Source organism: Crassostrea angulata, chromosome 4 (assembly GCF_025612915.1).
Source record: "Crassostrea angulata isolate pt1a10 chromosome 4, ASM2561291v2, whole genome shotgun sequence".
NCBI classification, from domain to species: domain Eukaryota; kingdom Metazoa; phylum Mollusca; class Bivalvia; order Ostreida; family Ostreidae; genus Magallana; species Magallana angulata.
Window position 1 is genome coordinate 45,441,434 of NC_069114.1, and position 53,036 is coordinate 45,494,469.

General features: G+C 33.0%; 5 protein-coding genes and 1 long non-coding RNA gene across 9 annotated transcripts; 5 read left to right on the top strand and 1 right to left on the bottom strand.

Moving 5' to 3' along the window:
* Positions 1-1,969: 1,969 nt before the first annotated feature.
* LOC128180834 (LITAF domain-containing protein-like) lies at positions 1,970-3,726 on the top strand. The gene is made up of 3 exons (XM_052848993.1): positions 1,970-2,128; positions 2,724-2,904; positions 3,207-3,726. Exons 1-3 carry the CDS (start codon positions 2,071-2,073, stop codon positions 3,313-3,315), a joined length of 348 nt encoding a protein of 115 aa, XP_052704953.1. The 5' UTR covers positions 1,970-2,070; the 3' UTR covers positions 3,316-3,726.
* Positions 3,727-4,583: 857 nt separating this feature from the next.
* On the top strand, positions 4,584-7,195 carry LOC128180835 (lipopolysaccharide-induced tumor necrosis factor-alpha factor homolog). Its single transcript, XM_052848994.1, has 3 exons — positions 4,584-4,820; positions 5,670-5,835; positions 6,299-7,195. The coding sequence occupies exons 1-3, from the start codon at positions 4,805-4,807 to the stop codon at positions 6,405-6,407; spliced, it is 291 nt and encodes a 96-aa protein (XP_052704954.1). The 5' UTR covers positions 4,584-4,804; the 3' UTR covers positions 6,408-7,195.
* Positions 7,196-16,669: 9,474 nt separating this feature from the next.
* LOC128180837 (uncharacterized) lies at positions 16,670-20,711 on the top strand. The gene is made up of 4 exons (XR_008243260.1): positions 16,670-16,830; positions 19,984-20,151; positions 20,303-20,542; positions 20,624-20,711. It is a non-coding gene; the product is annotated as an uncharacterized LOC128180837 (long non-coding RNA).
* Position 20,712: 1 nt separating this feature from the next.
* Positions 20,713-21,656, top strand: LOC128182293 (uncharacterized). Its single transcript, XM_052850877.1, has 4 exons — positions 20,713-20,719; positions 20,803-20,988; positions 21,108-21,217; positions 21,306-21,656. Exons 1-4 carry the CDS (start codon positions 20,713-20,715, stop codon positions 21,585-21,587), a joined length of 585 nt encoding a protein of 194 aa, XP_052706837.1. The 3' UTR covers positions 21,588-21,656.
* A 12,728-nt stretch (positions 21,657-34,384) lies between these two features.
* On the top strand, positions 34,385-39,934 carry LOC128180831 (retinol dehydrogenase 11-like). Its single transcript, XM_052848987.1, has 7 exons — positions 34,385-34,476; positions 36,529-36,733; positions 37,122-37,361; positions 37,470-37,559; positions 37,640-37,819; positions 37,921-38,030; positions 38,231-39,934. Exons 2-7 carry the CDS (start codon positions 36,583-36,585, stop codon positions 38,462-38,464), a joined length of 1,005 nt encoding a protein of 334 aa, XP_052704947.1. The 5' UTR covers positions 34,385-34,476; positions 36,529-36,582; the 3' UTR covers positions 38,465-39,934.
* LOC128180833 (lipopolysaccharide-induced tumor necrosis factor-alpha factor homolog) lies at positions 39,473-44,781 on the bottom strand. 4 transcript variants are annotated; one of them, XM_052848989.1, is made up of 4 exons: positions 44,379-44,781; positions 41,483-41,657; positions 40,886-41,051; positions 39,473-40,171 (listed from the first exon to the last, which is right to left on the bottom strand). In XM_052848989.1, the coding sequence occupies exons 2-4, from the start codon at positions 41,637-41,639 to the stop codon at positions 40,066-40,068; spliced, it is 429 nt and encodes a 142-aa protein (XP_052704949.1). In that variant the 5' UTR covers positions 41,640-41,657; positions 44,379-44,781; the 3' UTR covers positions 39,473-40,065. The 4 variants fall into 4 exon arrangements, with proteins under 4 accessions (XP_052704949.1, XP_052704948.1, XP_052704951.1 ...); XM_052848988.1 differs by having other exon boundaries at positions 41,483-41,664; positions 44,379-44,775; XM_052848991.1 differs by lacking the exon at positions 44,379-44,781 and adding an exon at positions 42,165-42,185 and having other exon boundaries at positions 41,483-41,664.
* Positions 44,782-53,036: the final 8,255 nt, after the last annotated feature.

Sequence of the window (53,036 nt, forward strand, 5' to 3'; positions counted from 1 at the left end):
ATAATAATTAAAATATGTCGATAATTAATTAAAACATAATTTTCTGTTCGAGTACTCTCAGTACTTTGATGAATTTCCTTATTGGCTGCTAGCTTCTACGGGCTTAGTGGCTGCTGTTAGTGGCTGCTAGCTTCAGCCTGGTATCTAAATAACCAAAGAAAAAAACCCATCCCCCCCCCCCCAAAAAAAAGGATTAAAAAAACCAAAAAAAAACACAAAACTATTAACAATCAGTTTAGGGGTAAACAGTATTCGATTTTCATTTTACTACAGTCAATTACGAAATGATCCCCCCAAAAGTTACGAATTTTGATGCACAAATCAGATTTTCTCCCGCTTTTTAAAAGTAATTTGAACAAAACTGGTATTCTTAATACATCCTAATAGAACCAAACACTGGCTTTTGGTGTCTTGCAAATCAAAAGAAACTTTTTATACATAAAATATCGAAACAAATTCTCTAAAAGTTTGTGTCTCTCTTTCACGAATAATAAACAATTAAGTATAACATGTACATATATGTTGAAATTGTTTAACATTCTTGACTACTTGTTTTAAAAACAAAATTTTGTTGCATATGCATTGAAAGAATTTGACAAATCTTACTCAATTGTTGTTCTTGATTAGTCTTAGATACAATATAATTATTTATCTTGAACATCCTTAGAAGATAAAAACACAAACACTTTATTATGAACAGTCGTTTTGTCCGCTCTCATTAGTCTACCAAGATATAGACGGTGGCATTTGTCTATATATCCTTTTACTGACTACAGGTCGAGATTTATAATGAAACAATTTTAAATTAAAAACACCGTGACAGTTTATTACTCTAATAACGTTATAAAGCGAAGTAAAAGGTGCTTCACAAACTAAAACTTTTTCACTGAAAAATATTGAGAATGGATTTGTTGTTGTTTAAGAGGATGTTTCCTGCAACTTTATCTCTATTAAAAACCAAATGGAACCACTTAAGAACGTACATTTAGTTTCCCTTTACGTGTACATATTCTTGAACTCGTTTTCATTTACTCATATTAGATCAGGAAATGTTTTTGAATTCTTATTTTAATCGATTCAAGAAGTTTTATTATATAATAATTCATTTATATTTATTGTTGTTAAACAGTCTCTTCTTATTTTGACAAATTTTAATGCTGACAGTAAAAACATTCATTACGACTTTAATAACTTGGCATAATGATGCATGTTTTTATTGTTAAAATTAAAACCTGTCTCAAGGAAATCATCACAAAACTTTGTAGATGATGGGAATATAACATGTTGTCCAATGATATAACTATAATGATAAAACTTACTCTGAAATAAAATGCCTATTTTCACAATTAGGCACTGAGCTGATAACAATTCATTGTAAATTCCGATAATAAAAATACGGAAAAGTCACCCTATAAGTATTACAAACCCCTTTTAAATGGATAATAAAAGTTCTACTCAGAAGTAACAATCGAATTTATAATGAAATCCTGACGATACTTGTTATGATACACATTAGAATAGAACACACTACTTTATTTCCCTAAATAGCCTTGTGTAATATGTCTGTTGTGATGTATATCGATCTCGTGACTGAATTTCCACATAGTGCACGTGGTATGTATGGGAAACATTTAATGACATAGATAAGGGCAGGATTTAAATAATTCAAAAGTGTAATGAAATCAGATTGGTATTGTAATGTCTGGGAAAATCCTTTGTATCCAATATAATGCAGTCAAGGAGAACTCGTACATAGCAAGATCACAGTCCGAAAATACACCCAGTTTGTTTTCATCAGTATGCACCCTAAATTTGCAAGATTTATATCAGTGAAATCGGTGAAACTTAGATCAAATAATACAAATAAATGTCAATATAATCATAAAAAGCATTGAGTAAATGAGTGAACAGAATTAAAATCACGAGTGATATAAATACCTATACTTCAAAGATGAATTAAAGATTTCCGTGACGACCAGCCATACATTTTGTTATCAGGAAATTTATTACCTGTCTATCTCGGGTACGAACAGGGCGACACAGCGACGGTCTACATTTGAAGACAACAAAATGGAGAAGTCAGGACCTCCACCAAGCTATAGTGGTCCCCCGCCATCCTACCAGGGCCGTAAGTATTTATTAGTTACAAAACAGAGCCTCATTATTCTCTCATGTCCATCTTGTTTTGTTTTTGTAAATTTACTTTCATTTTGATTATATCAGGTTATTTTTGATATCGATTCATTTGACTGTCCAATTACACAAACTGTTTGAAATCTGACAAAAGGGTTGAAAACTAGTGTATTAAATGTCACACATGTAAAATTTTCTATAAAGAAACACATGCATTGTAAATCTAATACAATCTTTAATAGTTACCGTACCAGGTTATTCAGGGTGGGATTGGGTTCAAAATAGCGAGAATTGTTATCTCTGAGAAAAACCTTCTTGTTTTTTTAAGCGCAATATTTTGTCAAGTTTCCATCAGGCCGAATACCTTTAGAATTATCAGTAGAACGGATATCGTTTTAAAATCAATAGAGTGTACAGTGATAATGATGATAACTTGCTAACGGTACGGTGTAATCAGAGCAGTCTAAAAAGTTCTATATAAAAACAAGGAAGTTAGCTCTGGTCTTGTATAATACATTACTTTATTATTATTATTTTAATCACAGGTATCTTTATGTCATATTTATTTTTCTTAACATTGTATTTGGCAGAAACAAGTTCGTCAACAGTTGTATTTGCACAACAGCAACCGACTTTGGTGGCAGTTCAGTTGTTTAGGGAAACACCTGTGCGAGTTACTTGCCAGTATTGCGGAAGTGACGTTTTCACTTCTACAATGTTTGAAACGGGAACCATCACTTGGTTGGCATGCGCAATAACAGCCTTCGTTGGGTATGTTTCTGTTACTTATTAATTTACTCAAACATTATACTTGAACAATGCATGTCACTGCAAATTGCTTCACCAAAACAACTAACACTCTTTACCACTTTGAGTAACTTAATTGTTTAACAAAACAACCAACATACTTTAACCATTTGTGTTTATAAATTTTGCTTCCCTTTAACCACTACCCTTGATATTGAGCACTTTGCGGCACACTGCAGATTGCTGCGGAGCAACAATTTCCAACATCTCCGTTGTTTTATCGTTATTTGGTTATTGTTGACGGGTACCTGTTGTTTGTTCAATAGGTGCTGGTTAGGCTGTTGTCTGATCCCGTTCTGTGTGGACGGCTGTAAGGACGTGGTCCATTCCTGCCCCAACTGTCGACAGGTGCTCGGCCGCTACGACAGAATCTAAGGAACCAGTAACAGGGTCCCCAGCCATCAAATTACAGTGTAGTTCATGATTGTATTCGTGCACACATTGTTAACATTTTTTTTGATTATAGGACAAATTTTGGGGATTTACTTTGAAATCATTAGAGTAAACATTTATTGTTTTTGTTTAAATGATTTTCATGATAAGAATTGTTGTATATGTTTGATACGTACTTTAATTGTTACGGATTTTAATTCTGTTTTTAATAAATATCTTTTTGATTATAGGACAATTTTTTGGGATTTACTTTGATATCAATAGCGTAAATTAAATTACTTTGTTAAAATGATTTTCATGATAAGAATTGTTGTATATGTTTGATATGTACTATAATTGTTATGGATTATATTTTCTGTTTTTAATAAATATATATCTTTTAATATAAAAGAATTACAAGCGTAGTTATCATTATTTTCTCAGTCAGAGACTTGCCAAGTCCCCAACATATACACGACTTCAAACTTTGGTTTCACATGTGTGAAACATGAGACTCTATCATTTGTTTGTTTAACTCCATGCACATGCTTCATATATCAGCTGTCATGTAAACAAAAAAAATATACACAGAAATGTATCGGCTACGACGCAATGTTTGTAATGCAAAAACATATACACCGAAACAGTGCCTTTTTATCAGGTGGATCGATTTTTGTTGCTAGTTAGTATTTCGTTCAAGATAAGCTATTGCAATGAACGTTTTTTGATAAGATATTTAAAAAATCCGTTAACGTAGATTGTAAGGCTTGCTTGAAATAGAAAAAAATATACTTACATTTGGACCAAGTATTCAATGAAACGTCAAAATGGTCACACTGCAAAGCATTAAAATTGATAATATCAGATTTAACTAAACATTTTTTTAAATTTTCCAATAGAAAGAAAAAGAAGATACTGTCAACTGTTTTCTGATAATATAAAATACCTTTATTTCATTATTGAAACTGATATTTTGTAAAAATGCAATGAAAACAAATGTTAATAAATCAAATAGTGCATTCAAATTTAGGTACTTTATCTGAATATATCTGTACAATTTAACGGCAAAATGGTTCAATGTTACAAAAAGGTGGCAGAACTTCATGTAAATATATCAGTAAGCACTGACCCAGAACGAACGTGCAAAGCAATCATAAATATATCTTCAAACTTAAAATAAATAATAAATATTTCAAGAGACGCAAACTGTTTGGTCAATTAAAAAACACACACAATGCAATCGGCTATCGATTTACGAGTTTTAAATGTACCACACAACCATAGTAAATACGATTTTTGAAGGCTCTCCTTTCCGCACGAAGCACCCCGGCATAGAGCAAGAAAGACCCCCTTTAACTACCCCGCAGTAAAGAAGCTGTCACAGTCTTTGGAGTTCGATGTGTACACGTATCTGTTTTTAAAGGATATTTTTTTTCGTTCGATACCAATGTTGATTTGATGCCATTTTTGTACACAAATGATTTGAAGGAAAATGAGTAGTAATCAAGGTAAGAAATTTACTAATCTCAATGCAATCTTATTTTTGTTTTGATAATTGATAAATAATAATTTGATAAACCTTAATACAGTATCATATAAATGTTAACGTTATCAATAAAAACATTACTGTGTTAATAGTTTTAACTTCCTGGTTCTCGATTTTATTGATTGCATTGATTTGAATATTCACGTTTAAAATTCCAGCATGGGTCGGTGCCAATTTTTTGTTGTTGAATGTCTCAAAACAATTTAAATTCCTTCGGAGTGTAGCATGTGTTATGCTTGATTTTTCAGTCTTATCTCGATACGATTTATTTTGCAGGTAGTAATGATTCTGTATCTTTAGAAGTATCAGAATGATCGCGAGGTTTTTTAACTAATAAAAATTGAAACATTAATAATTCAGGTAAAAAGAGGTTATTAGAATTTATAGAGTTTATAGCAAGAAGAATTTGAAAACAGTAAGTAACTCACAAGGGTATGAAGCAAACAGTAAGTAACCTGTGTTTAGCAAGGGCTATTAGTAAACAGTAAATATCTTTTTTATAACAGGGGTTTTAAAAACAGTAATTAACTTATCAGAAAATTCAAATAAATGTTAGGAACTTGTTTATAAAAATGATGATTAGAAAGGAGTATATAATTTGACGTCTATAGTAAGGATTATTAGAAAGTAAAAGAATAAATCCTCCATTTTCAGAGTATAATAAAAAAAGTAAAAAGTTATTGATAGGAACTATTCCATATATACAGGGGACACTAACTATAATTCGAAACAGGAACAATGCCAACAATATTGTCCACAACTCTTCTGCTGATGAAATATGACTATTATTTCGTTTCAAACTTTGTTTCAGACACCAAAGCTATCATTATCCAGCCCGAGGGTCGGGGTAGAACCCCCCTCCAGGAATGGCCCGTCCATACAGAGTGTCCTTACTGTGGCGGCTTTATCCTGACCAGTCTAGAATATGAAACAGGGACGCTTACCTGGATAATGTGTTTCTTTATAATGTTCATTGGGTAAGATAGGCTTTCATTCTTTGTCTAAACTTTACCTACTTACTCAGTCCTCTTCGTTCCTTGTGGATCATAGGACTACTACAGTCGCTCTCCATCCCACTCTGTGTCGCGCTATGTTTTTTTTTTGCCTCATTCCAAGTCTTCCCGATATTTTCAAGTTCTTTCAATCTTGTTTTTTTCCAACTGTGCAGTAGTCTCCTTTATCCACATCTCCTCTTTATCTATGACTGTACTATAACATGCATGCAAATCAAATTTCTACTTACATTACTCGCATCAATGCTTTTTTTTTTTTTTTATTCTTTTCCTTCTTGTGTCATATTTATTATTTTTGCATTTCAAGAAAAACAAATATTGGTTGTGTGCTTTAAATTTTTTTAACTGTCTCTTCCTATTGAGGCATTGTTTTTCATTAAGTTCATGTAATTGTTTGACCAATTAATTCCTTTTTTCCTTCCTACAGGCTGTTTCTAGGATGCTGTTTAGTGCCTTTTTGTATGGACGGGTGTAAAGATATTGCTCATATTTGTCCAGACTGTAAAAAGGAAGTGGGAAGATTTTACCGGATTTGAAACTATATTCACTGAGATATGCATGATTCCATAGCCTATCATGTTTTAAAATTCGCTGTATATATTTTATCATGAAAAATTATATTTTCATGAAAAAGTCTTTGTGTAGAGTATTCTGCACATCATTTTGTTTTTCAAAGAAATACTATTGTTATTGTTTTTGTATGTGTATGTTTTTGTAAGGATTATATAGTTGAACAATGTACAAATAAGCCAATGTCAGCTGATATGACCGTACATATATAATTATCATTCAGCATTACCTAACTTCGCTAAACTCTTCGTACAAGCACTGCATATGAGCAAAATAATTCAATATATTAGCAAAAGTTTGTTAAATAACCCGTGAATATGTATTTTTAATAAATTGACATTATTAGGGTGTTTCTGTGCGAAATTCTTAGTGTCCATAATTTGCTTTGACTCTGTATGACTGAACTTTTAAGCAATGTTTTTGCTCTATGTAAATGCTCTATGCAAAAGACAGAACCATTTATTCTGACTGCTGTCAGTATGTGGTTTTGTATTGTATAATTTTTTTTTTTAATTTTGTTTAACAACTGTAATTGATGATTTATAAGTTATTGGTGATGACGTGTGCAGTGCCTGCTCTAAAAGTATGTTTTCTTGACATATTGCCACTATTTAGAAAATGATTCTGATTTGAAATTTGTGATAATTAGGAAGACCTAGTTTGTTATATTTGTTGACAGTTATTTTTTTGTATATTAGATAATTGAATGACATGTATTGATAAAATGAGAATGTAATAAACAATCATGAGTCAATATAGCCTGCAAGTTAATGCAAATAGTAAATCCATAATTATATTAAATACCTTTTTAGTTTTTTTTAATGATATGAATTAAAAATGTCTTTATTCCAAAATAATATAAAGAAAAAAGCTTTATTGAGGTTTGTGCTCAAAAGATACATTTATCACCAATTTATTTTAGATACTACTAGTACATAGTTTGATACGCCCGAAACATATGCGTTCTTAATTACGTATATCAAAAATAGTGAGGCATGGTTCACAAGTACTAAGCTTTTAAACTACCCATAAAGATTTTCACGTTTCGTTCTGGATCATGAAAATGTTAAAACAAATGTGGAAAGGCTCGAAAACATATGTAACAAAACCCCCAAAACCTGTAAAATTAAAAGCAGTATTGAAGAGAATCCATGCTTTCCTAGGTAGAACTAAGACAATTCCAATGGTTTGATATATCTTGTTTTAATAAATGCACAGCAATTGTTAACATGATCATACTTCAAATTACCATTGTGTTAGATTAGATTTGCTTTTTCTGTGAACTTTTAAAAGAAAAATATTTTTAATAGAAGAGGAAACGCATTCTTTTTGCCCTCATAAAAAATATTTAAACTAGAGCAAAGCTCGTTGCAAAGCAACGAGTGGGTCTTCCGTTAATGTCGGAAGTAAAGCCGGAAGTTCCTGTAAGAAGCAGACCTCTTAAACCAACAACAAGAGTAACTAAAATAAAAAGATGAAAAAATCGAATTATTCCTGGTACGACTTAACAAAATCCGAATGATTTTAAGTACGAATTAACAAAAACCTTTCTGATTTCAAGAACGACTTGACCAAAAAAAATCCGAATGTGTTCAAGTACGACTTAACAATTATTTTTGGTACGAATTAATTTTACTTTGAACATTACGCTATTTTTTAAACCAAGGACGCGGAATCAAAATTTCCGGAAAAATCAATTTTTAAACCCCGATATCTCTGTAATGCATCGTCCAATTTTCAAACGGATTTCAGATTTGAATTCACCATGGCAAGTTCTATAAGATTGTAGTATTGTATTATTTTGTTCAAAAAAAAGAAAATTTCCAAAAATTGGAACTGCTTCCGGTTTTGAGCAAATTTGATGAACAAAATTTTAAACCCCCAGTACATTAAAGAATTGATACATCTATCATCAGTAAAAATTTCAAAGCCATATCTTTAAAGTTTACGGAGATTTCTTCCGGACAAACCACTTTTTTTAAATTTAAAAATGGCCGCAAAATTTGAACGGAAGTGACGTAAATGCTGAAACTTTAAAATCTTTTAGGCACGGTAACTTTACAAAAGCTCTGCAAATTTTATTGAAATCGGATGAAAACTTTTTGAGATATAAAGCCGAGAAGGAGTCAGAAAAAAAAATAAATAAAAAATAAAACTAGAGCAAAGCTCGTTGCAAAGCAACGAGTGGGTCTTCCGTTAATGTTGGAAGTAAAGCTGGAAGTTCCTGTAAGAAGCAGAGCTCTTAAACCAATAACAAGAGTAACTAAAATAAAAAGATGAAAAAATCGAATATTCCTGGTACGACTTAACAAAATACGAATGATTTTATGTACGACTTAACAAAAACCTTTCCGATTTTAAGAACGACTGAACAAAAAAAAAATCCGAATGTGTTCAGGTACGACTTAGCAATTATTTTTGGTACGAGTTAATTTTACTTTGAACATTACGCTATTTTTTAAACCAAGGACGCGGAATCAAAATTTCCGGAAAAATCAATTTTAAAACCCCGATATCTCTGTCATGCATCATCCGATTTGAAAACGGCTTTTAGTGTTAGATTCAGCTTAAATAGCTCTACAAAACACATTTTCATTTTTGATTCGATCAGAAAATTCATTTTTTCGGAAAGAAATTTTCACTTCCAGTTTCGACCGGAAGTGACAAAATACATTTTTTTGGTCAAATGCCATAAGTAAATCCGCAGATTTACAATCACAGAAAATTTCAAGTCTATATAAACCACCGTTTACGAGAAAAGTCCTGGACAAAATCACTTTTTGAAAATTTTTAAAATAACGTAACTAGAAAACGGAAGTGATTTAATGACTGAACCTTTACAAGCTTCAAAGGACAAGAATTTAACATAATCCCTGAAAATTTCTTGCAAATCGGTTGAATAGTTTTTGAGATATAAAGCAAAAAAGAAGTCAGAAGGAAAAACAAGAAGAACTAGAGCAAAGCTCGTTGCAAAGCAACGAGTGGGTCTTCCGTTAATGTCGGAAGTAAAGCTGGAAGTTCCTGTTAGAAGCAGACCTCTAAAACCAATAACAAGAGAAACTAAAATAAAAAGATGAAAAATATCGAACCATTCCTGGTACGAATTACCAAAACCCGAATGATTTTAAGTACGACTTAACAAAAACCTTTCCGATTTCAAGAACGACTTAACAAAAAAAATCCGAATGTATTCAAGTACGACTTAGCAATTATTTTTGGTACGAGTTAATTTTACTTTGAACACTATGCTATTTTTTAAACCAAGGACGCGGAATCAAAATTTCCGGAAAAATCAATTTTTAAACCCCGATATCTCTGTAATGCATCGTCCGATTTTCAAACGGATTTCAGTTTCGTATTCAGCATGACCAGCTCTACAAACCTCGTAAACATTTGAAATTAAAACGAAAAATTCGAAAATTCAAAAATTTTAAAACGCTTCCGGTTTGGTCCGGAAGTGAAGGAAACTAAATTCCAACCTTATGTCCAAATAAAAACGATCAATGCTTCAACACAGAAAATTCCCAGTCTTTATCTTAAAGCGTTTTTGAAAAACGCCCTGGACAAAATCACTTTTTGAAAATTTAAAATTTGACGTAACGTAAAAACGGATGTGACGTTGTAAATAAAAATTTAACATCTTTAAGGCACAATAATGCTACATCATCCCTGAAAGTTTCATGTAAATCCGTTGAAAACTGTTGGAGATATTAAGGTTTAAAAAAGTCAGAAAAATAAAGAAAAAGAAAAAAAATAATAATAAAAAGAAACAATAGAATAACAAGAGGGTCTTCCGTTCAAAAACGGAAGACCCTAATAATAATGATAAAACTAGACACGATCTCGTTGCGAGCAACGAGGAGGTCTTCCGTCCGATTTTTAGAAGGTGAAATGACGTCATCGACTTTAATTATCGACAACAAAACATGATATGGAAATAGGGGCGAAGAACTAATGCTTTCCTGGAATGCTTTTTATAAGTTCTTTTACGTTGCTTTTTCAAATAGAAAAAAAATTTCCAATTGAAATAGAAAAGATTAAACTATTTTACCTCTGGCCCCTAATATCCCTAGTTAGGTAACGCATGAGAAAATCATTATATTGTTGGGATATATAAACGTATTATACATAAAGTCTGTCCCAAGATATTTTTGCCACACATTTTCTCAAATTATTCGATATTTGTAAATATCTCTTGATTCAGACGAGGTTCATTCGATAGTATGAAAAAATCCCAAGATTTCCCTTTTGTAACGTCCCCTCTAGCTTGTCAGGTTTCAATACACGGCTAAAAAAAGAATGTCTACGGGGATTTTGCATTGCATCGGCCATTATAAAGCCCGGATGAAAACGTTGAAAAATTGTGCTAGATATTCCGTGAGACTTCCGAATTGAGAAAAGATGTAAACATTCCCCATTATAAATCTCCGTAAGAAATCTGTTTTTGATCCTGTGAATGTTTACGAAGGAAAAATAGTAATTTCTGAATGAAGTTTGACCCCCTAAAAAACGTTAATACCTAATTACGTAACACATGATAAAATCAATAGATTTCTTGGATACATAACAGTTGAGATCGACACAAAATTTAAAATTTTGATTAATTCATGTGATTTTGAATGACCATAGTTGTGAATGGAATTGTAGATCATTTTGGAGAATAAGCGGGTATTGAACATAATTAATGCACATGATCATGCACATGACAAATAAAGTGTCTTACACATGTAAATCTTAATGTAAAAGCTGCTTGGTCCAATTTTCAATAAAATAATTGTATGCTTTTAAACGATGGTTATGCTAAGTATGTGTGCAATAATATACGTTGCAGTAGTTTTCCCGGTCAATTAAGCCATATTTAAATAAAAAAAATTATGTACATGTTGAAACTCGTTGAACCCGGATGTTGTGTATTACGGCATGCTGCCCAATCCGGCGACATTATTCAGCTCCTTGACATTTTCCCATCATTTTTGTTTTTAAAAAATTGTGCAATCCCGATCCTGTCTATTCTGTAAACCGGCGAAATGAAAAAACATACTGCTTATAATTAGTGAGAGTTATCTCCCGTAGTCCGTCTACTTATCGATCGGTCGGCCTTCTGCGAGATATTTTAAATGCTCAATTATCGACCAATTTTACTGTCGTTGCTATTGATTTAAATAACTGTAAATATAGATCCAAACTAGCAACTCATTTCAGTTAACACCGTAAAGTCTTGTTATGAATTGCAAAAATTAGATAATTAGATGATAATTCACCCCATTTTTTCAGGCCGTGATTCAGGATACTGTGAGAGTAAGACTGCCGATATTGTCTGTTATCCCCGTTGTATGGCTACACGTACAGAGTTGCATATTATTCTAGATCTGTCAAAATGCTATTTTTTTTAAAATAAAATTCTCATTATATTAATATTCATCCATTGTTTCCCTGTATCATAACAGTTCTCGCCATCAGGTGTTTCAGCCACCTGTTGACTTGTTAATGTTTTGTTTAACAATTTACGGTTAAGCATGCACTTTACAGGTAGATCGGATGTTTGAAAAATTATCAATAACGATGATTTGATTCAAAAAGTATTTCCATCGTATGTATTCCGTTATGGATTTATTGTTTCAAAAAAATAATTTAAAATGAAAATTGGTACCGTATAGATAAGATCGATGAAATCTAATATATTTCAGAACAATTGAAAATTTTACAAGAATACACGATCAGGAGCTACTGCATTAAATACTAAAATTAATTTCAAACAATGTACTCTAAACCGGATGTTGCCTAATCCGGCCATTTTTTTTCAGAACCACCCTCCGCCGGATTAGACAATTTTTGGTGTATATCCACAACATAATCGACATAAAAGGGTTTTGCGTAATTTCGCCTCGTGTTTAAACTGGCCCCTTACGTTGAAGCTAACATGATTGTATTACGACTTTGACATCTGTCTTTTTTATATAATCTATTATAACATATGAAATATACAGCATGACTATTTAAACAAAAATAAAGCAGTGTACATTTGTTCATTAATAGGTTTTATGTTTACATTGTTTATAATCATTGCAAAACATGCAGGATGAAGAAACACGATCACTCGAAGGATGAAACCCAACGGTTTCCTTTTTTAAACATTCAAATGATGTATTTTGAGGGTTTTTTTGTATGCCCAAAATTTATTTTTATTTACTTTGAATATTTCTAACGTTGAAGGGAGAGCAATTCCGTGTAAATACATCTATAACTTTGTAAGATCATTCATTTGGTTTGCAAGGAAAATTATTTGATACTGTAATGGCCGACAAATCGGAACATGCAGCTTAAAGAAATTTCTCAACATTTTATACCTCGAAACGTTATTTCAAATCAGGCACCAAACAATAAAGGGAAATGGAAATATTCGGCGGATATAAACGTTAAAGTATTCTTATGATAAAAAATTGTATTTTTGGCAAACATAGATTAATCATTTTTTATCTCCTACAAGATATAATCGCACCTGTGTTTTGTATCCATCTCTTTTTAGCCAAACCTGTAAAAATTCGTGGTCGTTTCACCGTCTTGTTGTAAACCCCGCTGAAATGATTACAATCGATTCGCTGTTGAACGAAAGACTCGACTAGAAAAACTTGCTGCATGGGCCATCTAACATTATTAATTTTAATGATGAATTCAGAAACTTATAGATTTCAAAAAGTGTCATTTTTTGTTAAGTTACAGGAACATTGTCATTCATGCACATAAATTTGTACAAAATAAGTTATATGTTATTCAACCAGTGTTTGAAATTTAAGACCGTTCTTGAAATATTTGGGAAAGAAATTTTAGGGGTCATCCTTTCATCTTTTTATCGGGCTCGTGTAACAAAATTTGAGCCATTTCCGAATAACTGTGTGCACAAAAATCGTATATTAAAAGAATGCAGGTAACGGGAGCTTTTAACAGGGGAGCAGGGAGTGCTTTAAAATTCATATTGACATGTATTAATTTACCGTGTAAAATTATCAATCATAGGCATTAGATAACTGCTATTGCCTGGTTGGCGAATTTGATTTGCCTATTGACTCCATGAAATCTACAATTTCGCTTAGTTAAACGATAACATTTTTAAAAAAAACATATATAAGCATGTACTCCAATCAGGTGTTGTACTTTACAGAACGTTTAAAAAATTACGCGATTGCCGAGCGCTTCTTTTTTGGGAAAAATAGTCCTAATCAGACAGCAAATACATAATACAGCATACAGACGGTTTTATTAATATATATATATATAATTTATGTATTAACTATTTAAGTGTGCTTGAATATGCAAATTTTAAAGCCCATTCGATTTGTATTAGATAATTAATCTACTAAGTAGTATTTTTAACCATGTGTTCTCTACTCGATTTTTAACTATCCGAATACAATCAAAATATTTACAATGAATGCACATGTACATAAACTTTTTATAACTCACATATTCTTTCAGAATCAAAAAAAAAAAAATAAAATTTGATTAATTATAAATTAATAAAATCAGCAATGAGTATGCTTTTTAATGAATCTGACCACCATTGAGAAGAGGTTATTATACCAATATTGTGACCCTTATTATTTTACGGCCTGAATGTAAATAATTTTTCAACTTCTATAAAATGGTTAGTTTTAACGTGCCCGCACCTACCGCAAGCATGTAAAATTGTACTTCTTAAGCTGCCTTATCTCAAACGCTTTTTAAATATATTTGAACTTTTACTTACTACATCCTGCTTAACTCTCTCTCTCTCTCTCTCTCTCTCTCTCTCTCTCTCTCTCTCTCTCAACTCATAAAAAATTCTAATACTTTGTTAGACAAATGAAGAATCACATTATCATAGATTACAGATACTTATGTGAATATCGCCAATATTTTGTTGAAATTGGTAGTGTAATGCATTTAATTCTCAGCAGCAAAATGTCACAAATAGAAACAGGTGAATTCATTTACATTTCAAATCGTACGACTGTAAAACGTATTATATTAATTGATGGCAGATTTTTTCCTTTATTTTACGAACTATGATTTAAATCAATGGTTTGATGCATCGTTAACCGATATCATTGGAAATGAAAATAACAACGAATCAAAGAGCATTGAAATGTGTGATAACGTATAAACACGAGAAGCATGTGTCCTACAGCGAATCGGCTGTCCACTAGCGCGGCTTCTCCTTGGCCCGTGTGATGAAAATGTACACTCAACGTGGTGGGTTTGAAATGTTTGCAGTTTGATAACTAAATTTTATTTTCCAACAATAAAACTATTTCATGACATAAACAAGATCACAAAGAACGCCCCTTGTTCAATGACAGTCATACAATCTATTTTTTTTTATTACGAGAGCAAAAAAGCAATACTTCGTAGGTAATGGTATAATCTTTTTCCATTCACTCTTTAATATCGTTTAAATCTGAATTCTTTGTGTTTGCAGCAAAATAAATAAACCCGTGTGTGTATTACAGTAAGGCGCATATCTTGTGTATTGGATAACGGTAGACCGCTCGCTAGTCCAGCCGCTACCCATTTCCTCGGCCGCGGGCAAGGATCGGATACGTATAATTGTTTACACACATGAAGCTCGGAAAACAGCTAGCTAGATTTTAAATGCGACTCAAATACATTGCATAGAAGTAATTCTTTTACCCATAATGTGTTTCCCCTGAAAAGAATTGAAATGTTTCAACACTTTCCGAATGCAAGCTAGTACACTGTCTATGGTAGTAGGTAAAGGTATAATCTTTTTTTATTTTCTATTAAAATCACTAAAATCGGAAGTTTTGTGTTTGCAGCTACATATAAAAATTCATGTGTGCATTACAGAAAGACACAAATCTTGTGTATTTGATAACGGCAGACCCGCTCGCTAGTCCAGTCGTGACCTACTTCCTCGGCTGCGGGCAAGGGTGGATACGTAACTGTTCACATACACAGCTCGGAATACAGCTAGATTTAAAATGCGACTCAAATGAATTGCATAGAAACAGTTCTTTCATCCATAATGTGTTTCACTAGAAAATAAATAAAATGTTTAAACACTTTCCGTATATAAACTGGTATCCTTTATGTCAGTTATACGCACAAATACCCCGTTTATTTGCCAAATAAAACACAAATACATGGTAACAAGTCTGGCTTTTTACACTCATATTACGCAATACCCGAACAAAATAGTATTGTTACGACATTAATAAGATCATAATGAACAACTTTTGCAGCGACAGCCATATTGAAATCTTAACCAATTTTGAGTTATAAAGTGAAAACTTTGAAGGGTTCTAGGCCCTTAATTTGAGGGGCCAGCCCCTTTTTCTAGATGTCAAAGAAAAGATCTTGTAAATATAAATTTTCTTCTACATGTCTTAACAAAATATTTGTGAGAAAAAAGATAATCTAAGAAAACCAGGCAAAATCACAACACTTTTTTAATCTCATTTTTCGAGCCCTACCGAGCTTTAGCGCCTTTTGTGCCTGAAAGTGATTAATGCCTTATTACATATCTACAATCTTTTGTCTATCATTCCTGAAAATTTGAACTAAATATCTTTTATAGTTTTTCATAACTCTCTTGGACAAGCCGTCCCTCTGAAAATCAAGAAAACGTCGATATTTCAAAAACGGAAATGACGTCATCAACCAAAAAAATTTCCGATCAAGTTTAAATTAATATCAATAAGATCTGAAAATTTTATCAAAATTGATCAAAGAGTTTCTGAGTAATCGCTGACACAAAATCGGTAAGAAAAAAAAGGAGAAGAATGAGAAAAAAAACCCGAAGAAAAACAATAAGGTCTTCCGTTGGAAACGGAAGACCTTAAAAAAAAACCAATAGAATAACAAGAGGGTCTTCCGTTGAAAACGGAAGACCCTAATAATAATAAAAAGAAACCAAAGAAAAACAAGAGGGTCTTCCGTTGGAAACGGAAGACCCTAATAAGAATTGCATTACTTAATTGCAGAGCAAAGTTTGTATAAATCAGTACAAAGTAAATGATACTGAAACCACAAATTTTACGAAACAAGAGCCTCTATTCGCGGGTGATAAGTATCGGATTTCTTCTGCCTTTTATTCATTTTCTTCGAAAATTTACGAGACTTATGAATTTTTGCAGTTTCTATACTTTCTATGGGTGTAGCTTTTTTCAGATTCAACCACCAATAGCCTTATTATAGAAGACACTGCCAGATTTCAAGGACATGACCTTGATACCTCTTCCTTTAGGTACATCTTTATTTCTTTTAGATAACTGCATTCTCAGAAAAGAAAGATCATATTAGCTTTCACACTCATTTAAAATGTAGGTATAAATATACGGAATGATACAACTTTTGATTGTTATGGTCTCACAACTGCACGTGTCTCAATTTGTAAGTTTTTTTTTTTATTTTCATACTTCTATTTTTTCTTTTTTTGCATAAATCTATTTTAAATTTGTTTAATTTAAAAGTAATACTAGTATCAGCTGAGTAACATTTTTAAGAATGAAGTTATAAATCATATTTGTAATATCATTTTTATGGGACCCATATATTATGGGTATTATAAAAAATAAATGAGAACGAACCAATATTGTGAAAGATAAAGAATACCTGCAAGGAAATATTAATAAAGGTCTAGTAACCGCATTTTCTTCGACAAAAATAAAGGTTCTTTAAGTTATTGACCTTTATCTAGATTTCAGGTATCTAAAAATGTTTCGTACGGATTTTATTTTATATTGAGGCAAAACTCACATAGCCAATCTGTCTTTTTTTATGTTTAAACACTGGACTCAGGTGAGCGAGGCATTGTGGGAATAGAATGCAGTACATAAAGAAAATTAAATTGCATAGTAGTGTAAAAATTACAGTCATATAAGTTGATTGAAAAGAATCTTATTTTTTCTAGATACAGTGTATCAGTGCTACCTACCCCCCCCCCCCGGGAAAAATTGACTATAGTGTAGATTTTCTTCCATGGAAAGCTGGCTATATAGTATCATTTCCTCCTTTTTTTTAACCCCCCCCCCCACCACCGGAAAGCCTACTATATAGTATCGTTTCCCTCTTTCTTACATCATTCCCGTCATGGCGGGCCATTCATGACAATATTTCGCAATATCTGATATGGCATTGATCACTCAAAATGAAAGGTAATGAATGTTTAGCTCCTCTCGCTATACCGCTTGACAAATCCCTAATTTGATATGTATCTTTTGAAAAAAAAAGTAAAAAAGTTACAAAATTTGATTCCCCTTTTTATTCCCTGAAATCAATATACTGAGTATTTTAGATAAAGACAGTAATTGTTTTCATTTTAAAAACTTTCCTTTCTAATTTTTGATATCTGGAGACAGTGTGTAATGATGGGATTAAAAACTGTTTTTGTGGCTCCGCTAGGTAAGGTTTTAAAAAATGGTAAAGGTGTACTTTTGAGTACGTATTTTAATTTTAATGTCAATTTTTTTAATTTCAAAAAAAATCATTTAATGAGAGGAGATACATTAATGGATGATAAATGTATTTCCGCATTTTTACATTTCAAAAGGGGGCTTGTCTGATGAAGTTTTTGTCTGTAAGTCTTACAATTTATTTTTAATAAATAAAGATGTTACCTCTTTTGTATACATGTAGTTATGTATCTTAAAGAAATTATGATGGCTTGTTAGAACTTTGTGAATGAGTTTGTGTCTTTTTTGTGACGAAGCAACTTGCATTGTACGTAACACAGAACTATGTGAAAGGTGTGGCAATTATACCAAACTCAAACTCAGAAAACGTATTTTGATTGAAAAATAGAATGTACTGCTTAATTATCGTTAACATATCAGAGTGAAAAAGCAAGTCATGAACGATCATTGTATAACGTAGATACTTCCAATGATTCTCCAGAGTAGATATATGGCCCAGACAAGACGTACGACTTGATTTGTTGAGACATTACTAACGTACAAATTCAGAACATAGCATGTGGATGCATAATATGCCATGATACCTTACAGATTTATCAAAGACTACGCCAGTTAAGTTCTATATTTTCAATATAAACTAAGTTAATATCACATGTGCACATGTTTACACAGGTTTATGCAACCTTCGGATTTACAAATCATTGATTTGAATTTTGACTTCTATCACCAATTGGCTTTTTGTAAATCTTTTTATGAAATCTGAGCCCAAAGCGCGGGGGATAAATCCTACTATGTGGGAAAGTCTACTACATGTGTATAATAGCTTTCTCCCTGTGGAGAATTACTTCTAAATGGCAGATTTTGCCGGGGGGGGGCAACTATGGTGGAAAAGCTGTTAAAAAACACCGGTATTTATATGTTAAATTTGGTGTTATTGGGAAAGAGAACATTATTGAATCGTATTCTTCGTATATAGTTTCAACAAATTTGCATTTACGATTTTAGTGTATATTTTGTTAAAAATGAATATGGTTTTTTTCTTCAAACAAATGTATACGTTAAATGTTGTTAAACCCCTTTTGGGATCCCAGTTCTTGAAAGGCTTTGCATAAACAGTTTAGAATGTCCATTATGTCAGGATGTTTGTTAAGTGGTTATATCGTATATTGTAGCACTGAAGAAGCTTATCCCCTTATATTGATATGTTTGAATTTTTAACCCGACCAGGCCCCTTACTCCGATGTCACGGATTGAACAACTTAGCGTTAACATTATTAAGGTTCTTGGATATTCTAATACAGTTATTGCCGAGATCAAAGAGATGCCGCGGACAGTATTCTCCAATATACGACGAACGTCATCAGTAAATTATCAGATGAGAAATACCTATGTGTCTCGCACTGACCATGAAAGTACAACTTAAAACCATAAGAAGTTTTAAAACTATGTCAATTTCACATGTTAGTTCCAGCCAAAACGATGTGTATTGCCTCAAATGTTTATTTTTAAGATATCAATGCGGCTGTTCCTAGCACATCCCTAGCACATTTTCACTGCGTGTTTTTACATAAAATATATAACTTGTAGTAATAATAATCGTATTTTAAAAATTGCCCTTAAAATATTAAGAACATGATTCAAAGATATATTATAAATAAGTAAAAAGAATTAAAAATCCAAAGAAAAATCCTGTCGTCTGCATGTGATTCCTTTGATCGATACGCATGTAAACATTACTAACAAAACAATTGGGGTTACACGGAACAGCCGTCAAAATGACCTAGATCGTCTCTCTATAGGAGAAACGATCTGTAGAAATACTGGGCTGTTAGTAGAATAGAAATAAAGTTCTTGTTATCGTGAATGTTGCAGGATAACCTCCTCGGTCTCGAAATATTGCCGAGGCTTTTATATTTCAAAACAACATTTCTCGACCTCGGAGGTTATTCTGCAACATTCACGAAAACTCGTACTTTATTTCCCAAGTATACATCTACTCAAAAACTGAAACGTTGTTTTGAAGGAAAATATCTCCCTGTCTGTTTATAAGATATTTTTCCAAATGTTTTGAATTACCGACAGTTGACGATAATAACATTTTATAATCTTTTTTTTTTTTTGCTTTTAACAGCAACAAAAATTATTCAACGAAATTGCGACATGATGTGTATCGGTGTGATTTTAACCGTTGCTTTTGTCGCCTTACTGGTATACTTAGCACTCGGTAGGAAAAACTACAATATCACGGTTTCAAAGTCACTGGAGGGTAAAACAATTATCGTCACTGGAGCAGAGCAAGGTATATAAATGATTTTATATCAGCAACATCAGTTTTTTTTCAATGTAGATGAGTTAAATAAAACCTTTACAACTGAAAGCAAGTCGGACAAAATCAAGTTCACTTGGTTTCAATAGAACTGAAATTATTTGACATTTCGTCACAATTGTAGGAAGAGGGTTTCAAATCGCACTTGAGCTGGTGAAGAAAAAAGCGCGAGTCATTATGGCGTGTGCAGATGACAACAAAGGAAGGAAAGCTCGACAAAACATTGTTCAAAGAACAGGAAACACAGATGTTGTGGTCCAACATCTTGATGTCACTATGATATCATCGGTTCGGTATTTTGTGGCGTGGTTCAAAGAACACGAAAAGAAGCTAGACATTCTCATAAATAATAAAGAAATGATTAGTAAGTAAGAAATGTAAATTTTATCTTTTATAACTTCATTGATAACATAAACGATTTTTCTAAACAAAACGATGTTTTCAGCCATTCAGAAAACGATGACAGAGGGTATTGAATTGATTTTTTCCGCCAACTATCTTGGACCGTTTTTGCTGACAACTTCGATGCAAGGCATGTTAAGTACACAATTCACTGTAGCATTTTTAACACATTAGAAAAAAAATCTAAATTAAAGAACAAAACCAATTATTTTTTTTCTATAGATTTGCTGAAAAAGTGCAAAGGGCGAATTGTAAATGTTGGCTCCGTACTACCTAAATGTAGGTTTACTGAAGTGGACTGTGAGAATCTTAAAGCAGAGAAGTCTTTCGATTTTTCAAGATTTTACGAATCCAAAGTAGCACTGATGATATTTACCAAAGAGCTTGCAAAACGAACTAAAAATTCAGGTATCAATGACGATAACAATTTTTTTCTCTTATAAAATTGTTATTTTATTGAAATTCAAATGAAGTTTTCAATACTTGCTACTGTCCATAATTGCCACTCCATGTTTATTTTATAACAGGTATTGTTGTTTCCTATGTAAACACTGGATTGGTAGATATCGACCTTTACCGAGACATTTCATGGCTATTTCTTCTTTGTCAGTCTCTCCGTAAGGGACAAGGACTAAAGGTATTGTAATGGCTGGTCATAAAAAAAACTGTTGAAAAAAATGTTCCATTTGTTAAATTTAACCTGATTAAATTTTTTTTGTTAACAGTCGGCGACAGAGGGTGCTCTGTCTGTGCTGTTCTGTGCCCTGGACGACTCTGTACAGACGGGTGAGTGTTACAGTAACGGTCAGCCCATGGACCATACGTCGTTACCTGTCTCTGTGTACGACAAAGGACTAGCCAAAAAGCTGTGGGAGGCCAGTGAGAAACTCACAGAAACATTCAATAAGACAAATACCACAAACGCCCTCAATCGTCGTAAAATAGTAACAAACGACTTTTATACTGAGCTGAAAATAAAACTTGAACAACATGGGCGCGCCGAGTAGCACATGATATCATATGCTACATGCAACGATTATAAATGATTGTTATTTTTATTAAAAGCGCTCCTATTAAAGGCACACTTTTTATAAAATCAGCAGAGTATATTCGATTATAAACTGTAGTAGTATGATTTACTCGGTATGGAAATAGAAAATAAAATGATCTATAGCAAAGGATTTTATTGAAAACATTATTCAAACGATAAAATTTAACATAGTTGTTACGTTTAATAACTTATTGTATTACTTTGATAAAAACTGAATTCATAGAAAAAATGGAGAAACACAATTTCTGCGAAAAAGATAAAGTTTCAAATCAATCAAGATCCAATTCGTCCTGCTCTTTATGTATTTTCGTGGAAAGAAGGTTTTTATTAGTGAGTTCAAAGGGTATTGTTTAAAATCGAGAGAGTGAATATCTTAAATATTAACTGTCATAATGATTGCAAACATGATCATGGGGATATATAAAATTGTTTGCAATTTTTATTTCATGGTATCTTTTGCGGTGATCATAAATGAATAACTTCTTATCTAAACTTGCCTTAACTGGTAGTTTATAAGAACATGACTTTCATTACGCTTTATATTTTACGTTAACAATTTTACATTTTAAACTTTTTTCTTGAAAATTACAAAGCCAATTGTTACTAATTGTTATGTGAAGCTTTTCTATTGTTAGGGAAATCTGAATTGTAAAAAAAATTCATAGCTCTCCCACCTCAGGGGCGCCACGGGCGTTGCCAAATAAGCAAAAAGCCAAATTAAAAAAAAAACCTTCTTCTCTACTCCCACACAAGTGAGGAAAAAACTTAATGCATGTTTATGATGTCGATGAAGCCCCCTACCGAAATTTTGAATATCATTCTCCCTGGGTCAGGGGTTCAGGCTCCAGAGAAGGAACAATTTGGCCATAAAGTAAAATTGTATCAAAATCTTGTTCTCTACTCCCATATATATTTGTTAAAAACTAAATGCATAGTTATGGTGTCCTTGAAGTCTTTTACCTATATACTGAAATTCATGACCCCTGGGACAGGGCGTTGTGCCGTAGGACGGGACCGTTATAGCCATAAAGTAAAATGTATGATCTCAGAAAAATCTACATTTATGGTTATGATGTCCACGAGCTCCTCTACCTAAATTGTGAAATTCATGGCCCCTCGATCACGGGTTCAGGCTGTAGCGGGGGCAATATGATCATATAGTGTTAATACTAATAATGTTTAAAAATCTTCTTTCCACTCTCACACATCTATAAGAGAAAATGACTTCATAATTATGTTAACCGGGAGGTCTTCTATCAAAATTGTTCCAAAAAGTTCATGTCCACTGAAGTATGTGGTTTGATTCTAGAGTGGGGCAAAAATTGATGCATAGTGTAAATGCATTTAATGTTTAAGATATTTTCTTCTTTATTCCCCCACTCATGTAAGGAAAACTGAATTCATAAATCAGAAAGCCTTTAACCAAAATTGTAAATTTCATGTCCCTGAGATAGGGGTTCTACTCGTTGTCTTCCATTTACATTTACAAGTTAATGATCTACATAGTCAAACTGATGCTGTCACTCTTGAACATTATTTTCCAAGGTTAAATATAGGTCAGTAATAGTGATACGGTGACTTAAAGTACTAATGTGTCATTTAGAAAATGAATTAATAATTATTTTAAGGGGGATGTGCGGCCATCTTGTACATTTGAAGATAAGAATGTTAACATTTCTTGAACTGGCATGTTTGTCCGAAACTGGCCAAAATGTTGCCAAAATATATAAAAGCAAAAAACATGAAGTCAAACATTTCATTTTGTTTGAAAAGTATGCATACAAGAACAGGACAATGCCTTTTTAATCACTCAGAACAGCTGTCAAACCCTGCAAATTTAAGGACTTATTTTGAAGATTTAAAAATTTTGAAAAAATAAGAAGGGCGTTCATTGGTGTCCTCTCTACAAGCATTTGTTGAGAAAAAGTTTGAATTTTACTAATTTAAGTGGTAATTTTGCCTCAAAGTAAGGTATCCTATTCTTAAAATGGGCCTAAAAATCACAAGATATATTTGTCTGTGTCTATGGAGGTATATTGCAAGTATATTTTCATTGAAATATAATGTATACTGTTTTAATTTAAGACAATCGCTTTTTTTTGGAACTCTATCCCACTTCTAAAAAGAATCTTTTTTATTTTATACTTAGAGAACTAACAAATTCCACATTAAACAAACATGGAACAGATATTGAGATAAAAATCAATTTCAAAACAGATTGTTTTGAATTGACATTTATTTTTTCTATGAAAATATAACGTCAATGTGTCTCCATAAACACAGAAGTTTTAAGTTTAGACTGAATTTATCTTGTTCTAATACTAGATCCCATGCCGACTGATGAAAATAGGGTACCCTATTTTGAGGCGAAGTTACCACTTAAATTAGCAAATTTCAAACTTTTTTCAACAAATGGTGAATTGTAGAGAGGACACCAATGAACCCCCTTCATATTTTTTTCAGATTTTTAAATCTTCAAAATAAGTCTGAAGCTGCGCAGTTCGATAGCTGTTCTGCGTGATTAAAAAAGCATTTTCCTGTTCTTGTATGCATACATTTCAAACAAAATGATATAAGTAGGACTTCATATTTATTGCTTTTATATCTTTTGGCAATATTTTTGGACTGTTTCGGACAGAAACAAGCCAGTTCAAGAAATATTTACAATCTTATCCTCAAATGTACAAAATGGCCACACATCCGCCTTAAAGTACTTGTCAAATATCAATCATTTTATTGTTATGGTGTTCAAGTAGACTATCTAAAATGTGTGTGATGTCATTATTAAATGATGAATTTGAACGATATTTATCAAATGGATCCCTTTACGGAAGCTGACACTACTACCGTGGACACATGGGACTACACTGTGATATCTTGCACGCTTACTTCCGTATAAAAACTGTTAACTGTAGTATGTAAGTTAATATACTAGGATGTGTTCGATCGTATAAATATTTTCGCTATATAAATGAAGAACGTGATAGTGATTGTTTTTCTTAACACCTGTGAAATAAGACTTTCACTGAAGTTTTGGAAACTGATTATGAACAATCTTTAAATAATTTCCATAATTTACAATATTTTATAAAACAATTGTATATTATTTTATATTTTTACATGTTTTTGGTGCTTCACTCTGTTATATATATTTTTCTCCTTTAATACTCAGTTGTTGTAACCTAATACGTTGCCCCCTTTTTTCTTCAAATAACTCGTTTAATTTGTGCATTTTTTTCTTTGTTTTAGTTTCTTTCATTATGACAATGAATTTTATATGGTTCTTCTTTGATTTTTCACGGATCCCCTTTAGGGACAAGAGGGTTTTATCACCATAAACATTATGGACTATTTTCTATAGTTTTAGCTTGTTGGTTTATTAACATTATTTACTCTTCTTAATTTTCATTAATTTTTACCTGACTGTGATGTGGAAGAATGTAAAATAACGCCCTAATTGTAACAAAGAATAAGAACATCAAAGAAATAAAATCTAGCTTTAGGAAATATACTTATTTGAAAGACAGAATTGAAGAACAACGGTTTCTGCTCACATCTGTGTTTGACACTTATAGAGTTAATGCAATTACATAAATGAACGTTTACCCGGTTACCTGCCAATTTAGAACCAAAGAAATATTCTCCGATTGTATGATTTATATACGTAATTTTTTTCGAGGGTCACTGGAAATCTTAAAACATGTACATGTATATGTTTTAAGTATAAATCCAACTGATTCAGAGTGAAGAGTCAGAGTTCGATAATTAAATGTTATTGGTCAAGATACAAATCGTCCGTCTAATCCGTTACGTTTTCTCTCACTGTCACATAATGTTAACATTAAGTTAGAATCTATACTATTATATTAAAATAATAGACTCGAATTTTTGGGCTTAAACACTGAGAAATCGGAAGAGCACTGACTTTTGTTTTCTTTATTTTAAACATCATTGGTACTTGAAGATTACCAATTTGTTTTTATTTTTTCTCAGTCAATTATCAATAATTTATAATCAACGAAAATTCCTTTAAAAAATCTGGAAATCATCTGGATTTTACAATCTTGCGCATGCGCATTAGATTCACGCTAAATCGCGGAGGCTCTTTAGTTTATGTTTCCACAATATCATGTTTGCATGGATAAACTCAGAAACGATAATACAAATACGCGCATGTAAACTTCCATTGAAGATTTCCTATATATTCTGTTGATCAAAGAAAATACGGGATATACATTGTAACTCTAACTTAGTGCATTTAATATGAAAAATCCGGAGAGTTCCGAATGTCAACATGATGTGTAAATTTGAAGCGAGTAAAAAACGTCGGTGAAAAAGTGTTGAATTTCTCATTAATCTGAATTAAATTTTTAGATGAAAGGTATTTACAGCCTCAAAACTGTTTGTTATGAATAATTTGACTGCTATTTTCAATGCAGCTTCATTATTCTCTCCAAAATCGTTTCGGATTGATTCTGCATTTTTTTGCTACGTAATGGGTATATGAGAGGCATTTTAACTGCCGTGAAGGCCTGCGTCGACACGATTAGATTATTCTAACTAAGCAGGGTGTAGTGAAATGAATAGCATTGTTGTAGGCTTAAAGCTTGGTTATGTAAATGTCAACAATACGGTGTGTCGGTGTATCTATTTCGTGAATGCTCGATATGATATGTAATATGTCAACCCGTGAACGCACGGGTCAAAGTCTAGTTATTAAAGCTGCTTGGTCCGATTTTATATCAAATTTTATGCACGCTTTTAAACGATGGTTTTGCTAAGTATATGTATGATAATAGACATTGCAGTAGTTTTCCCAGTCAATTAAGCCAAATTTCAGAGAAGAAAAATACGTACAAAATTTGCTGACAAAACAAATGACATAAAAGGGTACCGCGTTATTTTGCCTCATGTTAAAGTTCACCCCTGACAACGATACGGGTATGGTTGTATTACGACTTTGACATCGCTTTAAATAAAGGTCGAAATGATCAGACAAATTACGAATAAACATGTGTACGTTTTGTTCGCTAATAGTTCTGAAGTTTGATTTCTTTACAATCGATGCAAACATGCGGGTTGAATAACCACAATTATTCGGGGGACGAAACCAAACGGTTTCCTTTTCTAAACATTCCCTGGATGCATTTTGGTTTGTTTTTTCGTTTGCCCAAAAAGAAATTATTTTTATTTACTTTGAATATTTCTAACTTTGAAAGGAGACTGATTCGGCTGGTGTAAATAGGAGAAGGTCCATAACTTTCTAAGATAAATTGTTTGTATAGAAAAAAAATTGATAATGTAATAACAAAAAAAATCGGACCAAGAAGCTTTAATAAACGAGTTCCCCCCTTTTTAATGTGTACGGAGTGGAGAGAAACTTTTAATAATATTGTGTTATTAACCGGAATAAATGTGAAAAATACAGTGAGTGTTGAGCTATAGCTAATTCCCTAGTAATCGCCTAGTACAGAAGTTACCCCGTACGGTACAAAACCGGTGTGGCAACGCACTTTGAAAAAATACGCACTTTGAATTTTTTTTTTTGAAAGTGCGTTAAATTTTGGACCAAGTTAACCCACTTTGAAACAAATTTCAAAGTGGGTTATGAAGGTACATCAACATTTTTTAGTATTGACACTTTTAACACACTTTAAAAGAATATTTTTATATCACAAATTCTGGAACTGAATTTCTAATTTGTTGATAGTATGATGATTTGTTAACACTCGTGAATCTAATTCACCGTATTTAGAACGGGGATAGGGGTGGGGGTTAACCAAAGATACAGGTCAAATACCAGAGCATCATTTAATTGGTTACAAGAAGAAGGTCCCTTGTCACTCATTTTTCCTTCCAAAAACATATGATATTCAGCAACTTTAGGTAAACATTTTAGATCGGAAAAAGAAATATGCTCCGATAAGTACATGCAGTGTTATTGAAAAAACGAGCTGGCCGAACAATATCTCCTTGGTATGTTAAAGAATCTATGTGTTTCAACAGTAACTCTTTTCGTATTCTAATCAAACAAATCACTTCAATAAAAGAATATTAACATTAACGAACATTAAATTATTATAAATTTAAAAATAAGTATTAGAATGTGGGTTAATATTCTCGCACTGATCTTCTAAAAGATATGGAATCCGGATAGGGCCATGTAGTTCACTATCGCATCATCGCACCATCGACGTTTGAGTCGATAGTGCGATGACAATGATGCGATAGTGCGATGACGATAATGCGATGGTGCGATAGTGCGACGACGATGATGCGATGGCGCGACAATGCGATGACAATGGTGCGATGGCACGATAAAGCGATGTCGCAATGATGCGATGATACGATAGCGATAACGCGATGGTGCGATAGCGATGACACGATGTTGCGATAGCGATGATGCGATGCTCTATCGCGTTAGTATTAGTTCTTTATCGCGTCATCGTCATCGTATTATCGTAGCCTCGCTCTATCGACTTTCCATAAGAAGGATTATATTCCCAGCAGCCATTGCACAACATGGCGTTTGATGAGGAAGAGATGCTAGTAAATATTATCAATGGGTAGGACTTAAGATGAAACAAATTTATTACGGACGAAGTAACATGCAGATGTTTGTATTTGTTGATGTATAAATATAAATCCTGCAAATATATCATCAGAAAAAAAATCTATTAAGTAATTAACTTGTACATAATTCCCATCTAAATCTAAATGAAAGTATAATACTTTTGCAATATTATAATTCATATTATGTTCACAAGTCATTAAATATTTAAAGGGAGGTAACTCTTACAATTACAACGAATATAGAGTACGCACTTTTCCCTTGTTAGTCATACAAAAAAGTACTGGTTAAAAATATTAAAGACACACTCTTTATCAATCTAACAAATCTAACAGCTCACAAGTATACTGACATTAAATCTTATTTCGCTCAATATATAAAGCATAATTATGTGTTTGTTAATTAATTTGAATGAGAATTATCATCCCCCCATTTGAATCCATGCCTTAGTCATGTGGTTTTCATTAATTGCATTGTTTTCTTTATTTATTTACCTATGATTTAAATATTTATATCGTTAGCAAAAGGGTAAAGCTAATTTGTAATACCTAATTATTATTAGAGAATCAAGTTTATCAACCTCTCATATAAAATCCGTTCACATATTCACTGCCTGTCGCTTTTTCTCCTTTCAATGGCGCATGCGCAAAATGTCGATGGCGCGATGGTGCGATGACACGATGACGATGACGCGATAAAGAACTAACGATGACGCGATAGAGCATCGCATCATCGCTATCGCACCATCGTGTCATCGCTATCGCACCATCGCGTTATCGCTATCGTATCATCGCGTCATTGCGCTATCGCTTTATCGTGCCATCGCACCATCGTCATCGCATTGTCGTGCCATCGCATCATCGTCATCGCGCCATCGCACCATCACATCATCGTCATCGCACTATCGCATCATCGTCATCGCACTATCGCACGATCGCACTATCTACTCAAACGGCGATGGTGCGATGATGCGATAGTGAACTGCATGGCCCTATCCGGATTCCATAAAAAGATCATATTGTTTTTGATAAACAGAACTAAGTTATCATTTTTTCACATCATATGAGGCCATGTGGTTCACTATCGCATCATCGCACCATCGCCGTTTGAATAGATAGTGCGATGGTGCGATAGTGCGATGACGATGATGCGATAGTGCGATGACGATGATGTGATAGTGCGATAGCGCGATGACGATGATGTTATGGCACTACAATGCGATGGCACGATAAAGCGATAGCGCAATGACGCGATGATACGATAGCGATAACGCGATGGTGCGATAGCGATGACACGATGGTGCGATAGCGATGATGCGATGCTCTATCGCGTCATCGTTAGTTCTTTATGCGCGTCATCGTCATCGTGCCATCGACTTTTTGCGCATGCGCCATTGAAAGGAGAAAACGCAGCAGGCAGTGAATATATGAACGGATTTTATATGAGAGGTTGATAAACTTGACTCTCTATTAATGATTAGGTATTACAAATTAGCTTTACCCTTTTGCTAACGATATAAATATTTAAATCATAGGTAAATAAACAAAGAAAACAATGCAACTAATGAAAACCACATGATCAAGGAATGCAATCAAACGGGGGGATGATAATTCTCATTCAAATTCATTAACAAACACATATGCTTTATATATTGAGCGAAATAAGATTAAATTTCAGTATACTAGTGAGCTACGATAATACGATGACGATGACGCGATAAAGAACTCATAATAACGCGATAGAGCTAACGCATCATCGTCATCGCACTATCGCACCATCTCACTATCGACTCAAACGTCGATGGTGCGATGATGCGATAGTGAACTACATAGCCCTATCCGGATTCCATAGACTTCTGTAGAAAATCATGAATTTTAAAAATCAAATAAAAGGCAATATAAAATATTTGAACGAAAAATCAAGAGAAAATATTTAATATAACAAAGTAAATGTTTCACTTGTGAATTTACACAGTCATTTCAAATCCCTTTCTTGTATTGGTCATACAGCCGTGGGAAATGACATGATCGATGTTGAAAAAGAGGTAATTTTTTTAAGAATTAGAAAGTGACATATCTTAAAATTAAATAAAAGATATTATAAAGACTTTAAAACCAGGTAAGAATCATGGACTGGATGGTATAATTAATGAATAATTCATTGAAGTCAAGGATATATTGGTACCATTTGTACAAATAATTTTTAATGCTATGTTTACTACAGGTCTTTTCCCACATATACTGTGCGTGTCTCTCATTGTACCAATATATAAAAAGGGCGGGACAACTGATCCTGCCAATTATTTGTCATGGGCCGAGAGAAATGATTTTATCACAGACGCACAGTTTGGGTTTAGACCATTTCATAGTACTGTTGATGCCATTTTTGCATTACAAACAATCGTGAACAAATATCTCTCGAAAAAATGTAGATTGTATTGCGGCTTCGTAGATTCCAAGCGTGCCTTTGACACAGTGGATAGGGTTAAAATGTGGAATAAAATTTCAATGTATGGAATCAGAGGTAAACCTCTGGAGATATTACGTTCACTTTATAATAATATTAAGTCTTGTGTTTTATTAGATGGTAAGTTATCAGATTTTATTGTGAATGATCTTGGTGTTTAACAAGGGGAAATAATTTCCCCTCTCCTTTTCCCCCTCTATGTCAATGATTGCGAAATGGAATTTTTAAGCAATGGAAATACTCCAATTGAATTACCAGAGCTCTCCTTATTTTTACTGATGTTAAATGGTTATTTTTTCTCAGTCTGCTGCTGACTTACAGTCAATGTTGAGTACTTTAGAAAATTATAAGAGAAATGGTCGTTAACGGCTAATGTTAACAAAACAAAAATATTGGTTTTCAGAAATGGGGGAGATTTTACGAACAGAAGTGTGAACAAATTGAAGTAGTGAACAGTTTTTGTTATCTCGGACTTTTGATGAATAACAATGGCAAATTTCATGTTACGCAAAAACAATTGTCAATACATTGTATGAAGGCGCTTTTTGCACTGAAAAGGAAATGTTGTAATATGAGTCTTAATTTTACTACGCTTTTGTCCCTTTTTGACACTTATGTAGAAAGCATTGCTTACTACGGTTGTGAAGTCTGGGGCTTTCATTCTGCCCCAGATATAGAAAAAAATTCATCTCAAATATTGTAAAAACATACTTGATGTTAAAATGGGCACATCTAATGCAGTTATTTATTGTGAATTGGCAGAATGCAATGTATCAGAAAAATACGTATTTTAAGATATATATACGTATAAGGAGAAAACCTTTATCATCATAAAATTGCGTTTTGATTTCATGTCATGTTAATATGTATAATACAACTTTAGTTAAAAACAAATGTAAAAACAGCGGAGATCCAGAACATGTTAACAAGTATCGGGCTAATTGTCATCATATTGTAAATTGTTATTAGCTGGATGGGTGTGAATACAAAATTCAAAAATTCACAGTTTGGGGGGGGGGGGGGGACAAGATAGCGCAAATGCTCATTCAGTTTAGTCGTAAAATACAATTTTGAATTCATTTTTTTTTCAATTGAATATATTCAAATATGTTTTGATTCAAGTTTGCAAAAGCACAATTTCTAACTATATTCAGTTTTTAATATATTTAACAAAAGATTAAAAAAAAAATATTGCCTAAAATTTCTGTGGTATCGAACCAATAACATAAAATCCCATGATGTATAAGGTTATGTTTTGTCGGATGCTCTAAACACTGAACCATTTCAGACACAACAAAGTATTGTGTTTAGCATGGAAAAATGACCCCGGGGTCAATTTTCGACCCGGGTCAAAATTCTTCGTTACACCGGCCTTGCACATTCCAGATCCATTGTCAATAACTAAAGTTACAACCGAATCTCCGTCTTCGTCTCCCATTATGATAGTTTTCTTTATTAAATTTCAGTTAAGTCTCTCTATAAATGGTATTGTCATATTCTGCGTTTCTTTAAATACTGTCGGGAAAAAACGTTTTCGACAGAGACAGGTTGCCTTATATGGTCATGTTAATGGAAGTAAGAGGAGAAGAAGCCAAATCTTTCCTATAAATCACTTTATCTGAAACTTAAATATTTGGTCTAATGGAATGACACCTGTAAATGTATGTATTTGAAATATAAAAATAATCTGAGCTCACCTGTTTGCATACGTCGGTTAAAAGTTTATTAAAATTAAATAGTCATTGTAAGAATTTACATTGCCTAAAATTTATTTTCTAAAGTACTCATACTATAATGCAGGAATCCTTTGTGGTTTTTAAAAACTACCTTGACAGATAACAGATTTTTTTAAAAAGCTGCTTGGTCCGATTTTATATCAAATTTTATGCACGCTTTTAAACGATGGTTTTGCTAAGTATATGTATGATGATAGACATTGCAGTAGTTTTCCCAATCAATTAAGCCAAATTTCAGAGAAGAAAAAAACGTACAAAATTTGCTGACAAAACAAATGACATAAAAGGGTACCGCGTTATTTTGCCTCATGTTAAAGTTCACCCCTGACAACGATACGGGTATGGTTGTATTACGACTTTGACATCGCTTTAAATAAAGGTCGAAATGATCAGACAAATTACGAATAAACATGTGTACGTTTTGTTCGCTAATAGTTCTGAAGTTTGATTTCTTTACAATCGATGCAAACATGCGGGTTGAATAACCACAATTATTCGGGGGACGAAACCAAACGGTTTCCTTTTCTAAACATTCCCGTGATGCATTTTGGTTTGTTTTTTCGTTTGCCCAAAACGAAAATATTTTTATTTACTTTGAATATTTTTAACTTTGAAAGGAGACTGATTCGGCTGGTGTAAATAGGAGAAAGTCCATAACTTTCTAAGATAAATTGTTTGTATAGAAAAAAAATTGATAATGTAATAACAAAAAAAATCGGACCAAGCAGCTTTAAATCGGTGAAAAACAGTTTCTGCGAATAAGATGAAGCTTCACGTCAAACAATATCGTATCGTTCTCCTTTCTATGTGTTTTCGTTGAAAGAAGGTTTTTATCACTGAGTTTACAGGGTATTTTAAACCAAGAGGAAGAAAGTCTTAAACATTATCTGTCAATAGCAATGTTGAATTTTTCTTTAACAATGTAGACGTAATACAAGATGTTAAGAAAATTTTGTGTTAACGCGATGAAAAAGAATACCTTTATTTGGAATTGTGGACATCAACATATGATCATAGTGATATATGATATCGTTTGCATTTTTTTATTTCGTGGTATCTGTAGTGGTGATCATGAACGAATAATCTCTTATCTCAACATGCAGTTTTCAAGGACATTACATTCATTAAGCTTCATTGAGTTTTAGCTTACCTGAGCTGAAATTAAGCTCAAGTGCATGAGCTTTTCTGATCATTGTCAGCCGTCCGTCTGTGTGTATATATATATATATATATATATATAGAGAGAGAGAGAGAGAGAGAGAGAGAGAGAGAGAGAGAGAGAGAGAGAGAGAGAGAGAGAGAGATTAATTTGTTAACAATCAGGCCTGTCAAAACCATGATCTTCTAGGGTAGGGTTGGGCCACGTTAAGCGGGGGGGGGGGGGGGGGGGGGCAAATTTTACATAAGAAAAATATTTAAATAATTCTAAAAAACAAACTCAAATGTTATGATATATAGTATAACTTATATGGAAGCATCTTGACGACAAATTGTGATTAATAATTGTTCAGACTGGCACCTGGAAAATTCTTGGGCACATAAAAGGTTCAAAGTTTGAGGTAGGTTTATATGTTAAAGCTCTTTTTAAGAACTGCAATGCTCAGTATATGTACTGATTCTGGTCGTAACGCGCTTTCTGAACGGCTGAAAAAAAAATAAACTAAAACAAAATGGGTTGGAAGATTTTCTGCTTTTTAATAAATCGCTTCGCGGTTATTTTATCTAAATAATATTGTTAGCTCACATTGCCTTCACTGTCATGACGTTAGGCAATATCACCTTGTTACAGTTGGATCTTAATAAGCTTAATACTTAACAAAAGAATATCCGGAGAACATCTTTATATACAGGATCTATTCTACTACAATGTCCAGATATTTTGTATATGATAATGACCTTAAAGAGCCGATTAAATGATGGCTATTATTGCTCAGGTGAGCGGAGTGACCCAAATGGCCTCATGTTTGGTATTAACATTGCGCATTTGCATTCAAGACTTGTGAACATATCAATGTGTTATGGCTTAGTTTATACATTACTTGAATTGTTTTGGGGTGCACTTTGCCACATTTGTAAGTTATTATTATAACATAATTATTTCATACTGCTATGTTGCTCTATTTTGCATTAATCTATTTTCGCTTTAAACTTTTAAAATCTAGTAAGGAAAAAATTAGGAAAGTATTTTTATAAAAATAATGGCACATATATATGAAACACGCCCGCTTGTATATGAGGGGTGTTCATTAATAAATGTCATAGATGTTACAAAAATAACACAATAAGATATTTTTTGTTATTTTTTAATGGTTACCTTCAAATATCTCTCCTTTAACAGACAAATAAAAATATCAAATGAACTGTGATCTTTAATAGTGATTTATTACACTACATGTATATGTCAAATCTTTTCTTATATATAAGTGATCCTTTTTATGTCTAAACGCACCGTGTACGTAATTGTTTTGATTCTTGATCCGCGTGTGATTGGCCTAATTTACCGTACACAATTTTATATTTTACCTCAAATCTTCAAAGTGGACTTTCTCGCGGTTAACGTGTAACAGAAGGTACATTAAAAGAAGAAATCTTTTTGTTACACAAAAATTACGGTAAAGCAATCGCCCATGATGAATTGAAATTTTACCAGAAAAAGTCTAGTATCGAAGCGTACATGCCAAATTTTTGACTAAAGTAACGCACTTGTATGTTGTAAGCGTCTAGTTGAACGAGATTGTGTATTATAACGCATATATCTGACGTAAGAAAACCTTATTACGTCATAGATGATATAAAATATAGTGTGGGCAAGAGATAAGTTGGTAAGTAAAACGTTGCAATGAAGCCCTACATTTAGCAATTCTAATTTTGGTTCACAGAGTATGTTGTTATAACTCAGAAAATCTGTTCTTTTTGCTCCTTTGATCTTGTTTCCATTTAAAACCTGTGTTTCAGTACTTTGCGTTTTCTTGAAGTGTTGTCTCAAAAACCGTTATTTGCTTTTGACCAAAGCTAAAATGAAAAATAATGTGTCTTCTCGGAAGAACCCAAAAACCAACTTTTTACCTCGAAAAAAGCTCCTGGCAACACATGTAGTGCTTACATTAACGGAGAATTTAGTTCCACATTATGAATTAAATTATTTTCAGCCTGATATATAATAGCAACACTATGCATATATACATGTAAAGTATACATCCAATTACATTTAACAAACAATGCATCGCTTGTCACAGTATTTCATAATCACCAGTACAGCAATACTAGTATAGCAAGCCATTTTATAATTTGCAAAACGATTATACCTACTATAGTAAATTTCACCTAATTACAACCAAAAGGCGCTCTCATTTTTTTATTCAGTGATATTTCGTCCTTTTCTCCAACTTGTGTGTTGAGCTGATATTTCGCTCATCGTTAACAAATAGCTGAATACCAATGCACAAAATGTACGTAAAGCTTGCAAAATGATTCTGTATGAGAAACCTTTCGTTGAAATTACAAAATGGTGAATGAAATTGAAAACTTCCCCATTTAACGGATGCAATTTCTCGAAATTGTTATTTTCACGCAGTTTTAGGTGCATTTAAAGCATTCTATGTTTTTCTGCTCAACATTTACAGAATAATTAATGTCTATCAATTCAACTGTCATGATTTTGTGATATTTTAATATCGGGTAAAATGCTAATTGGCGCTTACGACAGCATCGTTTTTCAGTATTGTAACTTGAGCAATAAGCCAAATGAAAAATTATGAATCGCCTGCGTATTCATTGTAACTGTGATTTTTACTTTTCTTTGAGTTTTTTTTTGAGACATTGTATGAAAAGTTATTAAAGCAGTTGAAATAATCTATTATATTATTTAATATCAAAGATAACTTTCCAGAGAGTTCTTTAATCCAAACCTTGACATTAAGTACTGAGTAAGCTTCGGACCCTAAAAAAAATTTTGGGATAATAACTAAATGATTTTTTTTATCTTAAAGGTAGTATAACTTTATGCCAGAAATTTCATCAATTATCTAGGGAAGAAATAATTAGACTCGGTCTAGTTAAACCACAACAAGCTACAGTGCGTATTTCCTGACATGAATTATGAATCTAACATCTATTGCTTTTAGATCACACATCTGAAGTCCGTTTGAATCAAACCACGGATCTTGTGTCACTGTGCCATGGAACTTACTAGTGTGGCTTTGTTCGCTGTTTTCATATTTTTGCTGGTCCTTCTAGCTCTAGTTCTCAAACGTCTCGGTCGAAATGACCTTAACATAACGTCAAGTTCATTGGAGGGAAAGACGATCATCGTGACTGGAGCAGAGCAAGGTACATGTAGTTTATAGTCCCGTGACCTCTAGTCTGTCACCAAATATATAATTAGATTGGTCTAGCTCTAATAAAAGATGATTCAACTTTGTCCGTGGCTCTGTTACGGATAACACTATAAAATAGTACTACATACTGTGTGTTAGCTTTTGTATCAATTGTGTCAAATTAAATCCAGCTTCTGTCACCCATCTATACGCACGTTTATTGTAATTAAGAAAGAAACATCATAATGCCCTTGAAGCTTGTTCTTCAAGAACAGCATGTTCGATTTTCCTCCTGGTTTAAACCATTTTCACATGGCAACTGATAACATCAACTAGCCACAAAGGGAATAACAATGTCATATCTCGTTATTTTATGAATTAAAGATACAAATTCATTGTAGGCAGAGGAATTCATATCACACTTGAACTGGCGAAGAGAAAAGCGCGTGTAATCATGGCGTGTGCAGATGAAAACAAAGGAAAGACAGCTCGGCAAAAAGTTGTTCAAAGGACAGGAAACACAAATTTTGTGGTCCAACACCTTGATGTCAGTATGATGTCATCTGTTCGGTCCTTTGTGGCGTTGTTTAAACTACACGAAAAGAAGTTAGATATCCTAATAAACAACGAGGAAATGATATGTAAGCTTCAAAACATAGCGTTTTGTAAAATTAAGAAATAAATAAATATAAATGAAATTAAAATCACTGAGCGGAAAATAAAATTTGGAAGCAATACTTTGCTTTCAGCCATCAAGAAAAAGATGACAAACGAGCAGTTTGAAATGGTTTTTGCCGCAAACTATTTTGGACCGTTTTTGCTGACACATCTTTTGCTAGGTAAGTTCATTTTTTGTATTTAAGAAACATATTTCATTTTTATTTTAAAAAAATACTGTAGATCTGTAAATTTACTATAGATCTGTTGAGGAGATCCCAAGGGCGCGTTGTAAATGTTGGCTCCGTTCTACCTAGTTCTACCGTGCTTGACTGTGGGAATCTTAAAGCAGAGAAATCTTTCCATTTTTCAAGATTTTACGAATCCAAATTAGCATTGCTGATTTTCACCAAAGAGCTTGCAAAACGAACTATAAATTCGGGTAAGAGTGAACGTTGAAAATTAATTCCAGGCAATATAGCTTATCAAAATTTCTAACATCTGCGATTGTAAATAATATTGATCGCCTCTTACTTTTGACAGGCGTTGTTGCTGCCTATGTTAATGCTGGTCCAACGCAAACAGAACTCTGCCAGGACATCTCTTGGCTGTTTCTACTTTTTCAGTCAATTTACTCTGGACAAGGACTAAAGGTACATGTATGGCCATTTTTAGAAATTATTTCAAATAACAATTCAATAAAATACAATGAACGAAAAAAGAAACAAAATATGTCATTTATTTATTTTATTAACAGTCGACAACAGAGAGGCCGAGCTCTGAACTGAGTAGAAAAAAAATTGAAAAATTTGTAAATTATTAAATTAACCTGATTGAATTATTTTGTTAACAGTCGGCGACAAAGGGGGCTCTGTCCGTGCTGTTCTGCGCCCTGGACGACTCTGTACAGACGGGTGGGTACTATATTGACGGTCAGCTCATGGACCATACACCTTTGGTACCTGCCTCTATGTACGATGAGGGACTGGCCAAGAAACTGTGGGAGGTCAGCGAGAGACTCACGGGACAGTCCGATGTCATGGGAGAACTGAATGCACGATTGGCAAAGCGGGGGCGTGTGGAATAATACAAATACGATTACCTGGACTTGTTTTGATCTTCCGTTTTCAATTCAATATCAGTTCTGTCTTTGAAACAACTATATATATTTTTTTCTTTTTTCTTTTTTGTTGAAACTTTATGATATTACAAATGTAAACATTATTTTGTTTTACTAGTACTCGGTATATGATGTCAAATAACATATATGTTTTGACAACACTGTGAAGAAAACTTTGCACTCTATAATTATGTAATCATATGCTTTCTGGATTAAACTTTGATTGAGTTTTAGAGAATTGCAATTGAATATTTTGAGCAACTATTTTCTACTCACAAAGGAAGCAAGTAGAAGGTCAATTTTTTTAAAGGAAGTATTTCAGAATTTGTGTTACGTGATCTTAAATGTAGCTTTTTATTTCCTTCTGTTCAACATCGTTATTATTTTAACTCTTACATATGTACTTTGGTATAAATTCTTGTTGGTAATTGTATAGAATCTGAGTAGAAGATTGTGTATGGGATAGGGTAAATAAGGTAAGTGTTTATCATAGACTAATTGACAATTTAAGATCAAGCAAAATTAAGCCAATACTAAATACCTGAGTTATAAGGAAGTTTTGATACTTTTTTTCTTCCCTCATGATCATGTGTATAACATATTCTTCCTTCATTTGATGCATCAAGAGTATAGGTAAAGAGGACTAAAAAATAATGTTCTTGAGATTTCCTTATGGCAAATACTGTAGTAGGGATAACGTCAAACGGCATAATGTTCCTTAACTTTAACCATCTAAACAGTTAAACTGCATAACGTCTCTACATCAGTTCCGTTGTATTATTGAATTCAAATATCAATATATATTTTTTTAATTTACAGTATATATTAACTTTTAAACAAATTCACATAAATAGCTCAATGCATCTATGAAGGTCTTTTTACACAGTTACAATATGATGAATTATCATATTGAAAAGTGTACAGTGCGTGTTTCGAAAATCCAATTCCAGTCTAGTGATAAAAATAATTTCATCACATGTTTAAAATTTTTATTTTAAAAACCTTAAATAAGAAAATCGTTATAAATAAATTTAAAGCAATATAATAGTTAATTTAAAACAAAATATTAAATACATGTATAAATCTTGAATACAACCGAATCATTGTACAATAGAAGTAATATAAATTTATCGACTTATGGTAGTATACTGCACAGAAGTCAATATATGTACTAGATACATCTTGTGAGTACCGATAGATGAAGAATGACTAATAATGCTGAAGTATACCACAACACCATTACTACATGAGACATACTCTATAGTATTAATTTACTGTAAACAAAAATGCACTCTTTGATGTAAAATAAAATTGGCTTATACTAGTTTTCTAAGCGTAGAGGGTTTTGCAAAGGTTAACAATTGATAAAAAATCAATTGCCGGTTGTTGTCTCTTGAAATTGTCTTGAAACAACAAAGCATGGTGGTAATATATGTTTACTACAAATTTTCTGTCCCCGTAAAGTTCAATAATATTTTCCCTATAAATGTATACACATAAATTTACAGTATCTTTATAGCAAAACAAAATTTAAGGACTACTATGGCGGGGGCATGTGTACACTCTGTTCACATGCGGCGGTACACGCCCACCTGAGCCTGGCAGTTCGGACAGGTGTGAATTACGTCCTTACACCCGTCCACACAGAAAGGTATCAGACAGCATGGCCAGCACCTGCAATAGAGACTAAACTCAGAGGTCAGAACATTTACAATTTTGGTAAATTCCTCCTTGTTTATTCTAACCATGTTCTCAATTTGTCGGCCATATTGATATCTGTAGTAGTGAGGAGAAAAATAAAACATGCAGTCCAATCACAAGCTTCATTATTACGATGGTGATTGCCTCCTTGCTCATTTTAATCATTGCCTGCTACATTTACAATGGTAGAGAAGATTATTAAAAATAACGAATTTGATTTCACTTTATCACAAAAAACCCACCTGTACCCCTAACACCAGAGCCCTTGACACATGGGGACTGGATTTCGTAACTTTTGGTAAAGGTATATTTGCTAATCCTTATACTCTGCACTCAGTTGCACAATTAGGTTGAGGTACTTTTTCTCATTAAAACTATGCACTTAGTTTGTACACTAGATGCACTGGAGGTTCTTTTTCAAATAATTTTTGCGGAGGTGGGGGAGAGGGTTCGTAAGTTTCATAAACCGTAAACCGTATACCCTTTATCATAAAGGTAATTCTTTCTACATGTACATGTACTAAATTTGCCTAATGGTTTTTAAGAGAGATGAACATTTTCAAAAAAGTAGAAGGCATGACTAAAAACAGAGAGAAACAGGTCACCAAGGTCACTCTTCTTTTTTTTTTAAAAAAAAAAAAGGTCAAATCATCATACGATGATACTAACGAACGTAATGTTAATTACCCTATGATACAAAGAATTCCCACGAGGAGCCACGTCATAGTCCCCGTCTCGAACGTCTTCGCCGTCATGACGTCAGCACGACAGGAAGGACAGGACACCCTCACGGGGCATTCCCTCATTGACTGGCAGGCCACCACTGCTACAGGCTGGGATACCACCGTCACACCTAGAGGGTAGGAGTTAGGCGGTATTTAGCAAGGACCTTGTTCAGTATTTGCTTCAATACTTATTTGTCTTTAAGGATACGACAATGCACTTGGCTGATTGGTTCATAACGAAATACCAAGTAATGGTATTTTTTCTGTGCATAAAATTCTCGTGAAAAAGCAATATTTCAAATTATAAATCATGAGAAATAAAAAGTCAATACATATACAGCAAATATTCGAAATAGTCATAGAAAGATTAAAATAAACAGACCTTTTATTCATTAAGATATACAACATCTAACTGAACAAATACAGTCTCGTTGTTTTGAATAACACCATCTGTTACACAGGCATCTATTCGTTGCTCTTGGATGATAAAAATCAGGGACGTATAAATTACGACCCTGTAAAAATTGAATTGTTTAATATAAATCAGAAAGCATCTTACCCTGGGGTGGTGGATAGCCCGCAGGGGGGCCTGGAGGAGGGGCGTAGCCAGGTTGTTGGCCCGGGGGAGGGGCATAGCCTCCTTGTGGGGCAGGGTACCCCTGGGTAGGGGGTGGGTATTGCCCCTCCGACGTTGGAGGATATGCTGGTTGTGACATCACAATAAACTATTCAATCTGAAAACTAAAAAAAAACGGAGTTTAACGACAGATTAATCCAATCCACCTAAATTTTGCATCAATAACATGTAAACGTTCGTCCTTACGCAAACTTAAGAATCACTAGTCAAATGGCAAATCAATGTACTTCATCAGAATGCTACACGAATCTAAGATGCAGATTAAATGTTTGTAATTTAACTATAGAATCACGGAACAAAATAACAAATCAATCTAATTTACCTATATGTTACGTCAATTTTGCGTGCAGAATACATGTTTTTTCTTACACAATGACATGCGGGTAAGCTGGTGGATAATTTAAGATAAATTGAGATAATTCCATAGTTACTGTACCTATACTATGGAACGACATAACCATTTACTTCCAACAAACAAATACAAACGCACTCACATCTGCTGTTCTATGGTGTACATATAACCTTCAATACTAACCGCTTTTGTTAAAATATGAATACTGAGGTTATAACAGGAGAATTCAAAATACCCATCAATATTTCCTACCTATCAATATTTCCGGTATTTAGCCATTTCTTTCATCGCCTGTGGGGTATTCCTGTCTTTAGAAATTCCTTTTTTTCTTCCTTTACATTTAAAAGTTCCGGTTACTATACAATATATATTTTAAATATTTGATTTTGTGTAATTCCCCACCTATTTCCTGGCATTATGATTTCAATGCATGTTTACAATGATAAGACCAAATAATGTGTGGTATAAATCACTATAAAGACTAGAATAAACAATTCTGAGTTTGAACCTTCGGGGTAATAATATAATAGGGTTTATCTCATAAGGATAAACCAGGTTATTCTGCACAATGACTTATTGCTAATAATTTATGAGGAAAGGGCAAAGGCTCTTAGAAGTTGGTCAAATTTTAATTAATCCCTAGAGGGTCCCCAAGTAATTAATTTCAAGACATTCTAGAACATCGTGTTAATTGGTGAGCATGCGCTATTCTTCCTTTTTCTTCATCAACCGCTGCAAGAAACATCGCAAATCCCACCCACCTCCTTTAATTAAGTAGTTAAAATGACTATTTTAGTTATATTTTAGGTTGTTTCTGCTCTCTCGTTTTATATTTTCAGCGTCATGACCAGGAGTTACTCCAAGGAATATGAGTAGCAGCGCCGATCAGTCCATGCGAATGTATTTGGTGATAAGGATATTTCATAATTTTGCATAGAATGCCGTCTCCAGGGGGTACTGTTGTTCCCAGGCTCCTTGGATCACGATGGTATTTCTAATGCTGTCTATCATATTTTTATGCACTATATATTTGATAAAGGGTCATGACAAGCACGCCAAACTTAATTGTTGGTGTTTTTATGATTTTGAGGAGGTCAGTTTAATACAATAAGGCACACTTAATATTAATTTTGGTAATTTTCATGAAAAGGTAGGCTAAATGGTCGCTGAATAACATTAGATATTTTAAAGGCGACCTACAACGAAGCAAATATAGCAACCAAACAGAAAATTTAAATATTTTACATTAGCTATCCAGAGACGGACCGAATTCTATGTTACATTGATGTATCAACAAAAGCCAGATGGTCTTGGGGACAAAAAGCCTCAAAGAAACTTTCTTGTTTTTAAGCATCAACATCTATTTTCCCTTAAATTAATGATTAAAGTTAGATGCAAAACTTTTCGTAAGATACACTGTACTACGAGGTAAAGTTTTTAAAAAAGTTATCTTTCCACACTAATCGAAATTAAAAATTTGAATTTAAATTCAGATCTTTGATCCGCTCCGACAATTTGATGTTGCTACACAGAGATTTAGATAAGGCAAGTTATCATTTTGTTTACATTGGTAGAACTCCACCCAAGCTTGGAATTTGTGATGTCAGTGGGATTGATGTTGGAGAAAAAAAGCAAAAATATATGTACACCCTACTATCGTCAATTTCTGCATCCTCTCCAAATATTAGAGTCAAAATTCAAGTCAAATTATTTACAATGTTTAATTTGATTAATTTACATATTAAATGTAATAAAGCGTCAAACATTGATGGTATACTTGTTCATTATTGATGTTCATGCCTCCATTATATATGGTTGAGAGATAGATGATGAAGATATACATGTACCACAGAGCCTTTCAATTCCGCTTCACGGATAGCTTTACAAATTATCACATGCATCAATATAATCATTATCTGCCATTAACTCATATCACTTGTGTGCAGCTTAGTGGAGAACTATATCAATGATGTCTCATCTATTATTTAAACCAAGATATTGCTTGACTTGATGGTTTGCACTTTGTGTGTCATGAAAAAGATTTCTGAATAAAGAAAAATTGGGGGCGGGGTTAACAAGGTAGGTTAACACTAATGTGTATTCCTGTGCCGTAACTCTTGGTATTTCGCAATACACTGATAAACTGAGTATGCAAAAAGCACTGTTTGGCATGCATTTCTATAAAGCCCGGGGACCCCTACTGATGACCCAGATGCTGTCGTTCTCCCGTCTTGGGCCTCCCTGGCTAGCCGACCACGGTCAGTGTTTAGGTCGTATGGCGGCCATGCCCCGGTACTGACCTACCGAGATACTGTATTGTTATGCCTCGCCCTCAAATATCTCAATATTATTAAACACAAGCCTCCCCATGTTATAAATATAGATTCGTGTTATCGTCATTTACAAAACCACCAGTATGAAACGTTAATTGTGGAGAAATTATTTTAAAAAATCGGATAAGCTTACCTCGAATATCCTCGATTGCGGACGATGAAAACGAATCGATGGAGCAAGTATAACTGCACGGCCTGTAACATCCAGCGCCTACTCCGCTTGAGTTAGAATAATCCGACGAACTGTGGTAATGCTAAACAACTCCCTATAACCCTAGGCAAGTCGGTCGGTCGGCCGCTCAGGGTGTACGGGCCAATGTTGGTATGGTAGTGTATTCCTTGATTTGAATGAAAGATAATGTACCTCCACGGTCAGGAGATAAATGGACTCTCAATGTGCGCGCGTATTTTAGCGATGTGATTATCCACGCAATGACCTACTTCCCTTAGAGTCTGCAGCCACTAATACGATTTTTTTTTTACCATTCACGTAAAACTGACTTGCTTGGATAAATTATCCAAAACTGTTATGCTGTGTACATCTAGGCAATTGGAAAATTGCTGTCGCTGCACAGATGTGAATACACACACACACACCCACACACACATACATCAACAACAGTCAGGTTATATAGCAAAGCTTTTCCCCTTACTAATAAATACATGTATATGTAATGTCAATTGAATTTAGAAACATGTTTAGGTTCTCTCGATTCTCAGCCTCAAAGTTGATCACGATGAATATAATGGAATAAATAACGTATGTACGTTAAGATCAAATTAGAAAAAAAGGTTGTACCGGTGCAATGGTGGCTTATGAACCCCTTTCCCTCTAGGTAGTAGGTCTCTGTTGAGCCACTATCGTTGAATGGCTTACAGTAATAGACTAAGGTGGCACGGGGCAGTTTTTTTTATACATTTCATGTGTGTCTTCGCAACTCTGTAACTAGAATTTCCTCAGTTCCCGTTCAGCACAAATCCCTTTAATTCACTCTTTATAAGGCCAATCACCAATTTCTGAAGAAAATGACTAGTCAAAACCTGTAAAATTTTCTACATACTGGTTCTTATGAGATTTCATATTTTGTTAATTTTTCAGCTTTTTAGACCTCCCCCAGCCAATTCCCTGCAAAGGGTTGACCTTCCGTACCGTGTGCATGTTGCACCATCACACGTCAGAAACTTACCTGTGTATAGTTTACATTATTATACTTTCATGTTAAATACTGAAATCCGATTGGTTTAGACGCAGTTGATAATCCGTTCTATTACCCTCAGCGTTAGCAACTCACTTGGCAACGGGTAACATAACGAATTGTTACATGCGCGTAAATGATGCACGTACGGTTCGCAGTTGAATTCAAGTAATTCATGTAGAAAAACAGTTAAGTTTTCTTTAAAATTGACATTCAGTATGATAAAATAAATAGTGCCTGTTTGGGAGGGTAACAGTTGAAATCGACACCCCTCGAAAACCATTGTCAACCTCCGCTTCGCGTCGGTTGACAATCGTTTTCTCGGGGTGTCAATTTCAACTGTTACCCTCCCAAACAGGCACTATTTATATAATGTCCCATCCACCTACTTTTTGTGTTATTTACCTTCCCGTCTGTAACTTGCAATTTCAGTGTGTAAAGTCAACATAACAGTCATAGCTGCAAGTTTCGCATTTTACTTCTGAATCTCATGTACCTAACATATGGGGCCTACATATTGCATATTAATTTCAACAAGAGACATCCCTCTAACTAATGATAATCAATAAAAATCATTTCATGAATTTTAGCAACACTCATAAGCCTTCAAGTATAGCAATTCTCAATTTTACTAAAATATTGAGGGTACTTTATCCGAAACTGTCCCTTGCTACATTGTACCTAATTATTAAATTTGTCAGATTCATGATATGGATAAAAAAATTCCGGATAATTTAGAGCTATCGAACATTGCTGGGGATCGGGCGTCGTTTTAATCGGAAATGGAATATCTCAAAAGTTTTGACATGAAAGGTGAAATTAATGGACTACTAATGGACAATTAATGTTTACCCCACAAAGAATCGGTGTCACGCATGCTTTAAAATATCTGTTAGATAGTAAGAACATCAAACAAATCAAAATTATGGGCAAATTAATTTACAGTGATAATTATGTTGATACGGGAGAAAAGTAAAATGAAAATAAAAATAAAATACTTTTTATTCTGGTGATCAATTCATTTGAAATGAAATTAAACAACATTTATTTACTTATTATAATTTGACCTAAATACAAAATGAGTTTAAACAAAATTACTAATGATTCCTCATTCTCTGGCATATCATAGAGCATGTGGGTGACGGAGTTGGGTTCATAAGTTATGATCAGCACGTGTGATCTAGTCGTATTCAGAGGGCTTATTTGAATAATATTAAAAATATTTTCGTGATAGTTTTATGAATTATATTGTTTCATGTTATATTTAGTGATTGCAAATGACAATAACCACAAAAAAAAAATAATTTACAGAGAAATGCGGAATGTTTTCTGCTTATGGTGACGGAGTTTGGGTACTCCGGGATAATATATTTTTTCTGGATTGATTGCCCCTTTTACCACTCGTATGAATCACCAAACAAAACATTTTTGGGAGTTGATTTTAGTAAACTCTCCTATGCAGTTACTCGGACAAACCGAAAGTTCAACAGTGTTTGGACCTCAGCACAAATCATTGCTGCTGACAAGACTTAGTTCTTGAAAATAATTGATAAATTCGATGTAATGTACGCTAAAGCATTGTTTTTCAAGGAAACGTATTTAAAAATACCTTGAAAATAGCCAGATTTTAAATGCTACGAATAATTTTAATATTTTTTGTGGTCGTTTGTATCGCTACGCCAGAGTTCAATATAGTCTCGTTCAGCTCGACGCTCAGCTGTCTCCGTAAATCCTTGTCGGAGATTTACGGTGTCAGTCGAGTGTTTGGTTGAACGAGACTAGAGTTCAATATTGCTTGGATCCATACAGTTTTCGAGAAATATTTCAATTACTGATACATAGTTTGATTGAATTAATTTTATCTTTAAATATTATTTAACATGATTCATATGGGGGTTTCTCGACATTCTTGTCGAAAAAGTCCAAAAATTCATGTTATAAATTTGTGCGTAATTCAAATTAGAAACTACATTTACTTGTCATGCAAAATAACATATCATTGATTTTAAAATAAATAAACATCGACAAAATCAACTCCCGTCAGTTCTTCAAGACTTTGTTATTCTATGTTTACATCTCTCTTTGATTCGCTTACAGTTCTCTGTATAAAGTGAGTAAAATACGTAAATTGTCATTTATCGTTATTGTTGTTCCGTACGTTGCAAAGAAGGAATAACAATTCTTCCATGTACATGTATGGGACATATTACGGTAATACAAATATTTGGAAGTCTGGCGAAAGTCAGCCTGGTGCAGTTCGTTCTGTTACATAGTTAGGTTTCGATCGATTACAAAATAATCCACGCTTAGTCAACCTTTCAAAAAACCCAAATAATTAAACGAGACGCCATTTTATTTATAATTGGTATTTCATTATCGTTTTCGTTTTTCAACTGATCTCAGTTAAATAATGCGCCCTTTAAATGGCAGTTTAAAAAAGTAAAACGATTCCTGGACAAATTAATATTATTTAAACCGATTATTAAATTATTATTAAACCGTGTTTCAGTTTTATCAGTAGGTGTGTGAACACAATCATATTTCTTTAAAATATAAGTGGCCGCGGATACTTCATGTAGAAACGTTTTGCCTTAAGTCAGTGCAACTTAGGCCCTCTTTGTTGCAAAACATACTGTGGTTTCATTAATTTTCGTGGGTATCAATTTTCGTGGATTTTCTGAAAACCACAGTTTCAAGGATACGTGATTTCGTGGCCAATGACCCTATCAATACAAAATGTTAGTTGAAATTGAACTTCAATGAACATTAAATTTCATGGATCAACTCAACAACGAAATCCACGAAAATTGATATTCAACGAATATTGATGAAACCACAGTAGTACGTATATAGCCTAATCATTATATAACTGTATCTGGGAAAACTAATTTGCAACTTAAATTTCTTATTATATTAAGATCTCATCCAAATAAAATGATAAGATTAATATCCTATTGTTTAAAGATCTCATCCAAATAAAATAATAAGATTAATATCCTATTGTTTAAAGATCTCATCCAAATAAAATAATAAGATTAATATCCTATTGTTTAAAGTATACTTACATACAATATACCTAGCTCCATCTTTGTCATTTATTTTGTCTATGGATCACACAATCACACATTGCTGGATAATAATATGTTTTCATTCTTGCAAAAATACAATCTTCGTAAAAAGGCATTTGATATTACATACATTGGCATTTGTCAGTTGTCATGTTGTAAATATTTGGTATTTACTGCCATCCGGTAAATTCAAAGTTTACAAAACTAACTAATGAAAAGGTTTTAAAGATAAATTATAGTTGTATTGCACGTTTTAAGTACGATATTTTATTCTAAGTGTCGCATGAGCTTGTGAAACAAATTACCTTTTTTGGGGGTGACAACCAAAAAAAAAAAATATTTTAAAAACTCATTGACATATATACGTACATGACTATTACACGTGCATGCCGACAGAATTATCATCATGCATAACATGCAAAAAGCTTCATGCATATTTTGAAATTGATATTAAGTTCATGAACAGCTTATAATAAAAAAAAACACATCAAAAAATAAATAAATGAATAAATAAATAAAATAAACATCACAAAGATGTCGCCATTTTTCCTCTTTATTTTCATATCAGCCGTTGCCATGTTGATCTACTCGTTGCTATGTTTTATTTTTGTGACTGATGTTTTTCATCATTGAGAAAGTAACATAACTGTGTCCCGACCAATCAAACTCAACTTATTTATTAAATGCAAAAATGAAATTAGGCAATAATAACGGATACTACAGTCTTACATCGAACGTTATTGTGAATGATTATTTCTTTGCCAAAATTTATAACAATGTTCAATAAACATAGTTATATCAGTTTTGAGGAAAAAAGAAATAACCGGTTCTTGAAAAGTTTTTATGATTGAAAATTTAGATGAGGTTGGAAAAATTGATATAACTATTTATATGGAAGAGATGATAAGCAGTAATTCTTCCAGTTATATCCAAGCAAATAACTGAAAAATAATTTTTTTAAATCCTTGGTATCTAATGCTGTGGTCTGACGGATTGTTTAGGAATAAGCATCTTCATTAGAGTTGATAGATAACACAGTTTGAACAGTTTATGTTAGCTCTTTGTTTGTTTACAACATGGAGAATATTACAAACAAATATACAACAGTTTACTCTGCGTGGCATAAACAATGGCTTTATTGCGATCATAAACCAATGTCGATAACTAATTAGTCGTTAATGACAATTTATGCTCTTATTTGAGCCGATTCAAAAATAGGTTTTGTTGCTATCGTAACCGTAAATCAGTCGTTGGCCATGATACCAGAAACTAGTAGGTCTAAATTAAATCTTCATTTTTACCGTAAGAAAAAGGTTCAATCTTAACTTGGGGGTGGGAGTGGGGGTTGGGGTTAAGGCTAGGAGAATAATCGTATTTGAAAATCCAGACATGTAAGCGTGTAGATCAGACAGTAAAATAGTATTGATCCGTAAGTCTTATTATGAATAATACTTTGTTTTTGTATGTTTGTAAAAAAATTGCTTCTGTCATCAAGAGCATTATCTTCCATAATGTGCAAAAGTTTTGAAAATATTATGTACAGAACGCATTGAATACCATGGTTCTTACATTTTATACAAAAGAGGGAAATTTCTAACTTTCATTCGACAAGATGATTCGAAATATTCTAGAAATGCTGAAAGTGTACATGTAGATTGGAATCACTTTTGATAAAAAAAGGGAGTAAATGTTTGCGTTATTTGAATTTCGATGTGTCTAGCCTGAGACATCCAAAGCATAATGTTCATTAATTGCATATGGAATTTTTTGAGCCTTAAAATTATTCTCCAAATAATTATTAGTTTCTCTGAAATCTAATCTTCAAGAGTAACTTGTACTTCGTGTATATTTTTCATTCATGGTAATATCAAAGCTTTGAAAAACAACAAACGTATATAATTTCTATAGTCAGGTGACCGATCAAGTTCATCTCCCGATAAACTGTTAAACACTAACACTACTTGAATATCATAAATAAATTATTTTGATAATGATTCGATTTTTTTTTCAGTACATATATGAACATATGTGATTTTTGAAGTATAAGGAATAAGAAAGAATCAGTTGATGTAAATATAAGGACAAAACTATTTAATTTTTTATAGGTAAAAATATTTACGCAAATCGGGAATTATTTCACGTGTTCCCAGCTATAGATAACAGAGTGAACTACACTTCACAAATTGTCCTTCAATAAGAACACGTGAAGGAATTGGAAATCCTTACTGAATGCTTATTGAAACGACGATAACTCTGGCAGTGTTAGTGAGGTTGCAGTTCTTCAACTTCCCCCAGTATGTTGTGTGTTCGCAAACAAAGATGCCCTCTGAAACCAAAATGATATCTTTTGTTTGAAAAAGACTAATAAAAGAACATGTCTATAAATCATTTCCTTTAAATAGCATTTTAATAACTTGTTACCTTTGAAAGTTTAAATTAGACGTTCTATTTCAACAAAATCGAATCAATCTTATACCCATAGACCTTCATTCTTTATATTAAAATCATTTTTCAAACAGTTTATATAAGGTTCATGTTATATATTACCTGTAAAATATACGTTTATTCACAGCTGTAAGATATAGAAATTATATACCATTGTTGTTCTTCAAAGCTTTGATGTTACCATGATGGAATATACACTAGTGTACATGAAGGTTCGCGTGAATGGTTTGAGACGGTATCTCTACTATTTTGAATTAAAAATTAAATCACGTTTCTTACTTGAAATCGAGAATTATCCCATTATAATGTGAGAAAAAAAATACTACTTTATTTACACATGAATAGAGAACATAACATTAATAGAAATGAGTGATGAAATATCTTTTGGTTTGTGGAACGCAGTTTGCAGTTTGTTATTCGCAATCTAAAAGTAAAAGCATTCTATAACACAGTCGGCAATTCAAAATTTATTATTCATATTTGGGAGCATAAATTTTAGGATGATCTACCAGTGGTAAACTACAACCACTCTGAAAAAAATGGCGATATGGTCATCTTTGGTTTATGAGATTTGCGGCCCTTCTGAAAATACACTTTTCATTATAAGGGAACTTTAAACATCGGTCTCGGAAACATCGAGGACATCTACCCTGGGGCTGAAATTTAAGATTCAAAGTAATAAGTTAGGTCTGAAAGTAAGATTGTCATAAAATTAATGTCATCTCTGCCAGATTAAAACCTTTTGAATTTCTGTCATCCAAGCACCGGTTAGAATTGCAGCAGCTTTGTTGAATCCGTCATCATAAATATTTGAGACATTGTGTTCTTTTTTCAAAGGAATTTAATTAACTTTAGCTTTATTGGAAATTGCGTCTTGGCCTATTTTTCGGAGTTTTTTTTATTTAAATTTTCTTTCATCTCTTTATGTCAAGAGAAAACAAGCACTCATTATTGGTAAAACTACTTTAAAAATAAATAATTAAGGATACACCAACATCATATCCCGGGAAATTGTATATCAATTCTATGATTCAGTGTGACTTTAACACGTCAGCACTTTCACATTTTTTTGTATAATTATACTGTTCATATGCTTGTAGTATGAAACTATATAATTACAATGGCAAATTTCATGTTACGCAGAAACAATTGTCATTACAATGTATGAAGGCGCTTTTTGCACTGAAAAGGAAATGTTGTAATATGAGTCTTAATTTTACTACGCTTTTGCCCCTTTTTGACACTTATGTAGGAAGCATTGCTTACTACGGTTGTGAAGTCTGGGGCTTTCATTCTGCCCCAGATATAGAAAAAAATCATCTTAATTATTGTAAAAACATACTTAATGTTAAAAGGGGCACATCTAATGCAGTTATTTATGAATTGGGCAGAATGCCTCTGCAATGTATCAGAAAAATACGTATTTTAAGATATTGGATGAAACTTTTATCATCAAAAATTGCATTTTGAATTCATGTTATGTTAATATGTATAATGAAACTTTAGGTAAAAACAAATGTAAAAACTGGGCTGCAGAGATCAAGAATATGTTAACAAGTATTGGGCTAATGAACTTATGGGAAAACCAAATTTTTGAAAAGCCAGAAATTATTTTAACGATCGCCAAGCAACGTATTTTTGATAATTTTAAACAGTCTTTACTAGCCGACATAAATGCCTCTTCCAAATGTACAATCTATAGATATTTAGTTGATCATTGTACCTTGCAGTCATATCTAACAAAAAGAATTCCTTTACAATATAAGAAACTTATATGTAAATTAAGATTATCATCCCATTGTCTTACCATCGAAACTGGCAGATATAACAATGTTCCATTACAAAGACGTTTATGTCCTCTATGTACTTTAGATATAGAAGATGAATATCATTTTATATTGAAATGTCCCTATTACTGTAACTTAAGAGAAAAATTCCTTAAGAAGTTTTATTATATTAAACCCTCTGTCTTTAAATTAATTCTATTATTGTCAACACAAAATGTAAAGGATTTCTGCAATTTAGGTAAATATATTAAGAATGCTTTTGTAATCAGAAAACTTCATGTATAAACTTGCCTTT

Excerpts from the sequence above, each read along its gene's own strand:
- LOC128180834 (XM_052848993.1), top strand. The coding sequence starts at position 2,071 with ATGGAGAAGTCAGGACCTCCACCAAGCTATAGTGGTCCCCCGCCATCC. Across the intron at positions 2,129-2,723 it reads CCCGCCATCCTACCAGGGCC|AAACAAGTTCGTCAACAGTT; the intron begins GTAAGTATTTAT and ends TGTATTTGGCAG. Across the intron at positions 2,905-3,206 it reads GCAATAACAGCCTTCGTTGG|GTGCTGGTTAGGCTGTTGTC; the intron begins GTATGTTTCTGT and ends TTTGTTCAATAG.
- LOC128180835 (XM_052848994.1), top strand. Across the intron at positions 5,836-6,298 it reads TTCTTTATAATGTTCATTGG|GCTGTTTCTAGGATGCTGTT; the intron begins GTAAGATAGGCT and ends TCCTTCCTACAG.
- LOC128182293 (XM_052850877.1), top strand. Across the intron at positions 20,989-21,107 it reads AAAACGAACTAAAAATTCAG|GTATTGTTGTTTCCTATGTA; the intron begins GTATCAATGACG and ends ATTTTATAACAG. Across the intron at positions 21,218-21,305 it reads GTAAGGGACAAGGACTAAAG|TCGGCGACAGAGGGTGCTCT; the intron begins GTATTGTAATGG and ends TTTTGTTAACAG.
- LOC128180831 (XM_052848987.1), top strand. The coding sequence starts at position 36,583 with ATGGAACTTACTAGTGTGGCTTTGTTCGCTGTTTTCATATTTTTGCTG. Across the intron at positions 37,362-37,469 it reads AAACAACGAGGAAATGATAT|CCATCAAGAAAAAGATGACA; the intron begins GTAAGCTTCAAA and ends CTTTGCTTTCAG. Across the intron at positions 37,820-37,920 it reads AAAACGAACTATAAATTCGG|GCGTTGTTGCTGCCTATGTT; the intron begins GTAAGAGTGAAC and ends TACTTTTGACAG.
- LOC128180833 (XM_052848989.1), bottom strand. The coding sequence starts at position 41,639 with ATGTCACAACCAGCATATCCTCCAACGTCGGAGGGGCAATACCCACCC. Across the intron at positions 41,052-41,482 it reads GGGCTATCCACCACCCCAGG|GTGTGACGGTGGTATCCCAG; the intron begins GTAAGATGCTTT and ends CCTACCCTCTAG. Across the intron at positions 40,172-40,885 it reads GGAATTCTTTGTATCATAGG|GTGCTGGCCATGCTGTCTGA; the intron begins GTAATTAACATT and ends TCTCTATTGCAG.